The 70,352-nt window shown below is 50.6% G+C and overlaps 1 protein-coding gene across 1 annotated transcript; it reads left to right on the forward strand.

Moving 5' to 3' along the window:
• Nucleotides 1-7,651: 7,651 nt before the first annotated feature.
• On the forward strand, nucleotides 7,652-56,061 carry PRDM11 (PR/SET domain 11; the record flags this gene model as incomplete). The annotated part of the gene is made up of 8 exons (XM_082845835.1): nucleotides 7,652-7,774; nucleotides 8,371-8,495; nucleotides 8,851-8,954; nucleotides 9,540-9,802; nucleotides 33,107-33,174; nucleotides 48,072-48,259; nucleotides 52,229-52,855; nucleotides 53,897-56,061. Exons 2-8 carry the CDS (start codon nucleotides 8,377-8,379, stop codon nucleotides 56,059-56,061), a joined length of 3,534 nt encoding a protein of 1,177 aa, XP_082701961.1. The 5' UTR covers nucleotides 7,652-7,774; nucleotides 8,371-8,376.
• Between the last annotated feature and the right edge of the window lie 14,291 nt (nucleotides 56,062-70,352).

Here is a 70,352-nt window from a genome sequence, read left to right on the forward strand (position 1 = left end):
AATGTGCATCAAGTGACAATAGCCTGGTGTTCGGTCTTTGGATCCTCCTTCCTCCCAAATAATTGGTTCGATCTCAGTGTCTAATGACAGGTGGGTAAAGATGGAAGAACCTTAGGTATTATCTTCTCTGGCGATTTCTCAACTAAATGAGTATGAAGAGTTCCTTTAGAAGTTTTTTAAGTGACTTATTTTTCTCTTTAGCAAAAAGAAAGCAGAAACTCTCTTTAACATAAGCCCCGCAACTGACCACTAGTGATATCCCAATACGTAGCCTCCCAGATCTGTGTGTGCAAATCCATATAGCTAAATATACATTTTATATGGAATTATTTTGTATCTATCTTTGCAACTTTCGTTTAAAAAATAGACTTTATTATTATTTTTTTAAATAAATAAATTTATTTATTTGCTTTTTGGCTGCGTTGGGTCCTCGTTGCCGCACGCAGGCTTTCTCTCTATTTGCAGCAAGCGGGGGCTCGCTTCATTGCGGTGTGCGGGCTTATTGTGGTGGCTTCTCTTCTTGCAGAGCACGGGCTCTAGGTGCACAGGCTTCAGTAGTTGTGGCACGCGGCCTCAGTAGTTGTGACTCGCAGGCTCTAGAGCTCAGGCTCAGTAGTTGTGGTGCACAGGCTTAGTTGTTCTGCGGTATGTGGGATCTTCCCAGACCAGGGCTCGAACCCGTGTCCCCTGCATTGGCAGGCAGATTCCCAATCACTGCACCACCAGGGAAGTCCCTAGACTTTATTTTTTAGAGCAGTTTTAGGTTCACAGGAAAATCGAGCAGAAACTAGAGGGTTTCCCTATGCTCCCTGGCCCCCACCTCCAGAACCTCCCCCACTATGGACAGCAGCATTAGTCTGAGGACTAGCCCAGACTCCAAGAGCTGGAGGTATGCTTGGACCCATCAGTCCTCAGCTATGTGGCCAGTCCGGTGGCCACCCCAGCAGGCATTCAGCTGTTGGTTATACAGTTAAAACCAGAGGCAGGTACATTTGTTCCAAATGCTGAACGTACACTGACATCATTATCATCCCAAGGCCACAGCTTACATTAAGGCTCACTGGTGTTTTACATTCTGAGGGTTTGGACAAATGTATAATGACGTGTATCCACCATTATAGTATCATACAGAGTAGTTTCACTGCCCTAAAAATCCTCTGTGCTCTGCCCATTCACCCTTCCCACCCTCTTACCCCTGGCAACTACTGATCTTTTTACTCTCTCCATAGTTTTGCCTTTTCCAGAATGTCATAGAGTTGGAATCGCACAGGATGTAGCCTTTTCAGATTGGCTTCTTTCACTTCATAACTTTCAGTTTTTCTGTAACAGTATGTTGAGCCTGTTTCCGTGTCAATAAATATTCTTCTAAAGCACTGTTAATTGCTGTGTAATATTTCATTGTGTGTTATGTATTAACTTCTCCCCTGTTTTCGAGGTTTAAGTTGTTTCCTGTTTTTTGCTACTGAAAATAGTGTTGCAGAGGAAAGCCTTGTGGGTAAATCTTTGCACACAACTTAATTATGTCCTTAGGATAAATTCCTAGATTTGGGACTGCTCCTACAAAGGTTTTGCTCATTTCAAGACTTTTCATATGCATTGCCAAATTGCCCTGCAGAAAGATTACACTGATTTCTATTCTAACTGGTAGGGTATGTAGGGTATTTCCCCCACACACTTGCCAACTCTGACTAGTATCAAGATTTTTAATCTTTGCCAGTTTAATAGAGGAGAAATGATATTTATTTGTTTTAACTTATATTTATTTGAGTATTAGCATTTTGTGATTTTCCATAAAGCAGATTGGCCATTTGTCTCTTTTCTTTTGCAGATTGCTTTTTCACGTTCTTTTCCATTTTATTTTTCCATTGGGATAAGCATCTTTATAGTATAGATTTATTAAAAGTGTTTCTCTATTAAGGGTATTGACTACTCGTGAAGGCCCTCTTTTATTATTATTATTTTTTATAAATTTATTTATTTATTTTGGGCTGTGTTGGGTCTTTGTTGCTGCGCGCGGGCTTTCGCTAATTGTGGCGAGCGGGGGTTACTCTTCGTTGTGGTGCGCAGGCTTCTCACTGCGGTGGCTTCTCTTGTTGTGGACCATAGGCTCTAGGTGCGCGGGCTTCAGTAGTTGTGGCATGTGGGCTCAGTAGTTGTGGCTGGAGGGCTCTAGAGCGCAGGCTCAGTTGTTGTGGCGCACGGGCTTAGTTGCTCCGTGACATGTGGGATCTTCCCGGACCAGGGCTCGAACCCGTGTCTCCTGCATTGGCAGGCGGATTCTTAACCACTGCGCCACCAGGGAAGCCCAAGGCCCTCTTTTAATGTCAAAAAGATTTCACCAACAGGCTCACCTGATGTGTGCTACACGTTTAAAATAATAAATAAAATGGACGATAAGAAGAACTAATATCTATAGAGTACCTATCATATGCCAGGCGCTGTGCTCTGTAAAGCAGCCCTAGGAGGTAGGATCTGACATCTGTCCCATTGGACAGATGAGGAAACCGAGGTGGAGCAGGTAGGGAATGTTCTCAAGGTTACACAGCTTGTTGAGTGGCTGTGCTGGTATCAGTTGGTTAACAAAACACATGGTGCCGGAGGGCTTCTAGGAATCAATAACACTGTTAACTAAATGTACCTTTAGTTCATCGCAAGAGTATCTACGTACATTTGCAAGTCTGTCTTATGCATAAGTTCAAGGCATATAATCTGTTCTTTCCATAGGCAGAGCTTGCTGGACATATAAATCCAACAACTCCCTGTAATAATTCCATGCTTTCCCCCAATTATCCCCATGGTTTACTGTTAAGAACCACGTTGGAACTTTCATTTTTCAGGAAGGGGAAACTGAGGCTCAGGGCCAGGCAGGAACTTGCTCAGGATCACCTAAAAAGTTTATGGCACAGGGCCTTCCCTGGTGGCGCAGTGGTTAAGAATCTGCCTGCCAATGTAGGGGACACGGGTTCGAGCCCTGGTCCGGGAAGATCCCACGTGCGGCCGAACAACCAAGCCCGTGCGCCACAACTACTGAGCCTGCGCTCTAGAGCCCGGGAGCCACAGCTGCTGAAGCCCGTGTGCCTAGAACCCGTGATCCGCAACGGGGGAGAGGCCACCGCCATGAGAAGCCCGCACACCGCAAGGAAGAGTAGCCCCCGCTCGCTGCAACTAGAGAAAAGCCTGCACGCAGCAACGAAGACCCAACGCAGCCATGAATAAGTAAATAAATAAAAGTTTATGGCACAGTCAGGACTGAGAGCCAAGGCTTGGGATACCCAGCCCAGGTCACTGTGTAACTCGGGCCAGCCCCCTCACTGCGTGTCCCTTTGTCATCGGGGAGACAACTCAGAATACTGTGGGGGTACAAGAGCAGGCCTGCCAGGTTCTCCTGGCGCTAGCCTCTAGGGTACCCAAGTGGGTACAGGCCCCTGGTCCTCTGGCCACACTGGCTGCCGGGCATTCCAGGACCCTGGCAACCTGCCAAGAGTGAAAACAGAGCTGCAGGCTCCTGAGCCGCGTTCTGCCCCCTCCTCTTGGGTCTGCATCTCATTGCTGGGTTTGCAACATGCCTAATCTCTGCGGGTGCAGACTCAGAGGAGCCAGCTGAGAGGGAGCATTGCCAGCAGCTTGGAGTCCTCTACGAGGCCTGCTGACCCCCACCCCCACCCCGCCCTCCCCTAAGCCCCTCTCTGGGCAAGCAGGGCCAGAGCAGTCTGCGGAAACAGTTGCTGGAGCTTCACCTGGCTGGGGCCTTACCGTGCCCGCTGAGCTGGACCTAATGAAGGACACAAGCCCGTGTTCTTCCTCTCTTCCCAAATGGAAGTTCATTCAGTCCTGCCACATCCCATCTTCTCCCTCCCTGCCCCCATGGCCTTCACTACAGACACAGAAAGGAGTTGTAATACACACCAGTTATGTAAGTGAGAGTTGATTCTGGTTCTCCAGGCAGCTGGACCCCTCCAAGAATGAAAAGAACTTAATTGTGCAGCCAGTCAATAAATAGGTATCAAATAATGAGTACTTTGTAACCCATCGTGTTTCCCTTTTTGCCTTAGCTGCCAGGAGGCTCAGAACTGAATGGAAAGCTAGATCACTAAACATCTTACCACAGATTCTGTGTATAATTGGCATCACTCCTCTCCATGAGGTCTCTGGTTGTTCAACTGTCCTGCTGAGTATGAGTTTATGTTATAAATCGTCACAATTTTTTTAATGGGATGAAGGTGGGATGTAAATGAAAAATAAGACATGAAAGTAAGTGGCCCACAGACATCTCTACTTTGAGATTCAAATGAATGCTTTTTTTTATAAGGGGATGTTTTCCCCAGGACCATTTAAGACTTAGAAAAATGTCTGTGTGCCTCTTCCCTCTGTCTCTCTGAGTCTCCCTCTCCCTTTCCACCTTTTTTCTCCGATTTCCTCTCCTCTCCCTCTTCCCCTCGAGCCTTTATTCCCTTACTATTGCCTACTTCTCCCTCCTTTCTATCCCCCCCAGTCTCTCTTCCCTCCATCCCCCCTCTCCTTTCTCTTCCTGCTGACCCCCTTGCCTCTGGCAGCCAGTTTAGAGCCAGTAAGGGATTAATATCCCTTACAAACCCTTAGCACTTGGCTCTTTCCAAGACCTTGACCCAGCCTTTGTCTCAGTGATTTCTCTGGGGCAATTTTGATTATTTCCATTTTACCAAGGAAGACACTAAGGCCTAGAGAGTTGAAGTCATATGCCCATGGTTGCACAGCTTATACTTTACACTTATTATCAAATTCAGGCTCCAGGCCTCAGGAGTCTAATCCCATCACACTCTCACTGTCCCTCACTGCCTCTCGATGCCAGCCTCCCCCACCTTGCCTGGCAGAGGTCACGAGAAAGTACCCCATGAAGAGGGTTCAAAACAATAACCCACCCACCCTATCTCCCCCTCTGAGGTCTCTTACAGAGTTGAGATACTCAAAGGGGCCAGAAGAACATATTGGTGGGAGACAGTGAGTTATGATGTGTCATTGGGTCATGAATTAACTTGGCAAACATTTATTGAGAATATGCTATGTGATAGGCAAGGCTGAGACCCGGGTAAGGCAAGCAAGGCACCTAGGGGTGCAAAATTGAAGGAGGCACTCCGTCTCAGGTGCCAGCCCTGCAAGCGCATGACCCTGAGAATGGGTGCCTCCTTAAAGTTCATGCCCTAGCATATGGCTTGCCTCTCACTTGTTCTGCCCTGACGTCAGGCACTCACTGTTACAAGTGCTGGCCATTCAGTGGTGAGCAAAAAGGCCTGCCCTCTGCCCTTGGGGAGCTTCTAATCTATTATGGGAAACAGATCTTCATCAAATAATCATACTGACAGAAGACTGCTCTAAGAGTGACAAGTGTCATGAGGAAAGGGACATGGGGCTAGAGAGGGTATTATGGATGGGGGGACAGTGAGGGCTGAAGAATAGGTAGGAGCTTTCCAGGTGTGTTCCAGGTGGAATACACAGCAAGTTCACAGGCCCCCCTGGCAGGGTGGAGCATGGCATACAGGTGAAGCCGGGGGAGGGCAGAGGGGCTAGAACAGGAGAGCTCAATGCAAAATGGTCCCAAGCGGTCAGTTCCTATGATAGTGGCAGAATCTGCAAATGACTGACTTAAAATAAATCCAATCCAAAGGAGAGAATTCAAAGCCACTCCTTAATGATGTCACACATACCCATCTTCCTGATGAGCTTTACTCAGTGGATGTATAGAGACGGTGCCTAGCTCCCTAGCTCCCTCCAAACTGTCTGTTTAATACAGCAACGTCTGTGATAGAATCTAATACTTGACACATTTTCCCGATGAAGAAATGGAAGCACAGAGAAGTTAGACAGCCTGCTGCCCAGGTCAACTCGGGCTGTCATAACAAAATGCCATAAACTGGGTGGCTTACACACCAGACACTTATTTCTTACAGTTCAGGAGACTGGGAAGTCCAAGATCAAGGTGCTGGCTAATTTGGTTCCTGGTGAAGGCTCTCTTCCTGGCTTGCAGACTGTTGCCTTCCTACTGTCCTCACCTGGTGGAGAGAGAGGGGGCGCTCTGGTGTCTCTTCCCCTTCTTTAAGGGCACCAGCCTTATTAGATTAGGGCCCCATCCTTGTGACCTCATTTAACCTTTATCACCCCCTCGCAGGCCCTGTCTCCAAATACAGGCACACTGCGGGTTAGGGCATCCAACATAGGGATTATGGATTTTTTTTTTTTTTTTTTCTGAGGGGGCACATACAAACATTCAGTCCTTAACACCTGCCCAGGGTCACAGAGCCAATAGCTGGCATTTGAACACAAGCAGTGGGCTCTAGGAGCAAGGCTCCTAAACTCTAGACCAGCTGCCTCAGGATGTGTTGCGTGTAAATGTTGTCCATGCAGTTGAGAAGTGCTCCTTAGGGCAGGGGTGTTGTGACTGTTTATAAATCCACTGGGTCCTGCCCCCACCTGGCAGCTGCACCTATGGGCTGAGTCCTGCACCCACCCCAGGGTGATTCGGGTGATACTTCTAGAAGAAGACTGGACTGAGGGTGTGGCGTGAAAGTGAACCAGTCCTGAAACAAAACGCTTACATTTCGGGGTCCTGCTGTTTCCCATTTACTCAGAGGAGGCCCTAGGCTCCAGTGCAGACTTCGCCAGGAACGGGCTGCGTGACCTTGGGCGAGTCACTGGACGTCTTCCAGCTCTAGGTTCCTGCCTCGCTGACTCCCAACCCCTGCCCACCTCACGGGTGGCTTGGGGGCCATTTCGTGGGCTATGAGGTCAGCCAAGCACCAACCTTGGGGCCCCTCGCAGACGCCGGTCCCCACCCTAGGCCCCGCAGGTGGGGAAGGGGCGGGCTTGCGGTGCGTGGCCGGCGACTTGGGTGTCGCTGGCGCTCTGGCCGCGCCGCAGGCCGCGCTGCCGCCGTTGCCGAGTGGGCTGCGGAGGCTGGGAGGGCGCGCGGTGGGCCGCGGGGCCCAGCCTCCCCGGCGCTATCATCCTCACCAGACGCCCGCGAGGCGCCCCCCGGCCCGCGTGGGGGCCGAGGCCCGCGGGAGGGGCTGGAATTCCTCCCAGGCGGGGCCCCCTCCCGGGCGCCCGCTTCCTCTCGCTCCCCGCGCGCCCCCCTCCCGGCCGCCAGCCAACTGCGTGCCCCCGGGGCCGGCAAGAAGCCACATGCCCCCGCAAGGAATGCCGGGCCTGGCGGGCGGGGGGCGGGCGCTGGGCAGGGCCGGGCTGGGCAGGGAGCGCCCCGCCGGGAAGGTTGGTGAGAGGGAGAGAGCGAGCCCGCGCCCTCCCCGGCCCCCCGCGCCGCCCCTGCTCCCGGCCGGTGCGCAGTGCCGGCCGGATCTCGGGATCTCACACTTTCCCAGCCGGACACGCAGCCGGGATGACCCGCGGGCTTCAGGAGCTGGGGGTCCCAGGGGGGGCGGTGGGGGGCTGGGGCGGGGCTTCTCGGCCCGGCCCGGGCCTCCCCCGCCCCCCTCCGCGCGCCCCCAGTCCCCGCCGGCTCGGAGAAGGGGGCAGGCCGTCACGTTTCCCCACACCCCTCCCGCTGCCGGCGGCTTTGGGGCCCCGGTGGGGAGCAGGGGGCTGATTAGCCGAGGAGCAGGGGTGTGGCCAGCGGGGCCCCGGGTAGTGAGTCACACACGCTGCTCGCCCAGTCCGGGGGCCGAGCGCGCTCCCAGCCCGAGCTGAGCGCTGTTCTGGCCAGAAGAGTGTCCCCGGGCTTGGCATGAGGACCCTGGGGTGCCAAGGGAGGGGCTGAAGCCCAGCGCGGTGGTGGAGGAGGGCGGTAAGCTGCGGGCTAGGGAGACTCCCCTAGAGAGAGCTGGGTGGGGCTTGGAGTCAGGGCCGGCCCACACGGGGACCCCCAGGCCCCGCCTGTACCTGCTCTGAGCTGGCGAAGCGAGCCTGGCTGCATTCCCTGGAAGCCCCTGGGTGAGGGGCAGTGCAGCCAGGCGCTCGGGGCCCATTTCATCTGCCTGCCCCCTTTGGCCCCAGCTGGACTTGAGTCGATCCCTCCCCTGCTCCCCATTGCAGGGTTTTGTGCAGAGGCTCCTGTGGGTCCCTCGTACCCTTTGCCCTTTGGTCTTGGGGTACAGGCTGTGCTTCTCAGCCCTGCCTCCTGGCCTGAGCTACTCCCGGCCCCTGACCCCATGGGGCTGGTGGCTCCAGTCGTCCCCAGGACCAGCCCGGGATAGAAATGGCATTTCCTCTTGGCTGGGCTACAGCTGTTTTTGTTGTCTGTGTTCTCAAGCGCTTCCTCTGGGGATGGCAGGGAGGGTAACCAGACTCCAGGAGACCCCCGCTTGCCCTCTCTGCCACTCACCCCTCTTCCCCTGTCTCTTTGATCCTCTTCCTGTGGTGGTCCCGCCTTCGCGTCCCCAGGACAGAATGACTGAGAACATGAAGGAGTGCTTGGCGCAGACCAAGGCAGCCGTGGGGGAGATGGTGACGGTGGTGAAGACAGAGGTCTGCTCACCGCTCCGCGACCAGGAGTATGGCCAACCCTGGTGAGGCCCCAATGTGGGGACAGGCGAGGGAGAAGGGGGGGAGCATTGCTGGGCTGGGTTGATGGGAGACCCTGGGAAGACATCCCATGCTTTACTCAATCTTCCATACTCTGCTCTGGGCAACTCCTAGGACCAGGGGTGAGCACAGGCTCTAGAAAAACCCAAGTAGTGGCCCAAGAAAGCCTGAACCCAGGTCTCAGGACTCCTACCTTTCCACTACCCACTGCACTGAACAAGCAGGTGGGCTGGGATTCCTCCACCTGCCTCACATCCGGTCACGTCCTCGGTTTCCCTGCCCAGCAGCCTCTCACTCTGATCGCTTTGTGCTTTCTCTACTGGCCCCTGTCCTGGCCAGCTCTAGGAGACCAGACCCCTCCGCCATGGAAGTGGAGCCCAGGAAACTGAAGGGGAAGCGTGACCTCATCATGCCCAAAAGCTTCCAGCAAGTGGACTTCTGGTGTAAGTGGAGCTTGGGGCTACTCTTGGCCACTCTGTGTGCCCTTCACCGCCCCCCCACCCCCCTCCATCCCATCTCTGCTTAGGGAATTTGCAGTGAGAATACCAAAGATAGACACTCACCTATTATGTACCAGACACAGGTCCAGGCCTCAGTTAATCCTCACCGTTAGCCACTGAGGTGTCCATTATTTGGTCCCATTTTCCAGGGGAGGACACTGAGACTGGGTGAGGGTTAAGTACCACCTGCGTCAGGTCCCACAGCTCACAGATGCACAGCTGCAATTCAAACCCAGACCTATTTGACTCCAGTCATGATCTTTCTTCTGTTTTTTCAAACTGGCTTCCTTGGTGTTGGTGGGTGTGTCCTTTGAGTCCCCAGGGAGGGCAGTGAGTTATCACTACTGAAGACTCAGGGGCCTGTGACTGGCTGGGGTGGAGCCAGGGCTGGGACTCTCGACTCCCATGCTGTGTATTTTCCACTGGCTTACGCTGTCCTCAGGGTGGGCCTCCCATCAGCCCCTCAGCCACCTCCATGGGGGTCCTACCTCCCAACTGAGGCTCTCTTTCCTCTTTCCATCCCTCCAGTCTGCGAGTCCTGCCAGGAGTACTTTGTGGATGAGTGCCCGAACCATGGTCCCCCGGTGTTTGTGTCCGACACGCCGGTGCCTGTGGGCATCCCAGACCGGGCGGCCCTCACCATCCCCCAGGGCATGGAGGTGGTCAAGGAAGCCAGTGGGGAGAATGACGTGCGTTGCATAAATGAGGTCATCCCCAAGGGCCACATCTTCGGCCCCTATGAGGGGCAGATCTCCACCCAGGACAAATCAGCTGGCTTCTTCTCGTGGCTGGTGAGTGTCTCCTGGGCTGTGCCTCGGAAAAGGGTGCCACGAACATGGAAGGAAACCAGCAGGGGGAGCCATACGCTGGCCCAGCCTGGCCCAGAGCTTTTCTGCCATCACTCCTGGACACGTGGATGATGGATCTTGCTGTCCCCTTGCCCCTGTGCCCCTTGGTAGCCAAGGGCCATGCGGAGGAGCCCCATCTGGCAGTAGTCAGCGGAATCAGTGGTGGGGCAATTTCTCCATGAATCCTCGTGCGTGTGTCTGGCGGGCCATTCTATGACATTTATGAAGGGTTTACCCCAGCCCTCCTTTGGAGTGGGTGACCTGGAGCATAGCATGACGTTCAGCTAAAAAAGCAGTGATATCCGATGCTAGAGGGAAAGCTTCCAACAAGACAGGCACGGCCCCTGCCCTCTGGGAGTGGACAGTCTGGTGGGGAGCACGGGCAGTGAACAAATACATGCACATGTGACAAATTGCTACTGAAGGGGGAATACAGGACGCTCTGGGTACACAGGGAGATGGCAGCGTTCACAGAGCTCTGGGATTTGGGGCCTGGAGCCTGAGTTCATCATGTCAGCCAGGTTTGCTAATTACTATCTAATGTGACCTTGGATGAGTCATTGAACCTCTCTGTGCCAGGATAATCATAGCTGATGGTGAAGATGAAATGAGTTAATGCTGCAAAGTTCTTAGAATCGTGCTTGCCTTTAGTAAGCACGCAGTGACTGTTAGCTATTATTGTTGTTCTTGGCCTACTTGAGGGGTTTGGTCAAGACTTCCTCTGGTCTGAGACTTGAAGAATGAGTAGCAGTTAGTAGAAGGGGGATGGAAAAATGCTCCATGTAGGCAGAACAGCTGAGAGAGAGGAACCTAAGAAGTCCGGTGGGGCAGCAGCAGTGAGCCTGAGAGGCCGAGCGGCGAGAATTGGCAGGAGAGGGAGGTGGGAGCCGGATCATGCTGTGTTCCATAGGCCGTGACAAGTGCATCCTTCATCCTGTGGGTCAGGGGAAGCCATCGGAACGTTTCAAGCAGAGGTGTGACGTGGTAGGTTGCAGAATGGAGAATCGGGATTCTAGGTAAAAGGCTGGAGTGGGAGTTCACATCTGGAAAGACGGTGGCTTAAACTCAAGTGCTAAAGGTAGGCACGTCTGAGAGATTTAGGGGGGAGAATCCCCAAGATTCGCTGATAGACAGGATGTGAAGGTGAGGAAGAGGGATTTTCAGATTGGAAAATTATCAGTGATGACTTTCAGGCACCAAACTTGACCACAGATAGGGGGACATGGGACAGTAGAGAGAGGCAGGCTGGGGGTAGGAAGATGATTCATTTATCTTTAAATAAACACCTCTTGAAGGTCTGCTTTGTGTCAAGCACTGGGCTGGCTCTGGGGACGCAATGGTGGACCAGATCAGACATCAGTCCTGCCCTCATAGAATTTACTGTGGGGAAGATGGAGGAAATTAAAGAATAAGATAAGCATCAATAAATGTAACATTATGGGGCTTCCCTGGTGGCGCAGTGGTTGAGAGTCCGCCTGCCGATGCAGGGGACAAGGGTTCGTGCCCCGGTCCGGGAAGATCCCACATGCCGCGGAGCGGCTGGGCCCGTGAGCCATGGCCGCTGAGCCTGCGCGTCCGGAGCCTGCGCTCCGCAACGGGAGAGGCCCGCGTACCGCACAAATAAGTAAATAAATAAATAAAAATAAATGTAACATTATGGCTCTGAAAGGTAATGGAGAGACAGTGGGGCTAGGAGAAAAGTGCTCAACCAAGGGGTTTGATGGGGCCAGGAGTCGGGGAAGGCCTCCGCACAGATGAGCTGTGACTGAAGGAGGAGAATTCCCACCGGGTGATGATTGGTGAGGGGCATCAAGATGGATGGAGCACCAGGAGCAAAGGTCCTGTGGCAGAAGAGAGCACGTTTGAGCAACTGGGCGGTCAGTGTGCCTGGAGTGCAGCAAACATGGGCCTGGAAGAGACAGCGGCTGGGTCACGTAGGGCCCAGTGGGCCAGACTGGGACTTCTGTTCTCCATTTTAAGAACAGCAAAAAGCTTTCATTTATGTTTTGAAAGGGTGACTTTGGCTGCAGGCTGGAGAACTGATGGGGTGGAGGCATTGGTCAAGAATGGACGTCTGCACCCCAGTCGGAGGACTGTGTTCGTTCTTGAAGTCGGTGACGGTGGAGGGTTGAGCTAGGGTGGGGCAGAGACATGGAGACAAGTGAACTGGTTTGTGAACTACTTCAGAGGTGAAAGAGATTTGACTTGGGAAGAGACCTATTGGCCCAAGTAAGGGAGAGGGAAGTGTCATGAACAACTCCTCAAGCGTTCCTCTCCAGGTTCCTCTCTCCAGGTCAGGAATGGTGAATTTCTGTGAGAAATGGGGAACACCAGAAGGGTCGAGGGGAAGATCCTGATTTTGGTTTGGGGCTTGTTGAGTTTGGAGTGATGCCTTGGATATCTTGTTGAGTGATGCCAAGATATCCAAGTAGTGATATCAACTAGGCAGCTTTATATATATGGGTTCAGAGCTTGGAAAGGACGACTGGAGATGTTACTTCATGAGTCATCTGTGCATAGGTGATCCGTGGGGCCAGAGGGCTGGAGGGCAGCCCCCAGGGAGAACGGGCTGAGCGAGAGGTGCAGCAGCCTAAGGACTAAGCTTTGAGGAACTTCAACGGTGAGCGCTCCAGCAGGGGAGCTCGATCCTGCAGGGGAGCCAGAGCAAGAGTGGCCTGAGGTGGGAAGGCCAGAATGTCCAGCAATGTCCAGCTCTGCTGAGAAGCCAAGCAAGAGAAGGGCTCGAAAGCATTCACTGGATTTAGTGCCAGGGAAGTCACTGGTGACTTCAGCAAGAGCTGTTACTGTAAGCCAGTGGTTGTCAACCTGGGGCAATTTATACCCCCCGCCCCCTTTCTGGGATAGTTGGAAATGTCTGGATGGTTTTTTTTTTTTTTTGCCATCACAACTTAAGATGGAGATATGCTACTGGCATCTAGAAGTAAGAGGCCAGGGATGCTGCTAAACCTTTTATAATACATAGGACAACCTCCTACAACAAAGAATGATCTGGCCTCAGTTGTCAACAGTACCAGGGCTGGGAAATCCTGCAGAAGAGTAATGAGATGGGAACCTCATTAGAATGGAGGTGACTGGTGTAGTCACTTCTCAGAAGTTTGATTAGAAATACGTGGAGGAGAGAGACAGGAAGGGTGATGGCTCAGGGAAGACTGGGGTCAAGGGAGTTTGTTAATGAGACATTAACTTCCTTAAAAAACCCAGTGGAGGGAGTCCTGCTGAAGAAATGATTGAATATACAGTAGAGATAAGGCGTGATGGGTAAGCTTTTATATTACCTAAGAAGGTTCACGTGGAGACACTGGCTGTAGAAAGGAGGTGGGCCAACATTTTGTCTGTCCCTGGAGGGATATCCTGGAGATTTGGAGCAGGTGAAGGGAGGTGACTATAGTAGGCCAAACAATAGCTCTCCAAAGATGGCCATGTCCAGATCCCTGGAACTTGTGAATGTGTTATCTTACATGGTAAAAGGAACTTTGCACACGTGATCAAGTTAAGGACCTTGAGATGGAGAAATTATCTTGGCTTATGGGGTGGGCCCACTGCAGTGACAAGCATCTTTATGAGAGGGAGGCAGGAGAGTTAGAGGCAGAGAGAAAAGATTGGAAGACCCTATGCTGCTGGCCTTGAAGATGGAGAAGGAGCTAAGGCCTGCAGAGTCTACAAAAGGCCAGGAAGCAGAGTCTTCCCTCAAGCCACCTGAAAAAAACTCAGGCCTGCCAACACCTTCCTTCCAGAAAAGGAAGACAATAAGTTTGTGTTGTTTTCAGCCACCGTGTTTGTGGCCGTTTGTTACAGCCGTAGTAGGGCACTAATCCAGTGGGCTTGTGTTTGGGGGGACGTCTGCTAAAATGTGCAGAGAGGTGGTGCCTGAGACTGAGGAGAAGGCGAGTTCAGGTTGGGATGGGTAGAGATGGAGATGCCCTCGAGATGCCCAGGTGGCGCTGTCCCGAGGCACGTCGGTGTGTGTGGGTCAGCAGCCGAGGGCAGATGCCTGCGTATGGAGGGAAAACCAAGCATGTAAATATATGCAGCGGAAGCCCTGGGAAGGGTCGAGCAGTGGGGTCAGTGCTGCAGAGGGCGAGAAGCTTGAGGGTCGAGAGCCCACTGGCACACGGGTCTTGGTGTCCTCGGCAGGGGCAGTTTCACGGTGGAAGCCACATTGCCGTGGATCGAGATGTGAGTGGGAGGTGAGGAGGGGGAGCCAGCAAGGGTGATTGGCTTGTTTTCAAAGTCTGGCTGCTCATTAAGCAATTATTATATGCCAGGTGTATACCACATTCTCCCTCAAAACAGTCCCACAGGTGGAGGTGGCTGCCCTTCTCGTTCAGATAAGGGAACCCGGGACTGAAGAGGTCAAGCAAGCAGCCCCAACTCCCGTAGCTGGTACCTGGCAGACCTTGGGTTCCTTCAAAGACAGCATCCCTCCATGATGCCTGGGGCTTTAAGGAGTTCCATCATGGGGAGACATGCCTAAGGAGGGGGAGCAGTGAATGTGGTTATGTGTCCAAATTCAATCTATCCTCACAGACACAGAGCAACTCCCATGCACTGGGCACTGAGCAGGAAATTCTGGAGGTAACACAAATACAAGAAGTTTGCTCTCTGTTTTTGGGGTTTCTTTTTTTTGCGGTACGCGGGCCTCTCACCGCCGTGGCCTCTCCCGTTGCGGAGCACAGGCTCTGGACACGCAGGCTCAGCGGCCATGGCTCACGGGCCCAGCATGTGGGATCCTCCCGGACCAGGGCACGAACCCTCGTCCCTTGCATCGGCAGGCGGACTCTCAACCACTGCGCCACCAGGGAAGCCCTGCTCTCTGTTTTTACAGAGCCTTTGGTTCAGCCACAGGGAGCGGGGACTGAGGTAGATGGGAAGGCAGGAGGCCTATTCCCGACCCAGAGTTTTGCTGGTGATTGTGGTGCTGCAGTAGGCTGTAGGGGTAGGCAGAAGGGGAGTTGGTTTTGGCTGGGCAAATTGGGGATGGGTTTTGAAGGATGGGTAGGAGTTCAGCAGAGGAGGCTGATGCCTTCTCAGCCTGCAGGAAAATCTCAGGGGAGAAAAATCTAGCGTCATGCCCAGGGAAGGGCTAGTAGGGTCCCCTTCTTTCCCATCAGAGTCTACCCTTTGGGACAGCCCAGCCGGGAAAGGTTGGAGTCTCTAAAGCAGATAGCTTCCCCAGGTTCGTGGCCTGGCATGGGTCCGGGTCCAGAGAAAAGGGATAATAGGAAGCTCTGGAGTTTGCAGCGTGATCATAGACCAGCTCCATCTGTTCGTGGCCTGTCGTTCAGGGGCAGGGCCAGAGGCAGCAATGTTGCTTCCTTGGAGGTTCCGTCCACGGGCCTCTGAGCTGCGGCATACGCATGGGTGCAGGGACAGTATGGCTGGAGGTCGCAGGACCACGTGGAGGCTTTGACCTTTGTGATGCAGAGAAGTGAGAGGCGTTGAAGCCTGTGTGTGTGTCTGTGTGTCTGTCCTCAGTTGTGGCCTCAGCTGGGGAAAAGCAGGAATGAGGAACAGCTCTGCCTGCTCAGACGATGGGTTGGCTGAATGGTGCGAGGGGGGGAAAGGTGGGCTGAACCACGGCCCTGACTTTGGACCAGGATCCGGAAACTCCACATCCTAAATAAACTGCATTCATCTGTCAAATCCTGTCCCAAAGCTATACTTGTCTGTTCTTGACCTTCTGCCTGCCTTCCAAAGCTCTGGCCTCCATCCAACACAACACATTTCCTTCCATAACTCAGTATATAGAGTCCCCTCCAGCAGAAACGATGGTGGTGCTGTAAGGATAAGCGTAGCCGTTAATGCTTATTGAGCGCCTACTACGTGTCTGGGTCTGTACTCAGCACTTCACAGGATGATCTCATTTGGTCCTAGCGATGCCCCTGTGGAGCAGGTATTGTTCTATCCATTGCACAGCTGAGAAAACTGAGGCCTGGAGAGGATGAGTCATTCTGCACAAAGCTAAACGGCTAGTGAGTAGCTGAGCTGGGGTTCAAACCTGGGCAGTGTGCCTCCAGAACCCACCTTCTCATTCGGCCTCCTGGTCCTCTCCACCTCCCTTACTTGTCGGGCCTATGCCTACGTCCTGGCCTTGGTCGACTCTGTTCCACTCATCCTTCCTGCCCAGTACAAGGTCCCTCTCCATCTCCCCTCAACCTGGAGGAAAGTTGGTCCCGCTGCGTACAGTGTGCTGCAGGGACAGGGCCCGGGTTTAGATGAACCAAATGGCCATTTCCACTTTGCATCTCTCCTTCATGGCCTGGCTTCCTTGGAAGGAGTTTTGCTCTCACTTCTGACTGTTTAGAAAAGAAATTCCACTTCCTCTGCTTACTCATCTCACTGGAAATCACAGACTCCATAAGTCATTGCCAAGGTTGCCAGGCTGCCCTCAGGCACTGCAGGCCAGAGACGATGCTGCAGGCATGAGATGCTTGGGGAGCGCCAGGCAGCCATATGGTTTGGTAAGAGGCAGAGAAAGAGGAGGCCAGCACAGGGTTTCTGTTTCAGCTTTTCACTGAGACCCAGTCTGGTTCCAGAAGGGATTTAGGGCAGCCTAGCAGCATATATCAAATATAACATGATAGCGTATTAAAACTAAGAGAGAGAGAAGAAAGAAAAACAAGGGTGGAGACCCTAAATGGAGCCAGGAATGAGGCTAAAAATGCATACCATAATGACCTGTGTGTGCACTTTTAGCTATAGAAGGTCCCAGTCCGGCAGCCACTGGGAAAAGGCAAGCCTGCTTAGCTACCAGTACTTTCTGGCCATAACTCGAGAAGTCCCAGGTAGCTCCCGAGGAGGTCTCCTTTTCTGGGTAGAGACTGGATGGGAGATTTCCCAGGCCTCCTTATGAAGAGGACACTGTGTGGTGGGATTGTTCCCCAGCAGTCAGCCAGCCTCTCTGCCTGCCAGGCTCCTACTGTTCTGGGGAGAAGCAGACGTGAAATGGGGTTTCAGTGTTTTCCATTTCAGCTTCCATCGTAAAAATGGAGATTTATTTTAAAACTTGAAATTGGACGTGCAAAAGCTCATGACGCCCTCCAGAACAGAGTCTGAGAAACCCCGAGTAGCTGGGATAGATGAAGTGTTGAGCAGACAGTTGCAACAGTGCAAGATGTCAGCGGGAGCAGGGGGTGGGGTGGGGCTCAGAGAAGGAAAGAACAAGGGGCTGGTCCAGGAAGGAAAGAAGGCCCATTTGAAACAGGTTGGGCTTCTGTGTGTGTGTGAGAGTCTGAGCAAGTGAGTTTCATGCTTATTTGTTAATTTCTATTAACTCTTTATTCTGAAAATTTCAAACTCTACAGAAGTATGAGAATAGTGCGATCAACAGCCACACACCCTGCATCTAGATTCGCCCGCTGCTAACATTTTATAACAATTGCTTCAGTCTCTCTCCATATATCTACCTATAGGCACGTGCACGCACACGCGCGCGCACACACATTCTTTTTCGTTTGGTTTTTCTGAACTGTTTGAGACGTAGTTCCAGACATCAGGCTTCACGGGCTATGCAGTGTCTGTCACCGCTACCCAGCTCTGCCTTTGTACCATGAAAGCAGCCGTAGACAGCACGTGAATGAATGAGCGTTGCTGGGTTCCAATAAAACTTTATTTGTAAGCACTGACATGTGAATTTCATATAAGTTCAAATGAAATTTGAGTTTCACAAGTTTTGAAAATCAAACAAATGAAATTATACGCAAAAAAATTTTTTTCAATTATTAAAAAAACAACAAGCAAAACCACACTTAGCTCACAGGCTGTATAAAAATAGATGAGGAGCTGGGTTTGACCTGCCGGCAGCAGTTTGCTGACCCCTGTCCTGTATAATCACAATATAATTATTATATTCAGGAAATTTAACCATGGATACAGTACTGTCTCAACTACAATCCATCTTCAGATTTTCCCAATTGCCTTGCGTAACGGCCTTGGTAGTTTTCCCTCCATTCGGGACCCGCTCAAGCATCACACATTGCATTTACTTGTCATGTCTCATTAGTCTCCTTTATTCTAGAACAGTTTCCCTGCATTGTGTTTTCTCTTTCACGATATCGCTGCTTTGGAAGAGTTCAGGACAGTTGTTTGTAGAACGTTCCACAGTTTAGATTTGTCTGATTGTTTCCTCATGATAGGTTCAGATTATAGATTTTTTGGCACAGAGGGTGTTTTGTCTTTCGTACTGCAGATAGCAGGAACACGTGACGTCCGTTTGTCTTCTCTTTAACCCGGTGCTTTTAGCAACTATTGATGATTCTTGCCTGTATCAATTATTTTTCATGGTTCAAAATGATTTGTAACCATTCCTTCTACACTTATGACTTGACATTCTTCTGTTAGGAAAAAAAGTGCTCAACTTTCTCCCCCACCCCATTCCTTAAAGTTATTTTTAGTAGCAGTATGGACTCAAGGATTCTTTTTTTTCTTCAGTGTGTTCTAGTCCATTCCCGTCATTATTCATTTTGAGCTTTAAATTGCCCTAGATGTGGCCAACAGGAACCCGTTCAGACTGGCTTCTTGTCCTTCTTTTAGTATTTCCTTACTTCCTGTGCAAAGAAGTTCTTTTTTTTTTTTTTTTTTTTCCATGCCACGTGGCATGCAGGTTCTTTAGTTCCCTGACCAGAGATCGAACCCATGCCTCCTGCAGTGGAAGCTCAGAGTCTTAACCACTGGACTGCCAGGGAAGTCCCAAAGAAGATGTTCTAGCCATCTCTCTTAGGAGCTCTAATTTGCCTTAGTGAGAAATGGTATTTAGAATTCAAATCTCTGGGCACTAGGTGTGTGCATTGCTCCTGGGGTGTCCTTGCTTCTAAGCCTGAACTAGGTTTTGAGGGATGTGTTGAAGTGAGTGGCCAACAGAGTCAGGAAATGAGGGAACACAGAATCACAAGCAGTGGGCATAACATGTGCAAAGGCCCAGGGACACGTGTAAGTTGAGGTGCGGAATGGTAATGGGGTATAGCAGAGGTACAGGATGTGCTTAGAAGGAAAAGTGGAAGATGATGCTAGAATAAAGTTGCTTTTCTCATGTTCTAAGATGTTATGGATCTTAAAACACTATTGATTCAATATCAGCTTTTCCAGGAATAAAAATACGTACCTCAACCCTAAGATTCCTCTTAATATCAGAAGCATTAAATGGCTTGGCTTGTATAACTTTTATAAATGCTGGTAGTTTGGTTACTGAATCATGAACCAAACCAAAGATATCCACCCCCCCAACCCCAAATATAATATGCTAGTGAACTAGTTTTGGCTGGAACTGAGTCTGTAATTCTCAAACTCTATTATATGGAACAAAAATAAAGCATGAAAAACTATTCTGAACTCTTCTGAATTTTCACTATAAGCCGGCTTCTAACTTGACCTTCAACATTCCTTGTCTCCGCAGCACTTGCACTGCAGTTGTGTTTCGCACTTTTGTTATATTGAGGCCACTTTTTAAAATATATGTATATATTTTACTATAGTTACCGTGCTGTACATCACATACCCAGGAGTAATTTATTTTCACCACCTTTCCTGCATTTTGACAACACCCCACCTCCCGCCTCTGGCAATCACCCGTTTTCTGTATCTGTGAGTTCAGGGTTTGTTTGCTTGTTGTTTTAGATTCCACATATAAGTGCGATCGTACGGCATTTGTCTTGATCTCACTTGTCTTAGCACAATGCCTTCAAGGCCCATCCATGCCATTGCACATGGCAGGATTTCCTTCCTTTTTATGGCTAAAAAATATTCCCTTGTATGTCTATCCACATATTCTTTATCCGTTCATCCGTTGATGGGCACTTAGGTTGTTTCCATTTCTTGGCTGTTATACATAATGCTGCAGTGAGCATGGGGGTGTAGATACCTTTTTGTGTTAAGTTTCCATCGGTTAAATACCCAGAAGTGGAATTAGTGGATCATATGGCAGTTCTATTTTTCATTCTTTAAGGAACCTCCATACTGGTTTCCATACTGGCTGCACCAATTTACATTCCCAAAACAGTGCTCAAGGGTTCCCTTTTCTCCACGTCCTCGTCAACACTTGTTATTTCTTGTCTTTTTGGTGAAAGCCATTCTGAGAGGTGTGAACTGGTGTCTCGTTGTGGTTTTAATTGCATTTCCCTGATGACTGGTGATGTTGAGCATCTTTTCATGTGCACTTTGGTCAGGTGTCTGACTTGTATTCTTTATGGGGTCCCAGTGTTACATTAATTTTATTCTAAAGTTACTTTAAAAGGTTTAAACATAAAAAACTAGATAAACACATTTCTTACAGCTTTTAAGCAACTATAAAACCGAGACAGACTTAAAAATATAAAATGAACAGAAGTATACAAACCAACATAATTCAAATGAACAAAATCAATGTCCTGTGTTGGATAATGTTTTACTGAAACTAACGTGCTGTTTATAGGGTGAATACTACTTAGACACGGCTTCTTCCGCATTGGGCACGCCTGTGCTTTTGTGTGCCACGTGACACTTTTCTTTGTTTGTCTCTGTTTAAAACACTGGGAAATCTTTCATTAATGCAACTGCCACGATGTGTCTTAGTCTTTGCCAGAGTGCATCATTTCCATATTAAACTTGGTATCTGTTCTTTTTTCATCGGCTCATGGCAAGTAGTCATAATTGGTGTTGTACAGTCAGCTGTGACGATGGGACAAGCAGTGGAATAGAATGGAGCTCTGTACACTTTTTGTGTTAAGGGACCAGATAGTAAGTATTTTAGGCTTTGTGGCCCATACAGTGTCTGTCACACTACTCAATCCTGCCATTGCGGTATGAGAGCCGCCGGAGGTGTGTGCGATCTAGTAAGACTTTGTTTATGGAGACTGAAATGTGAATTCCGCGCAATTTTCACATGATGAAATAGTCTTCTTTTGATTTATTTTCAACCATTTAGAAACGTACAAACCATTCTTAGCTGGTGGGCTGTACAAAACAATTGGGGGGTGCTGGATTAAGCCTGCAGGCCCTGGTTTGCTGATCCCTGGCGTATAGAACAACAATCATTCAGCCCTGCTCGGGTATCTGCTGGCTGATTGCAGATCCTCATTGGTTCTGGTGTGTCCACTGGTTCCCTGCGGCTGGGCTGATTTAGTTGGGCTTGGCTGCTCACGGAGGCCCAAGTCTGCTCCAAGTGTGTCTGTTCTGGGCCCAGACTGAAGAGGCGGAGGCTCCCTGGGGAAGCTCTTCTCGTCCCGGAGGCAAGCCCACCCTCACAAGCACGTTTCAAGCCCGTGTCCGCATCATGCGTGCTAACACCCCATTGGCCAAATAAGTCACGTGGCTGAACCCAAGGTCAAGGAGTGAAGAAGTATGGGCCACCTGTAAGACACAGTCTAGTGCGGAGTCACACGGCCAGGGTGATAGGGAGGGGCGAGAGCTGCGCCAAGAATTCAGCCTACCACGGGTGCCAACTCAGTCACAAGCACAATGCTCTTTTTAAATTTTTTTTTTGGCTGCGCGATAGGGCTCGCGGGATCTTCGTTCCCAGATCAGGGATCTAACCCAGGCCCCCTGCAGTGGAAGCATGGAGTTTTAACCACCGGACCACCAGGGAGTTTCCACAAGCACGATACTCTTGTGGGGCAGAAATCTCATGGGGATTCCCATGTATTGATTTATTTTTTTTTTAAGGAAAACATTGAATTAAACATTCTTAGAACTTTTGGATCTTGAGAACATATCCAAAGACCCGACTTTGAGAAACACTCATCTCCAGTGAACTTTCTGGCTTTAACAATAGGGGTTTGGGGGTTTCCTGGTGTTTGAAAATTCCTCCAGGAGAAGTCTTGTCTGATTTATACCCTCAGAGCCAAATTCAGCACCACTTAAACCCCGGTGGGTCCTCAGCAAATGCTAGTTAGGGTTGGTGGGCAAGCATCATAATAATAGCAACAACAATTGCTGTTGTTCGTTGGGCACTGAAGGATTTGTGTGTCTTAATTCTTGTATCCTCACCACCGTTCTATGGGATAGGTGTTATCATCCCCCTTTTACAGATTGGGAAACTGGGGCTTAAAGGGCCAGGTTACTCGTCTGAGGCCATGCAGTGTGGAAGCAGGTCTCCGAACCAAAGCTTGAGCTCCTAATCTCCAACCCCGAATGTGACTGTCTAGATGCCCACGTGACATCTGTTGGTCTTCCCACTGGCGCCGACACACCCTTTTCTCTGGGGAGGGCTTTTCAAGCCAGTGATGTAAGGTCGTTTCCTTTTCCTTGTCTGATGGCTGCTGAAGATTTGGCAGGTATTTTAAACTGCTTTATTGAGATGGAAGTCATGTACCACACGATTCACCCATTTAAAGTGTCATTCAGTGGTCTTCAGTGTATTCCCAGATATGTGCAGCATCACCCCAGTCAGTTTCAGTACATTTTCGTCACCTCAAGAAGTAACTCCATCCTTTAGCCGTTACCCACCTCTTCCCTTCTTTGCCTTCCAGCCCTAGGCATCCACTACTCTACTCTTTGTCTCTATCAATTTCCCTATTCTGGACTTTTCATGTGAACAGAATCAATCATATACTATGTGGTCTTCTGTGACCAGCTTCTTTCACGTGGCTTAACGTTTTCAAGGTGTGTGTCCGCGTTGTAACAGGTATCGTTCCTTTTTATGGCCGAATAATATTCTACTGTGTGGATATACCACGTTTTGTTTACCTGTGCATTCTTGCATGGACAGTTAGGTTGTCTCCACCTTTTGGCTATTATGAATAATGCTACTGTAAACACTTGTGTACAAGTTTCTGTGCACAGAAACTTTTCTGTTTTGTGGGATGTTTTCTCATCTCTTGTGTCTGTGCTTCAGAATGGAACTGTTGGGTCATATGGTAACTCTACGTTTAATTGTTTGAGGAGCTGCCAGACTGTTTCCGGAGTGACTGGACCGTTTTACATTCCCACCGACAGTATATGAGGGCTCTGATTTCTCTCTTCTGATTTCCAACATTTACTGTTACCTGCCTTTTTGATTCTAACCATCCTAGTAGGTGTGAAGCGATGTCTCCTTGTGGGCCTTTGGGTTTTTTCTCTGCTTTTTTCTGTCTCTTGTCCATTTCACTGGTTATTAGGGAGAGTTGCCCATGATGGGTGTGCAGGTTGTGTTCTGAATAACCCCACGGGGTGAGTTTCACACCTGTCCTGTCACCACCTCCCTCTGCCTCTGTCACCACCTCCCTCTGCCTTGTTAACCAGGAAGACCTTTCAGGTCTGTAGCATGATGTATAAAGTTTGTTGCTCGCTAATTTCTGTCTGACAGCATGCCCATTCTTATTTGCATTTTTGCTGCCTCCCAGATGGGCACATTCTCCTGGCTATCTCCCCCACCTTTGCCCCAAGACCCTCATGTCAGGCATAATGAAGAGACAGGATTCAGGCCAGTTTCCTGACCCCGCTCCTCAAGTCCTGGTCCAAGGGCTCATTTCATCAGTTTCACCAACAGCCAGATTTATTACCAAGGAGAGTGAGGCTGAGTGTGTTCAGGGTAGAGGTGGTCGTTTCTGTGGGTGCCTTTTCCAGACAGAGCAGAGGGACTTGGGAAAGGAAGAGCTGTCTGCATTGGTGACGGGGCTCTGGACTCGCATTCCTCCCACTTGAAAGAAGTGTGTTTTGGGGCTGGTCGCCGTTTTCTCTGAGCTCTAGTTTCCTTATCCATCAGATGGGGATGCACAATCTAATGGAGCGTACCCCATGAGTTGCTATTGTTCATGCTTGTGGCGTGCCTGGTGTGTAGTAGGTGATGGGCACGTTGCAGCTGTATTATCTCCAGTCAGCTTCACGTGGGTTTCAGGACCGGCTGGGGGTGATGCGTGAAATTACAGTTGTAAAACCTGGATGTGGAATTTGGGATTGTATGTAAACATGCTTCATTTACCAGGTCTCCAGGGCCTTTTTGAAATTTGATAAATAGAATAATGAAAGGAAGTACGTACAGTTGTTCCTCAGAATCGGCGGGGATTGGTTCCAGGGGCCTCCATGGATACCCAAATCCATGGGTGCGCAAGTCCCTTCTATAAAATGGTGCAGTGTTTGCATGTGACCTACACATATCCTCCTGTGTATTTTAAATCATCTCTAGAATACTTATAATACCTAATACAATGTAAATGCTATGTAAATTATTGTAAATGCTATGTAAATAGTTTCTGGTGTGTGGCAAATTTAAATTTTGCTTTTTGGAACTTCTGGAAAAAAGTTTTAAAAATAGTTTTGATCCTTGGTTAGTTGAATCCGTGGGTGTGGAACCCGCAGATACATAGCGCTGACTGTACTAATTCCATCATCGGTTAAATGGTGGTGCGGGAGGTGTGGGGCTGGGTTAGATCATGGTTCTTGAGCCTTCTTGAGTCACCTAGGGGGTTATACTCATATGCTCATATACTCATATGCCTAAGGGGTTATACTTATATACTCATATACTCGTATACCTAGGGGGTTATACTCATATATATTCATTAAATGCTATGCACATTTTAAGGGACTGCCCCCCATTCTCCTGGCCGAAGTCCCTCCATAGACACCAAGTTAGGAACCCAGGCCCTGAATAATCTCAGAGGCCCCCTTTCAATTTAAGCGTTCTTCATTCCGTGTTTCTGGGCATAGCAGGAGCCAGAGTTCAAGTTCAAGTTCAGGCCGGCCTCTTTATCTCTCTACGTTTCAGCTAGCCAGCCTGGGAAGTGGCCGGGGACTGAGGTGATGCCGCCTGCCTCCTGGGCTTCTGGGAGGAGCATCTGAGACATGTGAAAGAGCTTTGTCAACTGTCAGTGGCTTCACAAATCGTTTTTGTAACCGCTTTGCTCTAAGAGGAGTTGCAGAGCTGAAAATCAGAACGTTTTATGGATTCGTTGGGTTCCTGGAAAGTTGCAGGCAAATCAGGTTTTTAAAAATCCAGTCTTGCCAGCACCTGGTTATTTAGAGGAGTCCAGCAGTGAATCCTCGATTGTGGCAGACGTTCTGCCGCAAAGCAGAATGTTCCTCCCTGTTAAAATGCCGACCTTCGCATCAGTATGCGAAAGATAATGATTTGCTCAAACCATCAGCAAAGCTGGAAGTCCACCGGAGAGGGCCCCAGGACACGATCCTGGTTGATTCTGATGAGGTCATTCGGGGGAGCCTGGGGTGACATCCATCACTCTGCAGAGCGCTTAAGAGCAAGGGCTGTACCTGCAGAGTCTAAACTCTAGCTGCCCCACACATTTCCTTTGTGGTCTCAGGCAGGTTGCCTACTGGGTCTGAACCTCAGTTTCCTAGTCTGTAAAATGGAGATAATAGTTGTAGCTACCTTCATAGAGTTGTGAGAATTCATGAGATCAGAGTACTTGGCGCAGTAAAATCGCTCCATCAATGGCAGCGGGTGACGTTTTATTATTGATGTCTCTGTTAATTATTATCATGGTCAGAAATAGTGTTCTAGTCCACATGGACCCATGCTTGACCCAGGGAGCCAAACCTTATGTTTTTTTATATTATTTTCTGAGGATCTGTCCACATAGCATCATAAAATTCTTAGACAGAATTTTATACATCATTTAGGACAGACTTCCACTCAGTGGGGAAATTCTCTCTTCCGCTTCCCTGACAACGAGTCATCCTGCTACTGCTTAAATACTTCCAGTAACAAGAAACTCACCACCTCACAAGGCTTCTTGTTCCATTGCAGGACGGTTTTGCATGTTAAAACGTGTATCTTAGGACCGTTCTGCATGCACATTCCTCGCGCCGAGTTCAGGCCTGTGTCCTCTAAGTGGTCCTGGTTTTGCCTGCCCTCCCCCACATTGTGGTCCTTCCCACATTTGATGACGGCTCTGCTTTCTCTAGCCTCTTCTTCTCCAGTCTAAGGGACCCTCTTACCTTGCAGGTCGTCCTTCTCTGGTCAGGCCCAGGTTATCAAAGTCCTTCTCACATCACAGTGTTCAGAGTCTGGGCTGGTCCAGGAAGTGCTGGGTTCAGAAGGCCAAGGAATCGACCTTGAAGGATGAGGCAAAGGAGGATGCTGGGAAACCAGTGTTCTTGGGCTTGGTCCCGAGCATCTGGCCCCGACCGGGCCTTCGTGGACCATCTCAGTCGCAGGACTTGAGGCTCACAGCCCGCTGTCTACTCGGATGGCAGGGCTAATCAGTAACATGTGATGTGCCCTAAATACCCTCCGTGATCCTGCGCACCCCCGCTTCCTCCACCTAGAACCCCCTCGCCCTCTTCTTCTCCAAGACTGCAGCTTAGATTCCACACCCTCCGAGAAGTCCTCCACTGACCACCAGGTACAGGGCTCCAGCTCTGCGCTCCCGTGTTCCACAGAATTCCCCACCACACTGCTGACCACGGGACAGCACAGTGGCCTCTCTTCTGCATCCCCTGGACTGTGAGTTTTGTGAGAGCAAAGACATTGTCTTCCCAGATCACCATTTTATCCCCAGAGCCTGTCACTGTAGCTGCTCCCTTGGTGATACTTGCTGAATGAATGAATGCTCGATTGGAGAAAATCCTGACTGACAGGGACGATAAACCAAGAAACATCCCTCAGCAAACCTGGAGATCTTAGGGGGATCTGAAGCCAGCAACAGAGACCTCAGGCAGCTCCTGTGTCCCTCACGGCTCCCACGCAGGCCTCTCGGCCCAGCTGAAGCTGCAAAAAGTCTGATTACAACTACTGTTGACCCCTACCACCCAGAATTAATCATAACGAACATTTGGTCCCTTTAATAATCACCATTATGATCACAGTGTTAATAGCGACCTCTTATGGAGTGCCTCCAAATCAGTCATTATGGCAGTGCCGCAAGGTTGGTTTTTACCCCTTTTTACAGGGGAGGAAACTGAAGCCTGACCAGGGAAGTCACTTGCCCAAGACCACTCAGCTCGTCAGTGGTGATGCTGAGACTCTAGCCGATTCCTGGGGCTCCGCGACTCTCACTACCCACTAGGTGCTCTTGCTACTGGCTGCGGGACCTACAGATGCTTCTCTTTTCCCCGCAGAGAGAAAGGAGCAATCTGAAAATGATAATGAAGGGTGATTAGTATTATGATAAAGTACAGGGTTCCCTGAGATTCCAGGGGAAGGTCCCTGTAGACTGGGGTGTCATCTGGGGAGATTGCCAGGGGAGGGGAAGCCTGAGCTGCATGTTTTCTCTTTTTTGTCTGAGAGTTTTAAGCCACGGAGACAGTATAGTCTTGTAGCTAGACAAACAGAGCAAAAGCTTCATCCTCCTTCCCTCTGCCCTCCCCTCTAGAGGTAACCAGAGGTGAGAGTTTGAAACGCATCTCCCAGACTGTCTATGCACATACAAACATATGGTGTGATGTGCTAGCAAATATTTAGCAACCTGCTGCCTGCTGATGGTTGTACTGCAGGATACATGTGCCAGTTTTCTTGGTGTCAAGGCTCCCAGCATGGCTGGTTTCAAGCTGCCAACATGAAGGCATGAAATGAGTAGCTGGGAAGAGATATATCATGACAGTTATTCTATAGTATCTCTACCATGCGGATACGGTAGATGCCAATACCCTCGAGAACATTGATATCGTAAAATATAGTAAAATCATTAGGAAACTTTGGGTATATATTACCTTTGTAAAAATAGAATGTATTGAATTGTAAGTTTATATAATTTAATTTTTAATGCTGGCTGTGTTTCACAACTGGTTCATGAGATTCTGGAAAATTTCGCAGTCAGCTCTCGTTAGCCAGTACGAGCCAGCTCCAGCACGCCACTCATTTCCTTTATACTCAAGTATTAACAGTATATACTTTGGCTCTTCATCCAATCCTTCATTCATTCAACCAGTATTCTACTGTGTGCCGTGCCCCGTGTTAGGAACCGGGGCCAGGCCACTGTCATGAGCAGATAGCCATGCACTTGGCCGTCACCAGCTTACGGTCTAAAGAGAAGGCAGTCAGTTACCACATTGGCAAGCAGACAAACCCTGCAATTGGGTCTCTAAAAGGAAGCAACAGGACAGTGTTATAGAGATAATACTGAGAGAGGCATGTGGAGGTCAGGGTGTGGAAGGGGAGAACCTACCTGAGGCTCAGGTCAAGAAAACCTTCTTCTGAGGAAGTGACAGAAGCCGAGACCCAAAAGATAGGAAGGGACCAGCCGTGTGAAACTTAGAAAACGTTGCCAAAGTGATAATACCTTCACTTGGGTGTCATTTCTGTAAACTGTACAAACATGCAAAATGGTTCTGTACGTTGTTTTTAGAAGAAATCCTTGTATAGTAAAATTGAGAAGGTTCCCTTCCAGCTTCAGGACGGAGGGAGGGTGGGAAAGAGAATGAATTGGAGGCAGAGATGGTCTTCAACAACATCTATGTATTATCCTGAAGCAAGAGGAGACAGAGGTCCGGGACAGAAATGCTGGTGATCATTTTTTTTGGCTCTCACTGATGGGTACAAGGTGGTCAGTTACATTACTCTTTATAATTTCTGAATGCTTGAGATATTTCATGAATATCATTTTTTTTAAGAGTGGGAAAAAGAGGTGGCAGGCAGCGTGAAGTCTCACTCTTACAGCATTGTGGCTGCAGAAAAGTGAAGGGGGAGAGAGAGGCCTGAGAGAAGTTGGGAGGTAGGCAGGGACCAGGTCATACAAGCCTTCAAGGCAGTGAACCTAAGTATGAATTTTATTATAAGTACAGTGTATGCCTTCTTGAGCTGGTGGGTGACATGATCTAATTTACATTAATAGATTCCTCTGGCTGCTTTGAGGAGAATCAGTGGAGAGTTAAGAATGGCATCAGGGAGGTTAGTAGGGACCTCTTGTAGCTGTCTGGAGGAGAGCTGATGATGGCAGGAAGCAGTGGAGACAGGAGAAGTTTGAAATTTGGTTTGGAGGACTTGCTGAGGGATTAGATATGTGGGGATCAAGAGAGGGGGGCATGACCCCTATGTTCATAGCAGCACGATTTGCAATAGCCAAGACATGGAAGCAACATAAATGTTCATCGACAGATGCATGGAGAGAGAAGATGCGATACATGTGCACAGTGGAACGTTACTCAGCCATAAAAAAGAATGAGATAATGCTATTTGCAGCAAAATGGATGGAGATTATGATACTAAAGTAAGTCAGAAAGAGAAAGACAAACACCATATGGTATCACTTATATGTGGAATCTAAAAAAATGACACAAACGAACATACCTACAAAACAAAAACAGACTCACAGCTGTAGAGAACAGACTTGTGGTTGCCAAGGGGGAGGGGAGGTGGGGGAGGGAAGGACTGGGAGTTTGAGATTAGCAGATGCAGGCTATTATATGTAGGATGGATAAACAACAAGGTCCTACTGTATATTACAGGGAACTATATTCAGTCTCCTGTGATAAACCATAATGGAAAAGAATATATGTATGTATAACTGAATCACTTTGCTGTACAGCAGAAACTAACACAACATTGTAAATCAACTATACTTCAATAAAATTTAAAAAAGAGGGAGGCATGAAGGATGACTTTCCTTTTTTTTTTTTTAGCAGCTCTATGGAGATATAATTCACATACTGTACAGTTCATTCATTTAAAGTGTTACAATTCACTGGGGTTTGGTAGGGATGACTTTCTTTCTGAAACCTGAGTGGATGGTGGTTTCAAATACTGTGATGGGGAAAATGAGAGGAACAGGCTTGGGGGTGGAGCCTGAGGTGAGTTTGAGCAGCCAGTGAGATATCCAAGGGGGCGTGTCACATGGGAAATCAGATATTCACACCTGGGGCTTGAGATGAAAATCTGTGAGTAATGAACAGATTGAGAGTGTGGAAATGGATGTGAATGTCCAGAGAAAGAGTATAGGTAAAGAAGATGTGTGTGGAGGGGGCACGAGGGCTTGCAATTCAGATGGACTGAGGGTTCACACTTTGAGCCCCAGCCAAAAAAAAAAGAGAAGAAAAAGAAACAAATGAGAGAGAGAGAGAAGGAGAGAAACATGAAGTGATCACAGAACTGAAAACAAAGGCCCGTAGGCCTCTAGTCTAGTGCAAACAGTTTTAGCTCCTGTAGGGTACTATGAAATAGAAGTGCCCCAGGTGAGGTGGAGAGGAGAGCCAGGTTGACTGCCTCAAATGAGAAAAAGCAAGAGGTAGGCAGACAAACTCCTACTCAAGATGAGCCTCTGGACCAAACCTCCAGAACTAATGAAGAAAACTAATGTTACAAAGACAGCCTTCAAAAACAATGACAAATGAATTCACTCTAATTAAAATAAAAATAGTAGCATATTCTGAAAATGAATTTAAAATAACTAGGATCTGAATCAGGAGTAGGTTTGACTGTGAGTCACTGAGATTCAAAATAACAGTGGCTCGAGCAAAACAGGAATTAAGTTTTCTTCTATGAATACCTTCTGAGCCTGTATTAAGTCCTCAGGAACCAAGCTTGATCCAGCTAATCACTGTCTCAATGCTTGGATTATAGCCTCATAGTCCAAGTTGATAGCTAGAGCTCCAGCCATCACATCTGCATTCCAGGCAGCAGGATAGTAGAAGCGCATATATCAGCTGTATTTTTTTTAAGGAATTTTGCATTTTTAAAAAATTTTTATTTATTTATTTATTTATTTATGGCTGTGTTGGCTCTTCATTTCTGTGCGAGGGCTTTCTCTAGTTGCGGCAGGTGGGGGCCACTCCTCATTGTGGTGCGCGGGCCTCTCACTATCGCGGCCTCTCTTGTTGCGGAGCACAGGCTCCAGACGCGCAGGCTCGGTAATTGTGGCTCACGGGGCTAGTCGCTCCGCGGCATGCGGGATCTTCCCAGACCAGGGCTCGAACCCGTGTCCCCTGCATTGGCAGGCAGACTCTCAACCACTGCGCCACCAGGGAAGCCCTATCAGCTGTATTTTAAAGAAGTTTTCAGGAAGATGACACATGACACTTCCACCTACATTCTATTGGCCAGAACTTAGCCAGAGGAGAAGCCAAGAAATGTATTCTGTTATTACAGGTAGCCAGGTATTCGGTTATAATCCAGGGGTTCTGTTACTGTGGATGAAAGGGATAACAGATAATTAACACTCACAGCCTTAGAATCTTCGAAGAAATAAAGTAAGGATAACATCATTAAGAAGAAAAAGACAGTGAGTTTTTATTTGTGTTTGAATTTAAAGCCTCTGCTCTTAGAAAGACACCACCAAAAGAGTGAATAAACAAGCCATAGACTAGGAGAAAGTATTTGTAAGACATATGCCTGATAAAGGACTTGTATCCAAAATATATTTTTTAAAAACTCCCAAAACTCAACAATAAGAAAAAGCCCCACTATTTAAAAAATGGGCCAAAGATTTGAATAGACCCTTCACCAGAGAAGACAATGCAGCTGACAAATGAGTGCACAAAAAGATATTCAGTATCATTAGTCATCAGAGAAATGCACATTAAAACCACAATGAGATACTGCTTCATACCTATCAAAATGGCTAAAATGAAAAAGCCTGTTCATACCAAGTATTGGCAAGGATGTGAGTCAATTGGAAATCCCGCACACAGCTGGTGGGCATGTAAAATGGTGCAACCACTTTGGAAAACAGTTCAGCAGTTTCTTAAAAGTTAGACCTATTCTTACCATGTGTTCCAGCAATTCCACTACTAATTATTTGCCCAAGAGCAATTAAAGCATATGTGTCTATACAAAGATTTATTAGTGATGTCTCTTAGCAGCTTTATTTGTAATGGCCAAAAACTAGACACAACCCAAATGTCCATCAATAAGGAGATTAAAAAAAAAAAAAAAATAGTGGCACATCCAAACAGTGGAATACCACTCACCAATACAGAGAAATAAACTCTGATACACACATCAGTAGGAACAAATCTCAAAAGAATTGTGCTGAGTGAAAGAAGGCAGACATGCCTTCCATTTGATTCTACTTGTGTTAAAGTCTTGAAAACTGCAAAGTAATTTATGGTGACAGAAAGAAGCTTACTATTTGCCTGTGGACTGGGAAAGGGAGATGTGGAAAGAAGCAGGAGGGAGGGATTACAGGGGCCCTGAAGAAGTTCTTAGGGGTGATGGATATGTTTGTTATCTTGATTGTGATATATACATTTGTCAAAATTTATCAAATGGTATATTATATGTTAATTGTACTTCAATAAAGCTGTTAGAAGAAGAAGGAACACAACATTATGAAACAAAAAAGAGGCAGAATAAGAAAAAATGGGTATGAAAAAGAACCGATTGAAAATCCTGGGAATGAAGAATATTCACTGCATTAAAAGTAGTCATTTAAAATGGAAGGAAAAAATAAAATAAAAAGGAAGGCCAGAAAGAAAGGAAAAACCTCAGCAGACAGATAAACTCTGGACCAGACAAAGTCAAAATGAGTGAATTGGAAGAGAGTTCTGAGAAATTTTCTGAGAGCATCACCCAGAAAGATAAAGAGGGAAAATTATGAAAGGGTAGTTGTAAGACATGGAGAATAGATTGGGCTCCTACCATATCTGTTTAATAGAAATTCTACTGGAAGAGACTGGAGAAAATGACTGAGAAGCTGTACTCAAAAGCACAATAGCTCAGAATTTCCCAGAATTGAAATAAGTCCTTATCAAGTAATGTGCTTGACCAGTAATGAGGAGAATTTTAAAAAGTAAATCTCCATTTCAAAACCACATAGTGAAACTGCAGAAAATCAAGAATACAGAGGAAGTCTTAGAATTTACTATAGACATATTATGCGTGAAAGAACAACACTAGACTGACAGTAGGTTGCTTAAGCGCCTATGGCAGCCTTTTTGGCAGTCTTTATTTGTTGGAAGAAAATAAAGTTCATCTGTCTAGAATTCCATATCCAGCTGAACTCTGATTCGAAAGTGATGATGAAATAAAGACAATTTTATAGAAGATGAAGGGGCCCATTGCAAACCCTGAGGCTCTTGAACATTTGGAGACCGGGGAGAGGAGAAGCCCTCCGAAATCACATATGCCCAGTCACTCAGTGCCAGCCTCTGTCTCCCACAGAAACCATAGAGAGAGGGGAAGGACTGAATTTAGCTGGTGGTGCAACGTGATGCTATTGGAAATGCCACTTGTTGGCCGTGTTGCTGGGTATTCCATCAAGATAGAGGAGGGAGATGGGATTCCTGCCCCAGCTCAGGGGTCAGTCCTGCAGCAGTGGGGGCATTGCAGGGGGAGAGCTCGGGAAGGTTCTGTGTGGTGTCCTTGGGCCCTGGTCTGGAGAGGAGTCCAGAGACACGAGAGCCCCCTCGAGGATGCCCATTCTAGACTCTCTCTCTGTCTTCCAGATTGTGGACAAGAACAACCGCTACAAGTCCATTGATGGGTCAGATGAGACTAAAGCCAACTGGATGAGGTGAGTCCTGCTGTCTGCTGATTTCCCGGGAGCCTTGCCCGAACCCTGGAAAGGACGCCAAGGGAGCATGTTGGGCCTTTAGGGTCTCCAGTGCTAGAGGTCCCTGAAGGCCCCAGGACTGCTCTTTGCAGAGACGTGTCTAGCGCTGGGGGACCAACCCTCCAGCTTCCACAGGCTTCCCTCAGGGGGCTCTGGAGGAGGCCTGTGGCCAGACCAGTCATTTACTGGGACACCCTTGTCAGTGTTTCTGGAAGCCCTAGGCCCCAGGCTCCTGACAGCATTCCCATGGGGGGGGGGGGGGGGCGTGTCCTTGCCACAGGACTGTGACACCTCTCACAGGCAGAGTCCAGCTGGAGGGGTGCAGGAATCATCCCAGTGCAGCCCTCAGCCATTGTTAAAAAGCCCCCGAGAGAAAAGGGCACAGTCTCTAGCTCAGTTTTCGATTGCTAGACTGGTTTTGTCCATTGCTTGGGACAGACGTTTGCGCCAGAAGGATCCTTCACGGCCAGCCAGAGAGAGCAGGGGACGGGTCCAGGGTCACCCAGAGGCGGCCGAGCTGAGCTCGGGACCGAGGGCACTCCTTTGGGTTCTGTGCTGCTGGCCTGTGTGGTGTGCTGCGGGGCCCTGCCTGGTGGGGTCAGCCAGCAGTGTGGGAGGTCGGGCTTGCCTCATCGTCTCCTTGGTGGCCTCTCTCTGGGATTCAGGAGCTGTGACGGGGGTTAGGAGCTGGGTTGGGAGGGAAGGGAGGCCTCAGAGGGCTGGACCCAGGGGCAGAACCGCGCCGTGGATCAGGCCCACTGTCGGTGTTTGTGCAGTTCTGTGCCCCGTGGGGCTGGGGGCTGGGGGCTGGGGGCTGGGGGCTGGGAGGTTGAGGAGAGATTGTGCTTGGAGGGAGGGCAGTTAGGGCCTCGCTAAGAGGGAGATTGCTGGATGTAAACCCTGAGACGTGCCAAGCAAATGAGGAGAAATGGGTTTGAGGTGGGGAGGCTGTGGTAAGCTCTCCAGCCCCCTTCCCCGGCGCCCCGCTGCCAACATGGGCTCCCGCCTGAGGCCCGCTGAGGTGTGGCCTGCAGCTTGCACTGTCCGGGGCCCTTAAGGATTCACCCTCTTATTTGTCGGGGCCACTGTCCTCATCGTCATTTAACAGGTGCAGAAGCAGAGGCACCGAGGGACAGGCGGGCCCCAGCCTTGTGCTGTGGGGACAGGCACCCACTCCCCAGCCCCCTTTCACAGCATCAGGTCAGCCATGCCCTGAAAGTGGCTCCAAGAAGGTGGATGGGAACCTCTGCTCTCTTCTTCTCCGCGACCGCCGGGTGCAGGTCAGCTTAGCACATGCAACTCCACCCATTCCTGAGCACCTGTGGCGAGTCAGAGCCTGTACTGGGCGCCCTAGATGGATGGGCCCAGCCCTGTCCCCCTGGCCCTCCCAGGACTCACACCTTCCGCCGTGGAAATTGCTTTTTCTAATAAGGCTGTTTGATGGAGGCATGGACAATGCGCTGGGAGGGCTCAGATGAAAGCAGGGGTGGGGAGGGCCTTTGAGCTGGGCCTTCAAAGGGGCTGGGCTTTCATTTGAGGACATTGTGAGCAAAGACTCAGAAGTGGGAAGTGGGGGCCAGGTGTCCGGCAGGTCATCAGATGGGCTGCATGGCCCAGACCCCTGGCCTGTAGCTCTGGTGTGGCTCTAGGCAAGCAAAGGAGAGTGTGTTTGAGTGAAGTCTGGGTCAGACCTTTCTGCACTGACGCTTTGGCCGGGACAAGGCTTTACGGTAACCGCAAAGAAGGGGATTCATCATCTGTACGAACTGAGTGGAAGTCTAGCACCCAGCGATTCTGACTTAATCAGGCTGGGGCTGAGCCCAGGACATTGGTCATTTTTAAAGCTCTCCAGAGTGATTACGATGCGCCGCTGGTGTTGAGAACCACTGCTCTGTTCTGATCTCCATGCTACAGTGCTAAACTGAGGCCCAGAGCAGGGCAGGGTCTTACTCAAGATCACGCAGTCAGCGGCAGAACAGAACAGATCATGCAGTCAGCGGCAGAACATCTCTGAACGTCTAGGCCGGTGTTCTTTCTGCTTGTACACAAGGGACCAGGCACAGCATGGCTTCCTGGGCCCTGTGTGGGGTGGGTTCAGCTACTGCTATCTTGCTGGCCTGGGATCTATCCTGTTCCCGCTCCAAGACCCATTCTGATCCAGGGTGGCGCCAGGGTTGTCACAGATGGTGGGCCCTCGTCTCATTGGAGATTCAAGGAGTAGGTTGGGTTTGGGTGTATGGTTTGTTGCCAGGGAGATGGCCTTCTGGTGGTAGTTGGAGTGAGGGGGAAGCCAGTTCATCCTGGGAACCCTCCTTTCCCCTTCAGGTAAGGCTTCCATTTGTACAGCTCCTCCTGATTTTCAGACACTTTCACTAGCACTGTCACAGCGTAGGCTCTCGCAGATGATCGAATGGAGTTGGTTAACCTCCTCAAACCCACAGTGGTAGTCCAGGAAGAGAACGGGCGCCCGCGTGATGAGCGTGGGACTCTGCCTTCATGAAATCAGTGGCCAACAGCCACAGGCTCTCTTGTCCCCGGGAGGCATTGGCAGCGCCTTGAGACATTTTTGGTTGTCACACCTCTGCAGGTAGATGCTTCTGGTTTCTGTCGAGCAGAAGCCAAGGATGCTGATGAAGATCCTGCATTGTTCAGGATGCCCCCTCCCCCACCAACAAAGAATTTCCTGATCCCACGTGGTGAGATTAGGAAGCCCTTCCTGGCAGGTCTTGGAGGTGGTACTGGGGGAAGTGGGGTTTGCACAGGAGACTCAGCCTCTCATCCAAAGTCTGCCTGACTGCAAGGTCCAGGCCCCAGCCCCGGGCCCTCCACTGTCTTGGCCAGGTGACAAAGTCTCGGACTCCTTCTCCTGCCTCCTGGGCTGTGATATTCTGGGGGGGAGGTGAAGGCTGAAGGATCTCTGTGCCCTTGTGTCTTGCTGTGGCTTTGGCACCTGCCAGAGGGGTGAACCAGGCTCCCTCCATAGCCTAGGTTCTTCTCTTGGATGGACCTTTGGGACCTTGGGCATGAGTTAAAGAGTGGACAGAACCACACTGTGGAGATACGGAGCTGCAGAGCCAGAGTAGGTGCCAGGCCAGAGGGGTCAGGGCTGTGCTGTGCCCATGCCCGGGGCCCCTGGCTGCTCTGTGCAGATGGAAGCCGAGGTCATTCCTGGTCTCCATCAAAGTGGAACCTGTCTCCCGATGGGTGCTCATGGGGTCCTCACATTCTACCCCTGAGCTGCCGAAAAGCACAGCAGCCCGCCCCCAGAGGAGCTGCTGCCAGCCAGCACTCCAGTGGGAGGGGAGCCTGTACACACCCAGAGGTGGGGGCTGGGGAGACTGGGAAGGGGAAGAGCCGCAGGCCAGAACAGGCTTTCTGTGGCCACGCCCTAATCACGGGCATCACCAGCGAGGCCACACCCCATGGAAGCCCACTGTAAATAGTCTCGCTGCGTAAAGGTCTTCCTCCAAGCCACCGGGGTCTATGGCCCCAGGTAGAGATCGCTTTGTAGAGGCAATGGGCTCGCCCTCACCCCAATGAGGATCCTTTATTCCCGTTCAGGCCTTAAAGATCTTTCACATCGCTGTGCTTTTGCCTCCTTAGTAACAAGCCCCTAGGTTGGTGCAGTTGTTACTCGGGTTCCGGATGGAGTGAGTGGGACCAGGAGAGGCTGCTGAGTGGCCATGGCTCTCACAGCTAGTCAGAGGCGAGGCAGGGCCTGCAACTGAAGGCGTCCGGCTCCGTCCAGCACTCCCATCGAGTACGCCGCGTCTCCTCCTGCCCTCCAAGGAGCAGTGGAAGGGGCCTGTCGCTAGGAAGAGGGTGTGGTGGTGGTGAGCGGGCGAGGGCGCCCAGGTGCCTCCTGGCTCCCCGGCTGGGGGCCGGCAATTAGGAAGGAGGAGGCCTGCCGCGTTGACGGTCATTTACCCAATTGTGCTTTGTGGGATATTCAACCCAAGGAACGTGGTGCCCCTGGCTGAGCGTAAGAGGAAGCCCAAGTTCTCCAAGGAGGAGCTGGACATTCTGGTCACGGAGGTGACCCACCACGAAGCGGTTCTCTTTGGGAGGGAGACCATGCGGCTGTCCCATGCCGACAGGGACAAGATTTGGGAAGGCATAGCTCGGAAAATCACCTCCGTCAGCCAGGTCCCCCGCTCCGTCAAGGACATTAAGCACAGATGGGATGACATGAAACGGAGGACCAAGGACAAGCTGGCCTTCATGCAGAAGTCCCTGTCGGGCTCAGGGGCCGGGGGCCGGGCCCCCGCCATCGTGCTCACTGCCCACGAGAGGGCCATCGAGTCAGCGCTGCTCACAGCCCGGTCCGGGCGCGGCTTCCCCAGGGTGGAACTGGATGGTACCGACAGCCCTTCGACCAGCTGTGAGTACCGCCCGCCTCCTCCCCTCCCCGGGCTGCCCCTGCCTGTTCCCCACCCACTCCTGGCGGAGTCCCCTGCACCCGCCTTCTTTCTCCTGTCCCTCTGCCTCGCCCAGTCTTTCCGTCCTTCCTTCCCTCCCCCACTTCTGTCCTCTCTACCTCTTTCCCTTCACTCATTCGAGAATATTTCCTGAACACCGTGCCGGGAGTTGCGCTGGGAGCTGGGAAGACAGAGCTGGGCATAAAACCTACCCTAGGGCTTCCCTGGTGGCGCAGTGGTTGAGAGTCCGCTTGCCGATGCAGGGGACACGGGTTCATGCCCTGGTCTGGGAAGATCCCACATGCCGCGGAGCGGCTGGGCCCGTGAGCCATGGCCGCTGGGCCTGCGTGTCCGGAGCCTGTGCTCTGCAACGGGAGAGGCCACAGCAGTGAGAGGCCCGCGTACCGCAAAAAAAACACCAAAAAAACCAAACCTACCTTGCCCCTGCTCTTGGGACGTTCCTTAAACTCGTGAGAATAAACACACTTTAATTAAATAATTGCGCAAGGAAATTTGAAAGAAGGCATGAAGGACAAATACAGGAGGTACTGAGAGCAGGGCTGACTACTTGGGTGTGCGACCCGTCGCTCTCAAGGCCGGAGCTGGGCTGACTGCTCCTCGGTTGCCTTCCTGAAACTCAGACTAGTTTTTGAACGAGGCACCCGCATTTTCGTGTTGCATTCGACCCTGCAGATTATGTAGCGCAGGAGCGGTGGACTGGCCATCCACCGAGGCTGGGGAAGGCTCCCGGGAATGACAGTTGAACTGAGACCAAGGGTGAGGAAGAGTTAAGCCTGCCGGTACGCGTGGGCCGTGGGGCGCAGCGCAGGGGAGGGGAGGGCCTCGCAGGCAGAACAGCATGTACGAGGCCCCGAGGCCCTGCATCAGGAAGGCGCTTGGCACGTTCCAGGAACAGAGAGGAGCCAGGGAAGCCCCGTGTAGCAGGCGAGGGGGAGGGGCGCGAGAGGAAGCCAGCCAAGTCCCAGGCCCCGAAAGCTCAGTCCTTTCTGTCTGTGTATTCCGAGTGTCTTTATTTCTGTGTTATTTCCACACTCCCCTCCGCGGTGCCACTCTGCCTTCTCTCCTCTCTGCACTCTGCCTCTTTCTTCCCACCGCCCCCCCCAACAAACCCCCGCCCCAGGGCTCTCACTAGGACCCCTCTCTCCGTGCTCTGGGTCCCCTCCGCATGGCCCCCTCCACCCCTCTGCTCCCCAGCACTCGTCTCCCTCTTTCCCCTCTGCTTCCTGTGTCTCAGGATGAACTTGGATGCCAGGGGTTGGGGGGTGTGGAATCTCCTGGCCTACACGGGGCGTCCTTTGGGGCTGTAGTGCTTATCGGGGCTCACCAGAAGGGGGCGCACTCGAGGCCCTTCCCTGCTGGGGCTGCACCCCCTTCAGCTGTGCTTCTGCACAGACCTGCCCCCCACTCGCAGCCCGCGGTCCCAGCTGGAGGCTGTCCGGCTTGTGAGAGACCAGTCGGGCAGCAGGGCTCCAGGAACACCAGCCCTCGGGAAGATGGTTCACAAAGACCCAGCCTCCCCTCCCCAGGCCCCTTGCTGCAGGGAGCTTGCTAATTTCCTGTCTGGCTGGGGCTCCTGACAGGTGGCCGTTCGGAGTCAGATATTGAGAACTAGGAAAGAAGGAGGAGATCATCCGGTCCGACTTCCATGTTGTCCAGATGAGGTAGTTAAGCTCCAGACACAGAGGTGGTCTCAGAGCCTGATTCAGAATGAGGACTTGAACCTGGGTCTGCCAGCTCCCGCTGGATCAGTGTATCCGGGAGTTTCAGGATGATGCTACCTAATTATGAGAAAAGGGAGAAGGCTAGCATCTAGTGAAGTCTGTTCCTTAAATTCTGTCTTGCTCATCCTTCCGTCTCCCTGAGACCAAAGGTAATGAGGTTACCAAATGTGACCTGAACTGGGTAGGGGGCCCAGGACCCCTCCACCGCAGGCTGGTCCAGGCCTCCTTTTCCCAGCTGCTAGGACACTTGGCTAGGGGCTGGGTAGAATGAGGCCCTGAAAGGGAGGGAACAGCATCACGGCAGCCCGTCCCACTTCTTTCAACCCTGCCCTTCCAGAATGGGTGTCCGCCAAGTGGGGGTCATGAGGCACTAGGCTCTCTTGCTGTGCTGGCCCAAGTGAGATGCCGGGACCCTTCGGAGGCGTGCGGCTCAGGGCAACGGGAATCTGTCTGTCTTCCCGTCACCTCCCCTGGGGTGGTTCTGAATTCAGCCCCCCAGGTACAGGCAGGGAGGTGTGCCTGTCAGGAGGGTCAGCCTGTATATTTTTCGCTCTTGCTGTGGGAACCAGCTCACGAGAGAGCCGCCGAGACCCGCGTGTGCAGGGCTGGGCCCCTCCCTGCGACTGGTCACAAGTAGCAGTCTGTCTGATGGTCCCTGTGTGCCGTCAGGTGCTCCAGGTAGAAGGGGTGTGTCTGCTCGGGTAGCCTGCCTTGGGGCGCTGAGAGGACGGCAGGGCTGGTCGCCCAGGTAGATCTGCTCTGCATCACCTGGGCTTGTCTGTCCCGGAGCCATCCCTTCCCTCCCTTCTCCAGCCTGTCAGCTTCCCCCTCTATGACCTAAAGCTGCAGATTCCAGCAGGCCCACAAGGTGGCCCCAAGCAGCTCAGAAATGGCCGCATGGAGGCGGGAACTCAGGGCGGCCAAGAGCATCATAGTACCTTTTGGCAGGTGTCGCTCTTCGAGCTTCGCAGAGTGCCTTTCTGTCTGTCCTCCTGTGTAGTCTGAACAACCCTGCTAGGTCGGCAAGTGGTCGGGGAGGTAGGCAGAGCAGTTGTTACCTTTGCTTTGCAGAAACTGAGCCGCAGAGAGAGGAAGTGAGCCCTTGGGTCGACGTGCCATCCCTGGGGCTGGGGTCCCACTAGAAAGTTGCTGTTCCTGTACAAGGAAGGGGGCCTGGGGACCTGGGCACTGTTCATGCTCACCTGTCTCCCCAGGCGTGCCTGGCCCAAGCACCTCAGGGATCTAGGGAGCAGGTGCTTCTCTACGGGTGGGGGGGCGGGGGCAGGTGCCGAACGAGGCTGAGGGGTAGCAGGGTGGGGGGAGGCTAGGTAACTTTGGGGGGTGCATCCGAGCCCAGGGCTGCCTTCTTTCTCGCAGTTGTAATCAATTGCCCTTCTTTGTTTTTTTGTCCCCCAAGATGATGAAGATGAGGAGACGCCCGGGCCCTCGAGGCAGCCCCTCCGGGGGCCCCTGCAGCCGTCGCCAGAGGAAGAGGCCTGCCTGGCCAGGCCCGCCCTGCTCCTCTCTTCTTCCTCCTCTGACCAGTCCGAGACAGTGGGCCGCAAGCCCGAGGCCCTGCCCCGGCCCTCGCCTCAGGCCCAGGCCACCTGCAGGGCCCCTCGGCCGCACCCCGGCCCACCCAGCACAGGCCTAGACTGGCAGCTGTTCCACACCCACACCCAGCAGACTGAGGTGTTTCGGCAGTTCTGCCAGGAGCTGGTGACCGTGCACCGGGACATGGCAAGCGGCATGCAGGCCATCGGCCAGGCCATGGCCGAGCTGACCAGCCGTGTCAGCCAGATGTGCCAGACGCTGACAGAGATCCGGGATGGGGTCCAGGCATCTCAGCGGGGGCCTGACGGGGCAGCGCCCGCAGGCTCCACCCCCCGGGCCGAGGCTCCCCCAGCGGAGCCCCCAGAGGCGCCCCCAGCGCCGGCCCACGCACGGACTACCAGGTCTCGGAAGAGAAAGCACAGTTTGTAAGCCGGCCAGTCTGCGCTGGGAGGAAGAGAGATGGAGGAGGGGTGTCTGGCCCTGAGACAGGGGCCAGTCTCTTGTGTCCAAGATCGAAGACCCTTGTAGGGTGTTGGGGGGACTGTCATCTCCTCACTGCGTACAGGTTGGCTGCCCTGGGCTCAGCCCTGCTCCCTCATCTTTGGCAGGTGCTCAAGATGCAGGAGAAGCTGCCTGCCTGATGCTTGCTTGGCCTGAGGGTCGGCCTCCTCTTGGTCTGCACCCCACAGCAGCAGGCCTTGCAGGGAAAGGGGGAGCGAGAGTGGGGGGCATCCGAATGGAATCCCGCTCTCCGTCCTCAGGGCTGCCGCATCAGCCTCCCCGGCCCTGAGGCTGCTGCTTTCGAGGAGGGTGAGGCCTGAGAATGGGCAAGCAGAGCTCAGCCCTTCCAGGAGGGGTCTGTCCTCCCCTCCCCCAGGGCTCTGAGCCCCGGTGGGTGGCGCCCCAGCCTTGGCCTTCCGCTTGCCCTCGCTCGTGTGCTCAGCTGCCATGCTTGCCTTTTGTGGAGCCGGGAGAAGAGGGGGGTGACGTCGGAGGAAGGGGAAGACTACCTGGCATTCTTAGAGCACTTTATGTTTCTCCCTGCGCTCGCAGACGTGTGATCTCAGTGGGTCCTCAGGACAGTGGGAGAGGCAGCCACGTCGGGTACTGTGATCAACTTTATTACCATCGTCATCTGCATTTCATACAAATGAAACAGTAGTCGGTCGCGGGGCCAGGACTGGAAGCCAGGTCTGTGGATATTTCCAGCTCCCCTGTCAGAGACCAGCTGTGGGACTTGGGAGGGGGGTTGCTCCTGCCCCTGCCCAGCTCTTCGGGGTTTCAGTGGGAGGCCACAGCAGCGTTCAGGGCGCGGGTCCACCCCACCCCGCCCCGGCACGAAGGCTGGCAGCCAGTGGCTGGGGAGAAGTAGGGCCTAGGTCTCGGGATCCAGAAGGCGAGCCCTCCTCTGGCCCCTCCCAAGCCCAGCAGGGCTCCTGTCCCGTTCCAGGTCCCAGCATGCCTTGCCTCTGCTTGCTTGGGCTGCGTATGCATTAGCTACACACATCTCGAAGCTTCGTGTTTGGGTTTGGAGTGTGGGGAGAGAGCCCGGTTCTTAGAGTTAGGGCGGGAGGCGGGGAGTGGCGGATGCAAGCTCAGCTCTGACGTGGGTGCAGCTCAGCTGTGTGTCCTCTTTGCTCCCTGGCCTGAGGCTGACTCATATCCCAACCCTCCATCCTGCCACACCTGCCCCCTAGAGCCAGAGTTGGGTGGGGGCTGGGAGGACTGCTATGCCCAGGGCCTGCTGCCGCCATTCCTGGAGTCCTGCTTCTCACCCCAGCCCAAGCTTAGCCCCGTGGCGGGAGAATGGAGGGCAACTGCAACGTCCCTGTGTCCTGGGCTCCTTCTCCCAGCCTGTGGTTCTCTGGGGGTTCCTGCTCCCCCTGTCCGACAGCCCGATGGCTTGACTATTGCCTGGCATTGCCTTGCCCTCCGATGCTGGAATCAAAGATTGCCTTCCCAAGTATTTTTGTTAAGATGGCAATAAAAAGAAATTGATCTCACACTTGGAACACACCCGGTCTCCAGGATCTTTCTTTGGTGTATATTCTCTTTCTTCGCTTCCTGTGGAAACCTCGAGGCCCCCAAAGCAGGGGTTAGATGACCGAGGAGAAGTGTGTTGCTGAGGGAGACTCAAGTGCCCCTGGTACTTCCCAGATCTCATCAGCTCTCAGATGCCCTGTGTTCAGCACCCTTAGGGGAAAGGAAAGGAAAGGAACTGATGGGCCGAGGTGGACAAAGCATCCACGTATGAAACCGTTTCACTATGTTTAGCTTCTCTGCAAATCGAAAGTGAGATGTCGCTCAATGAATTCTACCTTTTTTTCCCTAAAGGTATGTCAGGGGTCCTGGGGAAAAACCCCACCATTTCTGGCAGGAGACTGCAGAAGGGTCAGGGGCTGTCCACTTGCCAGGGTACTTCAGGGACCACCCTGAGGCACTCACCTTTTTTTTGGTCACCTCCCCACTGATCTGGGTATCTGACTGTCACAGGTAAGGCCCTGCCCACCTAGAGTTGAGGCTTCTCAAAGTAATTGAAATGGCTTCCTCTGGCTCCCCTTGAGAGTCTCCTCAGCAGGAAGGGGACCCCCTGATCCGTGCATTGCCCTGGCTTGCTTCCAGTCACAGGGAGAGGTTCTCCCAGGCAGGAAATACCCATGTCCTGACCAGGGATCCATCCGCTTTCTGGAAGATTCCAGCCTGCTTTAACCAGACCTGGGAATCCAGGTCATCCTCTGCCATTCTTGACCAAAAAGCATGGTCCTGGAAATCAAGATTTTCCGATCTCCAGGAGATACAGAGGTTCTGTGAAGCCGGGCCTAGGGTCTTTCCCACCAAGGTCAGGGTACTAAGCAGTGACTGGCTGGCCTCTCCCTCTGGTCCTGGGGAGGGAAAGGGGCCAAGTTGAAAGCAAAGGGGACAGAGAGATGAAGAGACTTGTCAACTTCAGATGGAAAAGATTTCAGTTTCTTTTTCTTGGCTTCAGTGGGGATTGTGGGGCTAGCACGTCAAACAGGAAGGTGAAACTGGAGCCGGTGGATGGAAATGAATGGGCAGCCAATTTCAGCTTAAGATGGGGACATCCCCCACTAAGAGTCTGAGGCCTCCAGCCATGCCAAGGGCTGGCTGTGTGGTGTTCTGTTAGAGTCCGGGTGACCATCTAGTGGGTGGATGCATGACCCAAAGACCTTCCCAGCCCAGAGACCTCAATGCATGTGAAGATACAGAGCCCAGCCTCTTCTTGGTCAGTCTTTCCTCATCTCTGCCTCAGTGACTGGGGCAGCTTCCTTTCCATCGGAGGCATAGCCACTGAGTGAGGGTGTCTGAGCCCGGCCTTTGTCTATCCCTTCCAACAAAATGGAGGCCCCTTGGGTTATTTTCCTCTCTTGAGTTGGAACTGATAGCCATTTCCTGGCCCAGCTAGAAAATATGGTGCACTGGATAAGACACAGTGGATGAGGTCTGAAAAGTGTTGTCTTCGTGCTTATCTAGCCAATACCCAAAGTCAGCAAAGAGTTTGGAATAAAAACAATCCATTATCATCGTGAAAGTTTCAGTCCAGAACCACCCCTCCTCCACCACTCCCCGCCCACCCCCTCGATTGCTTCAAAGGGTCTGATTCGAAAAGCTATCAAATAAGCACCAGTGTTTACAGACCAGCCTGTGCTATGCATTTTCCATCCCCCTTCTGACATACTCTGTGCCTTCCCTCCAATGAAGTAGTGACCTGGAAACTACTTCAAATAGAAAGATTTTTCACTCCCTGGAAGCCTTCTGTTCCGGGAAGGGCTCTTGTTCACCCACAGCCGTGTAATGGGACAGGCAGGCCTCCTCATACAGGGACTGTTGTGTGGGAACAGGATTCTTGGAGTGGATCAAGCCATTGGGTGTTACTGCAAAATACTTACAATGGGGAGACCTGACTAGAAGTAATTGGGGTTGGGACTTAGCTGGCTCCATTTAGCTTTACCTCAAAAATGACGTAGCATAAACATCTTCTCAGGGAAGATGTTATGATTCACTGAGAGTTGCCATATATAGCTTATTTCAAATGCCAACTTTCAGAACAACCCAGTACAACTGGATGCTGAACCAATTTTGATCTTTGGAGATACTTCGTGATCCATACAAAGATTTGGAGCTCTCTTCCTAAATATTTTTAAAAATTTTATTGAAGTCTAGTTGATTTATAGTGTTGTGTTCATTTCTGCTGTACAGCAAAAGTGATTCAGTTATACAGATATACATTCTTATTCTTTTCCATGACTGTTTATCACAGGATATTGAGTATAGTTCCCTGTGCTATACAGGAGGACCTCTATTCCTAAATATTGATTCTTGTTGGATAGGAAAACACCAGAAGTTGGAAGGGGAGATTGACTTGAATCTTTCTAAACCTTCTGACGTCCTCATCCAAGTTGCTCTTTGGAATACATCCCTGATAGTTACGTGTTTCTCATCTACCTTTTTTCTCTTTAAGTTGAGTGCCAGAGAAAACAATTATAGCTTTTAGAGCCTGACAGCTGTTTAGAGACTGAAGAAAGAAAAGACTGTATTCTTCTTTCCTTGTGCTCTATGATTTAAGTGATTCTTGTTAGAAAAAACATGAATGATGGTTTGCCTTCTGTGTCTGGGAATAGCAAAGTTTGGATCTAACTCAGTTCCATGCTGTGCTCACCACTAGGTCAATTCCCAGACTCTTGCTAAACTGGGGACTAGAAAATAGTTTGCACATTCAGAAGAAATCTCACGTATGAAGAAAAGGCAGACTTCCGCAGTTGGAGAGTTGAGATTGTATGTGAGGGGCACTATGCCTGGGGTACCACAAATGTAGATTCCCAATGCTGCTGGCCACCATGACCGTCACCACTGCCACCCTGTACTGGAATTGGCGTTGGTGTATGTCTTTTCCTTTTTTAGGGGGTGGGGGAGAGGGAGTAACGGTAATAATTGCTTATTGAGGAAGACTTGGAAAGTACAGAAAATTACAAAGAAGTAGAACCATGTATAATGGATAATCACTGTTAAAACAGTGGTGTGTTTCCTTCAAGCAGTTTACCCAGGCTTGTTTGTAAAGCATGGTTAGAACCATAATATAAATAGCTTTGAGTCCTGTTGTTCCCACTCTGCTTTATATCAGGACCATTTTTCCATGTCATGAAAGATTCTTTGAAAACATTTTTCTGTAGATGAGTAACATTCCTTTGTACAAATATACCATGGTTTATTCAGTTGTTTCTCTAGTATCAGAAGTTTAGATGTTCTAGCTTTTGCTCCATTACAAACAGTGGAACAGTCAGCGTGGCGGTATGCGTTTTGCATTCTTGTTCCACACCTTAACGTTCTGGTGTTCTTTTTTAAATTCTACAAATATTGTGGAAAACCCCAAATGAAATAAAATTTACCATTTTAACCATTTTTAAGTGTAAAGTTCAGTGGTATTAAGTACATTCACACTGTTGGGCAACCATCACCATTATCCCTCCCCATAACTCTTTCCATCTTCCCCAACTGAAGCTCTGTTCCCATTCAACGCTAGCTCCCTATTCCCCCTCCCCCATCCCCTGGCAACCACCATCCTACTTTCTGTCTCTGTGAATTTGACTACTCATATAAGTGGGATCCTGTAGTATTTGTTGTTTTATGACTGGCTTATTTCACTTAGTATGTGTCGTCAAGGATCATTCATGTTGTAGCGTGGGTCAGAGTTTCCTTCCTATTTATGGCTGACTAATATCCCATTGGGTGTATATTACCACATCTTATTTATCCATTCATCCATCAGTTGACACTTGGGTTGCTTCCACCTTTGACTATTGTGAATAATGCTGCTGTGAACGTGAATGAAGAAATACTTGTTCGAGTCCATGTTGCCAAGTCGTTTCCCAAAGTGTCGTGCCAGCTTATGCCCCACCATTAGTATGGGAGACCCTAGTCTTGCCACCTTTACCAATACAGAGCTTACAATGTAAAAAAGTTCTCTGTGCCAACAAGACAATGTGCTGCTTTGTGCCTCTTTTCTTATTAGTGATGCTGAATCCTTTCATTTGTTCATTATCCATTTGGATTTATTTTTGTGAATTATTGTTTCCCTTGGACTGCTCCAAGTACAGTTCTTTGGGCTGTGCCAGTCGCACAGACTTTGATTTCTTCCCTGGCTTTTGAGACAACTCATAGCATAAGGAAAAGAAGTTTGTTTTTGACTACAAATTTCCTAGGCACTTGGATACCACAGAACCCTAAAACTCCAAATAATTTCCTCTTGCCTGTTTGATCTGTACATCTCCACCTCTCTACAGATATTGCATCATCTCACCTTTTGGAGGCGAGTGAGGTGGCAGGTTGGATATCGGAAATGTCATTTCAGGGAGAATGGGTGAGGTCCATAGATTCTGAGGGTCTGACAGAACTTTAAATGTTATCTGGGCATTGCTGAGTTGGTGCTTTACATGCCCACATAGGAGCCGTGAGTCCTAGTGAGAAAAGCATGGACCTCAATGCTCAGTCTCCCATTTATTAGCTGTGTGACCTTAGGCAAGTCACCTAGCCTCTCTGAGCCTCAGTTTCCTGACCTTCAAATGACCTGGATTGACCTGTGGCTGCTCACATCTCCTTGCCTTTCCCTGCCTCCCCGGTCCCCACTGGACCCTCTATTTGTAAAGATGTTGATCTTCAGCATTGGTTAATTGATCTCGTGGGCACCCTTTTCACATAGGCTTTGTGACATTCTGAGAACAGTTCAAGGATCTCGCCCTTACCACCATCAGAGGCCTGCGGGTATCTGGGAATGCCCGCGGTTAAAAGTTAGGCAAGAATCGTTTTCCAATCACCTGTATATCTGGTATTGAACCTCGTATTTACCAGAACCTAGGAGGCAGGAAGGGCAGGTGTCATTTCCAGTCCCAGAAAACAGAGATTCTTAGAGGTTCAAAGGCTTGCTTGAAGTCCACAGAACAGTGAGACAAGGGACTGGCTCCAGCTGGAGTGCCTTTCCTCGGCAGGGAAGCCGCTCTGTAGACTTTTGCAGATACCCGCACGCTCATAGGCGGCTAGCCGCTGGCACCTGCCCGGCACCGCGCCTGGTACCGGCAGGCACTCGCCAAAGAGTGGCCCGCGCGTTCTTACCTGTCCCCCTCGCCCCCAGGTACGTGGTCATCTCCCGGGAGGAGAGGGAGCAGAATCTGCTGGCGTTCCAGCACAGCGAGTGCATCTACTTTCGGGCGTGCCGGGACATCCGGCCCGGGGAGCGGCTGCGGGTCTGGTACAGCGAAGACTACATGAAGCGCCTGCACAGCATGTCCCAAGAGACCATCCACCGCAACCTGGCCAGGGGTGAGTGCCCACACCCAAGGGAGGGCCACGCCCACTGCCAAGCCCCAGGGGAGGCCAGAAACGCTTCTCTAGGAGCTTCCTAGGAAAACCGATGGGAAATACAGTACACCAGCAATGGGGAGACCCAGAGGGACTCGGGAACTGATGGGCTAGGTAGGAGCAGCCGCTCTGGCACCGGCTGTGGCCACCCGGTGTGTCCTCCTCCCTCAGACATGGTCAGAAGCCCTATTATAGACGTTTCAGAGGATCAGGGAGAGAGACAATTCTCCAATGCCAAGCATATAAGTTTAATCAAAATTGAATCTGTTTCCCCGACTCAAATTGATGGAAGGATGTTGTGAACTGCCACTGGCTCAATAATAGGTGACATTTGCTAAGTACTTAGTACGTGCTAAGCAGGTTTTCTATGGTGTCCCATGTAATCGTCCTAGGAGCACCTGCCCGATGAGTGCCCAGTGAGAATTAGATGGGTAATCTACGTAACACATTAGAACAACGTCTGTCGTGACCATCGTAAGCCCTCAGCTGTGAACTTTAATACTAATGATAGCATGTGGATTACTATCCCCACCTTACAAATGTAGAAACCGAGCATCAGATAAACACAGTGACTCCCCCAGAACCCCATGGCAAGCAGGGGCAGAGCTAGGTTCCTAACCCGCATCTGTCTGAGTCCAGGGTCTAAGCTCTAACCTACAGTGTTATAAGGCCTCCCAGACAAAACTAGTTTCTTCCCTGCTTCCTCCTGGTCTCATTCCTGGCAGTCCTAATGATATGCTGTGAAAGAACAATCTCTGTTAGGAGAAGAAGATTGGAGGGAGGTGGGTGGTGGCCTGGTGGGTGGGTATCCATCCAGGCTCCATTTAACTGAGTCATTTGAAAGTGGTTTAAAATACTCCCCAGCTCCTAGGCCTTTCTTACCTCTTTACTCCATCCTCAGCCATGCCAGGGCAAACGGGTGAGCCCAAGGTCCTTTTTCCAGCAGGACCTTCCTTACACTAAAACCACATATCCAAAGACCCAGAGTCCATCTGGTCCCGGGAACCAAGCCTATACCCAAGCCCCACCATATCATGTTTCTGACCAATCTACTTATTGGAAGTAAAGCTTCATTTAGAGCATGAGGGGAAGAGATGAAAAGGGGGTAAGAGTGACCCATTGGAAGTAAGCTGTCTTCAAAACCAAAACAGAGCAAAGCGAATTGTGGACATTGAGTGCACAACTGCTGCCTGACTTGGTAAAAGGTATCTGGTGATTGGATGAGCAGTGAAAGGAGACCCAATAGATACCCTCATCTCTTGTTTTCTTTGGAGCTGGGTGTTAGGCACATACATGCCGATTATACTTGGGAAGGCATGTTTCTGTGACATGATTGCCGTGGTTTCCACTTGACTTCTGGAGATGCCATGTAAAAAAGTGTCTGATGCATAGTACATCCTCCATAAATCTTGGTTGAATGGATAAAAGAAGAAATGAATGAAGACCACCGAGAAATCTCCAAAAGAATCATATCACCAGAAGAAGAGAAAACCAAGAGAAGTCATATCCGAGGACATGGGTTCCATCCCTTGGCCATGATCTTCTTGAATTCTTCTGGATTTGTAATGTCCTTTCTTCCCCGTGTCTACTCCAGAGCACCTCAAGCTGCTTCATCCTCAGAGAGCCCTGAGACCCAAGGGGAGCGCTCAGAGAAGGGCATCAGCTTTCAGGAGTGGTTCAAAGGAGCGTGGCAGACAGACTTGAAATGAGATAAACCAAGATGTGTGAAGATACAGGAGGAAGGAGTGTCTATTCCTGGCCAGGCTGAGAAGTAGGAAACACGAAGGAAACTGGAAGCCACCCATGGGGCAGGGCCAGAGCAGAGGGTGGACTTGGCCGTAAAGCCCTTGGGAAGCAGCCGTGGAGCTCAGTGGCCTTTAGACGTGTGTCCCTGTAGCCTGTAGCTTTGGCAGACTCTGACACGGTTAGTGGTGTCTTAGATCTGTGTGCCAGTTCTGCTCTGTAGGGGGCATTCCCCACGCTCAACCACTCAAGGTCTTACGTGGGAGGAGGCTTCTTTGGAATTGGAGGCTGGAGCCTTGGTGAAGTCCAGAGCATGACTTATGAGCTCTTATTAAGTAGAGACATTAGTTGGAGCCCAGAACTGCTTCCTGAAGAGTATAAATTATTCCTCTGTGGTTATCTTTTAAGGATAGGATGCATCTAATACATGTATTCAAAGAATTTATGTTTTTTGTCTACTTTGGGTCATTGATTTTCTTTGTGGTCTTTCCCTCATGTTTTATGGAGGCTTTAGAATCAATTTCATACTGCTTAAAGATTTTTTTTTGACCCATAGATTTTTCCGGGAGCCTTGAGCCCAAAGAAATCACCTGCTCATCCTAGGAAATTTGAATAACCTTGTCCTTGAGTACAGATGCATGAGGAATCCCCGGTGATGCGTATCCTGGACCTCCTGAGATCCTCAGCTATTTGCTGCCTGATTGGTCCATGAGAAAGTGAAAGGGTGGCCTTTGACTTTCAGAGATTCTGATGGGCAAGTGTCTGACCTGTAAGGCGAACAAGTTGCATTTTTGAAAAGTTCTCTTCATCTCCACCCTCAGATGTTATAGAAACAAGGCTGTGGGGAGCCGCCTGAGTTTCAGGAGTCTTGGAGCCTTCAGGAGATAAGGTCATTCCTTAGGTGTTCGTGTGAGGACAGAAAAGGATCATCCTGAATAGGCTGCTCCCTTCTGTGCTGTGACCTGTGGGAAACCTGGAGTCACACACGGGCCAGGGTCTATCACCCCTTGCCAGCTGTGGGATGCCAAGGCTTGGTCACAGCATGGAACATCTGGATTGCTCATGGAGAGCCCTTGGTCTTCACTCGGAGGCCTTGAGCAAACGCAGCTCTCAGAAGCCTAATGACAACATATATTCAGGCCAAGACGTTGGTCAGAGTCACATCTCCCAGGGCCCCGCCCCTGATCTAGGAAGCCTTTGAGAGTTCTAGCTCCATAGACGGCTGTCAGGACCTTCTGAGGGTCCCTCTTAGCACCTGTCGCCCCAGGCAGCATCTATACATCTATAGCAATTTATGCAACTGTGTTGGCCATTTGGAAAAATCAGGCTAACATAATATATTGCTGGGGTGTTCACCAAGGTCTTTGACGTCATTTACATGATAGAAATAGAAAAGGAAATGTCCTTAGAATTGTCAGGTAAGGACACACAGCTACTGTAGTTGGAGCGTGTGTTGGGTCCGCGTGGGCGTGTCGTGCTTTATCGTGCTGGGGGGCTGCCATCTTGGAGCTCACAGCCGCTGTTGGTGTGCCCGACTTCCCTTTTCTTCCTGCCTCGGTCATCCGTGAGAGCCACAGAGGTTCAGGCCGTGCTTCCTCACATAATCCAAGGCTTCCGGTTCCTGGGAGAATTAGAAAGGACGGTTGCTATAAGGCAGACTTTGCCCTAACAGGTCTGTCTCCCAGGAGTCAGGGAGGAGGGAGGAGTGGGCCTCAGTGTTTCGTGTGTACCTTTTACCAAGTCGAAGCAGCCATCTTCCGATTGCTGGGACTGGAGGAGCAGCCTGGAGGGGTGGGGACTCCACATGCACTTAGCTGAGCTATGGTACCACCCACCTGGCTAATCACGTGGGATATCATCTTCTAGGACGACAGGATGGCCAGTTCCTTAACTTCCAACTCCCTGCCCCTATAGCGTTTGCTCAACTTATAAACATAGAGCTTCTACACATAAAGCTCCGTGGAAACAGTCTCTTTAAAAAGAGTTCTTCCCACTTTTTCGGGTCCTTTGACTCTAGACCCCGCGGTCCATTGAGTAATCCACCTCCCTTTTTGCCACACCTGCTCCATTAGGCCAGACCCAAAGGGATGTGTCAAGCGACTTCCTGAGAGGAGCGCTTCGTTTTCTGTTGGTTTCTCCTCTTTGGGGCTTTTCCCCACTTCCTCACACCCTGGTTTTCCTTCCTAGGAGAGAAGAAGTTGCAGAGGGAGAAGTCTGAGCAGGCTCTGGATAACCCAGAAGACCTGAGGGGTCCCCTGCAGCTCCCCGTGTTGAGACAGGGCAAAAGTCCCTACAAGCGTGGCTTTGATGAGGGGGACGTGCACCCCCAGGCCAAGAAGAAGAAAATCGACCTCATTTTCAAGGATGTGTTGGAGGCCTCACTGGAATCTGCAAAGGTAGAAGCCCACCAGCTGGCACTGAGCACCTCGCTGGTCATCAGGAAGGTCCCCAAGTACCAGAACGACGCCTACAGTCAGTGTGCAATGACTGTGTCACATGGTGTGCAAAATGTCACCCGGACCCAGGGAGAAGGAGACTGGAAGATCCCCCAAGGGGTTTCCAAGGAGGCAGGCCCACTGGAGGATGAAGAGGAGGAGCCTTCGTCGTTCAAGGCCGACAGTCCCGCCGAGGCCTCCCTTGCATCCGACCCTCACGAGCTGCCCACCACCTCCTTTTGCCCTAACTGTATTCGCCTAAAGAAGAAGGTCCGGGAACTCCAGGCCGAACTAGACATGCTTAAGTCTGGCACGCTTCCTGAGCCCCCCACCTTGCCAGCACAGGTACTGGAGCTCCCCGAATTCTCAGACCCCGCAGGTAAGTTGGTGTGGATGAGACTGTTGTCAGAGGGAAGAGCACGTGGTGGGCAGTGTGGAGGGGGGCCTGGCGCTCCCCAGGGGAGCCACCTTTGGGGAGACCTGGGGCCTGGAGCTCGGAGATGGGTACCGGCCGCAGCGCACGCCCTCGGGTGCCTCCGACAGGCCGCCTTACAGCTCGGGTGGGGCTTTGGGTCTTGCCCTTGTATCCTCCTCGTCAATAAAGGAAGTTCTGCTGCAGGAGGGGTGTGTGCTGTGTTCTTGACCCCTTGCCTTTCTCCAGTGTCTTACCCCAAAGCCCAACTTCCAAACCCCATCTTCCTCTCTCCCAGTCTCAGGCAGGCTGTCCCGTGGGGGAGAGCCCCCGGCCTTACCGACGGGGATACAGGGCATTTAGTTGCCTTCGCTGCTTTCTGTTGGCTGCCTGCATCTTTTAGGGATGCTCAACCACAAGGAGGTTTTCTCAGTATGCACCTGCAGCTGAGTTAGAGAGTTACATAGCACTTCCTATTTTAACCGCACCCCTTAGCTCAGAACGAGGTGTTTCAGATGTTCAAAGCACGCATCTTAACTACACTGCATTCTGATCCCGAAATCACTTGGGGCCCGAGCTCCCTTCATTTGAGGGCAGCGCGCCTTCCCCTGACCGCCTTGGTGGTGGGACGCGTCCCACGTCCTGTCCTTGCTGTGTACCACTATGGAACCTCTGACGTGCTCTGTTGCTCCAGCAGCTCTGCCCTCCTAGTTGTGCTGTTGGGTTGATACAGAACATTTAAGTTCCTTGAGCACCTACTCGTGGAAGGTGAGGGCAGGCAGCCTGGAGCGTGATGGCCCCCGGGGCTGATGCACAGAGAGGGTGAGACATGCGTGGACGACAGGAGTGCTTATGAATGAATTCCAGGCTGGGATTCACTCTGTCATAGGGATCGGCTCCTGTTTCACAGAATGCGACACCTGCCTTTTGGGCCCTATCTCCTTCATTTTGGAAATGTCCGTGTTCTTTCCAGCAGGTGTAACTGTTTCTTTCCCATTTGTCTTCCAGCCTCAGAGAGCATGGTCTCCGGCCCTGCCATCATGGAGGACGACGACCAGGAGGTCGATTCGGCAGACGAATCCGTCTCCAACGATATGATGACGGCCACCGATGAGCCCTCCAAGATGTCGTCGGCCACCGGGCGCCGAATCCGGCGCTTCAAGCAGGAGTGGCTGAAGAAATTCTGGTTCCTGCGGTACTCCCCGACCCTCAACGAGATGTGGTGTCACGTCTGCCGCCAGTACACGGTGCAGTCCTCCCGCACCTCGGCCTTCATCATCGGCTCCAAGCAGTTCAAGATTCACACCATCAAGCTGCACAGCCAGAGCAACCTGCACAAGAAGTGTCTGCAGCTCTACAAGCTCCGCATGCACCCCGAGAAGACGGAGGAGATGTGTCGCAACATGACCCTGCTCTTCAACACCGCCTACCACCTGGCCCTGGAGGGCAGGCCCTACCTGGACTTCCGGCCCCTGGCCGAGCTGCTGCGGAAGTGCGAGCTCAAGGTGGTGGACCAGTACATGAACGAGGGAGACTGTCAGATCCTCATCCACCACATCGCCCGGGCGCTGCGCGAAGACCTGGTGGAGCGCATCCGCCAGTCACCCTGCCTCAGCATCATCCTGGACGGACAGAGCGACGACCTGCTGGCTGACACGGTGGCGGTCTACGTCCAATACACCAGCAGCGACGGGCCCCCGGCCACGGAGTTCCTGTCCCTGCAGGAGCTGGGGTTCTCCAGCACAGAGAGCTATCTGCAGGCGCTTGACCGGGCCTTTTCCGCCTTGGGCATTCGGCTGCAGGATGAGAAGCCCACCGTGGGCTTGGGCATAGACGGGGCCAACGTCACGGCCAGCCTGCGGGCCAGCATGTTCATGACGATACGCAAGACGCTGCCCTGGCTGCTGTGCCTGCCCTTCATGGTGCACCGGCCCCACCTGGAGATCCTGGATGCCATCAGCGGGAAGGAGCTCCCCTGCCTGGAGGAGCTGGAGAACAACCTGAAGCAGCTGCTGAGCTTCTACCGTTACTCGCCACGCCTCCTGTGCGAGCTGCGGTCCACGGCGTCCACCCTCTGCGAGGAGACGGAGTTCCTGGGGGACATCCGGGCTGTGAGGTGGATCATCGGAGAGCAGAACGTCCTCAATGCCCTCATCAAGGACTACCTGGAGGTGGTGGCCCACCTCAAGGATGTCAGCAGCCAGACCCAGAGGGCAGACGCCTCGGCCATCGCACTGGCCCTGCTGCAGTTCCTCATGGACTACCAGTCCATCAAGCTCGTCTACTTCCTCCTGGACGTGATCGCCGTGCTGTCGCGCCTGGCCTACGTCTTCCAGGGCGAGTACCTCCTGGTGTCCCAGGTGGACGACAAGCTCGAGGAGGCCATCCAGGAGATCAGCCGGCTGGCCGACTCTCCGGGGGAGTACCTGCAGGAGTTCGAGGAGAACTTCCGGGAGAGCTTCAACGGGATCTCCGTGAAGAACCTCAGGGTGGCCGAAGCCAAGTTCCAGTCCATCCGGGAGAAGATCTGCCAGAAGACCCAAGTGATCCTGGCTCAGCGGTTCGATTCCCGCAGCCGGATCTTCGTGAAGGCCTGCCAGGTGTTTGACCTGGCCGCCTGGCCCAGGAACAGCGAGGAGCTCATGAGCTACGGCAAGGAGGACATGGTGCAGATCTTTGATCACCTGGAGGCCATCCCCACCTTTTCCCGGGATGTCTGCAGGGAAGGGCTGGACCCCCGGGGGAGTCTGCTGATGGAGTGGCGGGAACTCAAGGCTGATTACTACACCAAAAACGGCTTCAAGGACCTGATCGGCCACATCTGCAAATACAAGCAGAGGTTTCCACTCTTGAACAAGATCATCCAGGTCATCAAAGTCCTCCCCACCTCCACCGCTTGCTGCGAGAAAGGCCGAAACGCCCTGCAGCGAGTCCGCAAAAACCACCGCTCCCGCCTGACCCTGGAGCAGCTCAGCGACCTGTTGACCATCGCTGTCAATGGCCCCCCGATCGCCAACTTTGATGCCAAGCGAGCCCTGGACAGCTGGTTCGAGGAGAAGTCTGGCAACAGTTACACACTGTCGGCCGAGGTCCTTAGCAGGATGTCTGCGCTGGAACAGAAGCCAGTGCTTCAGACCGTGGACCACGGGTCAGAGTTTTACCCGGATATTTAGGGAGCCGGATCGCAGAGTTCACTAAGCTGTTGAATATTTTTTTAACCTATACTCATAAGCTTTGATACATTATATAAATATATATTATATTATATATATATATATACATATATATATACATATACATATATATATATATATATATATATATATATATATATAAACCCACACTGAAAAAATGTTAAGAACCAAGGTGACACGTCCACCAGAAGCTACTGGGAAAGGAATAACGTCAGAAACTGACTCTCGTCTACAAAATTTGGCAGCTGCAACACACGTGGAAACTCATTTTCACTCACAGAAGCATGTGCTGGGGCCACACGTGCTCCCACCTCACAGTCAACCAACCGCATAAGCTAAAATGACGGGTCTGTCATCACCTTAGGTAGCTCATTTTGTTTCTGTTCTCGTTCGGGGGTTGAGGGGTTTGGGTTTGGGTGTATGTTCTTGCCTTTTTTTTTTTTTTCTTGTTTGGTTTCATGAGGGGGGTTTCTTGGCCTCTTCATTGACCGGCTGGTCCAGCTGAATCCGATCTCTCATTTGGGATGGGGTGGGCTGTGTATCTGGATCGGGGTATTTGACTTTTCCCTCTCCCACCCAACTTCAGCTTGAGAGATTTTCATTCATTTCCTGACCAGCGTTCCTTCACTGTCTCGAAACAAAAGTGTCGGTCAGACTGTGACACCCACCACTCCCTACCCGTGTCGCTTGTCCTGTCCCTTGTCTGTTGAATCCCTCCTTCCAGACCCCTGGATCCTAAACATTTTCCCTGTTATACTGAAGGCAAAATCGCCTTACACCGAGCTTGAAATCCCGGGGACGGGGTGGGGGTGGGGCGTGAGCGCCTCGCCCTCCTGTTTGACCTGGTGTGGGATAACATAATATAATTCCATTCAGATCCAGGGAATATGGGGGGAATGAAGAGCCAAAAAGTCTATACCCCAGTAGGGCAGCAATTTTTGGCTAAAAACAAGTAAAATGAAAAGTATGTAATCAATTTACATGAATTATTTATACTCTGTCTTTATAATCATATAATGTGTTTGGGGGTATTTTATTTTCCCTTTAATAATCAAGAAATGCCTGCTAGAGTTCGGTGGCAGGAGATGTCAATGCAGGTTGTGCCCTGGGTTATGCGTAACTCCGATGAGAGTCTCTAGAGGTTGGGTCCTTTTGCAGTAAGGCTGATGACGAGCCCTGCAGCCTGGCAGGAAGGTAGTGGGAAAGTGGGTAATGCATCTATGCCGGCGAACGCTTCCTTTTTTGAACAGGGTAGAGACGTCCTAAAAGAAAGGAATACACAAGAGGTAAGACAGGACTCTCAAGGCATCAGCCTACACACACACATGCACACGCACACGCACACGCACACACACACACACACCCCCCGAGATATAAGCTTTAGAAATAGCCACTCGCCTACTCCCTGAGGCAAGTAGTGGTTTAATCTAGAGGAGTCTTGATCAGTGCTCTTTTGTTCATTTAATTACCAGTATACCTCGCAAGGGAGTTTTTAAAAAAATGTGCGTGAGCTGTTAAAAACTTCTGTCCATGTTTCCACATCTGATGTATGCATATCTGATATGCAGAGATCCTGCATCGTGGGTGCAGGTTATACTGGGGGGAAGAGAGGAAGAGCTGCATTGTCTGTGGTCTGTCGGGAGCCATCCCTCTCAGTTGGCAGAGGGTGGGCAAAGGACGGTGTGATCTGGCCACAGGCATGGCTCCAGCGTCCCCCACCTGCTCGGCTCAGACATTAGAAAACTGTGGTGGCTTCCTTCCTTCTTGGTTTATCTTGTCTCCGAGGGCTCATGCCACCGTTGAGAACCGGAGTGGAACTGTCATCAACACTGAACATGTCACCCCCTCCTTCCTTGTCCTGCCAGACCTTCACCCCCTCCAGATCCCTTCCCCTCCACCCCATGGTCTTGGTGCTAAGATAACTTTAGAGTCATTGCTGCTAGTCGATAGCTTTTCATTATATAAATATATTATATATATTATATATTATTTTTGAAACTTTTTTGTTTGTTTTCAACAGTGATGTAGCATGTTAAAAAAACAAAAAACCAACTGGTTTTCTCCGACTGTCCCACTGCCAGGCCTCATATGCTGCCTTCTTCAACAAATCAATGCACCCCTGCCTGGTGACATTCACCCCTCACCCCCCTCCCCAGTCGCACATACTTTCCCACCCTCCTCTGAACAAGGAGAGAGTTAGCAGGAACTTGCAAGGAAAGACTCAGAGCCCTTCCTTGTGCTTTGAAGTTCCCAGCTTCATCCGCTTCTCCACTTTAGGCCGATGTCTTCTCTCCCCATCTGCCTCCTCCCATCAGGGTCAGTAACTGTGGTCAAGTGCAAAGCACAAGGGTCCACCTTTCCCTCCCCAACTTCCTCTCCACCACACACCCAAACCACCGTGTCTGTGGGAGCTTCCTTTGAACATCGCACAGACTGAGATGCGTTGAGGGCAGAGATGGCTGGCAAGGTGGGCCTCCGTAGGGGTCAGAAACAGTAGTTGGGATCCTTTCTTCTAGCCAACAGTTGCCTTACGCCTCCTCCTGCCCCCCTCTGCACCTCCCCACCCACTATGTCAGGAGATAGGGAGTCCTCCCCTAGACCACTCATTTGGAAACCAGGAGGAGAGAATCGCTCATGGCTGCCTGAGTACCGCAGCAGGGCTGCGACTGTTTCCTCTCAGGAGGCCGTGGCCAAAATCAGCTCAAATTTTTATCCAGAGGGGAAAAAATCCTTTGGGCCAATGCCAGTGTCTACCTTGTCTTTTTAGAGGGGCAGGAGCTGGCCACCTGCCTCTGGGCCAGAAGCCTGAGCAGCTGCTAGCAGCACGAGGCTGCTAGCCATCACCTGCCCAGCTAGACTCCAGACCTCAGAGAGGATGAGCTCTCTGGAAGGTCCTGAAGTTGGGGAAGGCCTCTCTAAAACTCCAGATGCCCATGACACTCTGAAGGCCACTTTGCCTTGGGACAGGGAGCAATTTGGGTGACACACCACTGCAATTGACACAGAGTCTTTACCCCTTGGAGGCTCCAGTGTTTCTATCCTGTGAATGCTGCATGCAATTACCCATGATTTCCATCCCTGGCGTTTCCACTCTTCTGCGTCCTTCAGAAGGACCCTTGGACTGTGGGGACCCTCAGGGTTTGGCCCAGGGAACCGCATGCTTGGGCAGTCTAACCTCCCTTTGATAAGTACAAAAAGCTGTGGCTAGGCAGTCCTTGCATCCTCGTCCCTTCGGACGAGACAGAGCCCTTAAACTCAGCCCCTGGCTTAGGAGTGACGACCATTGGCTTAGAATGAAAGGTCTGTGGCTCTAGAATTGAAACTTGTCCTCATTGGGTTGGCTGATTAGTGACTTTCTTCGGTTCATGGAGGGGGCGGGAAGTGAGATCAGGTTCGTGGCCAATTGTGCCAAAGAGACATCGCAGAGCTCGGGAGCCAGAGGCCCTTGTGATTAAAATGGTCTGCTTTTCCTCAGTGGAGGAAAAAAAAGACCCATTGCCATTTTGTACCTATCTGTGAGACCCGAGGACAGCCCAGCCCTGTCTGTAACTCTTGCCATGTCCCAATTTCCAAGTTTCGCCTGCCTGGTTGAATGTGAGAATCCGGGCATCCACAACACCAGCTTTTTTTTTTTTTTTTTTTTTTTCTTCCATGGCTGCGGGCAGCATCCTGTGGTGCTGGGCAGACCCTCATTCCCTCATCCTCACTGGAGGATGAGACCAGGCTCGACGTCCTGGATCCCTGGCTGGTCGCGTTCGGTGCTGGGCCCTGAATCTAGGGCAGCTGGAGGTCTCCAGCCCGCGTCTGCTACCTGTTTCCATGCTGAGCTGTCTTGCTGAGGCCCCTCTCCTTGACTTGCTTATGTTGACGCTTTGATTTGGAGAAAGGAGCTTGTAATTATTTAAGATGATGTTTAAATATTTTCCAGTTGTTTAGAAGTGTTATCAAGAAGGAGAAAACAGGCGAAAGCATGTAGAGTGCTGAAAATGATCGTGGAGAGACTGAAATGGACCAGACGTGGCCCAGCTTGGGCTGTGGGGCGGGCATCGTTTTAGCCGTTCACCTGGAGCCTCATGGGGTCCAGGAAGTGGCTTGGGGGTTGAAAGAGAACTTCTAGATTCCTCCCCGCTTTGTTTGTTCTCCCACCCCCCTAGGAACAGGAATTCTGTATCTAGAGCTGGTTGTGGTTTCCGGTCTGGGTGGATTTCCAAGTCGAATTTGTGTTCTGTCTTGGTCCCTACACCCAGTTTGGGTAGAAGGTTCTGGATCCCCTCGCCCGTTCAAGCAGCAGGCCCAGTCAGGCCAGCCCGGGACAGCCAAAGTGGGGAGTGCCTCTTCCTTAGACAAGAAAGGCATGTTCAGAGGGCAGGTGAGCTTGGGACAGTCCCATTGCAGATGCCGGCCTCCTGGGGAATGTGGGTCATGGGTTCTAGGCTGGCTCCCTCCTCCAACTTCGAGGAGGGTAGATTATGTCCAGAGATACACAGGGCCCTTCTCCTGCTCGGAGGAAGGCCTCTCTCTACTATCTGTGGACATGGTGCTTTAGTTGAGTGGATGGAGCTGTGATATTTTAAGAAGACTTTGAGGTGATCTTTGTGTGTTAGCCAGAGGGAGGAAAAGTGCCCTTTTGGGAGGAAAATGGTACGGCCCTCCTCTTCGGTCTGGCTCTCCCCATCCCCCCATCCCTTCAAGTGGTATCGCCCTGGAAATACCTATGCAATCCAGTCTCCCTAGGAGAGCGCATGGAAGCAGGGGTATGTGCAGTGTATGATACAAATGCTACAGCATATATATTGTATATATGGACATATGCAGTACGTATACACACAGAGTAAGAGATTAAATCCCGTCTATATATCTATGAATAATATCCTATATATTTATACATTTCTATGTTTAAATAGATATAAAAATAGAGTCTATAGAGAGCTGGGAGAGCAGCGGGAAAGCCTGTCGCTTGAGAAGAGGGAGGAGGCAGAGCCTTTGCGGGGGGTGGGGGGCCGGGAAAGCTGAGCAGGCAGGGTTTGCTGGGAACGGGGCCTCCGAGACCCGGAGTGTTGAAGAGGAGGGGAGCCGGGCCCTGACCCTCTCCGTGCACTTTCTCTTCTTTCCCGCAGGCTTGGTCTGAGGTTGGAAGGAGATACTCAGCCCCTGAGCTCCCCGTGGAGTGCCCCCTTAGTCCCCGCCCCCCACAAGCCTACGCTTGGGTGGTCACTGCTGCTTGGCAGTAGGATGTGGTCTCTGACCCCTGGTGGAGGGACCACTGCACAGTTTCCCCAAATACCCTCCCCCTCACAGGAATAAGCAGCATTTGTGGCCATAGGAAAGGTGCAAATTGGACCAAGAGAGGTCCAGGAAAGATGCCACCCGCTCCCCCTTTAGATGCTTTTTGCTGCCCCCTAGAGGCCAAACCTCTGAACTACAGCCGTCCTGGCCTCCCTCACCCACTCCATCGCTGTCTGCCAGGGCAGCATGGCCAGCCAGCGCTGCCCACCATCCAGAGGCTTTCTGGCCAGGGCAGGGGGCATCAGCTAACGGGGAAGGGTGAGAGAGACATATCCGCACACTCATAAATTCAGTAGCAACTCAAGTTCAGAAGGAGGGCTTTGGCCCAGCCCACTTTGCACAGCTGCTGCTGGCTGTACTCAGGTCAACGCTCTTCCCTCTCTTGCACGGAGGCCCAGCGACCCCTCACCCCACCGACACCGTAACAGGCAGATTTAGTTCACGTACACTGTTCTGATTCTGTGACTCGAGGCAGAGGCTAAGCCGGATGCCCCAAGCTCATTCACTTCCTCCGGGGAGGGCGCCTCCCTCAGTTTGTCCCTGCTCCCACCCCTAGATGGCAGGGATGTCTGGGGGCCTGAGGGGGCACTGGTGCCACTGGCAGCATGACGAAGGGCTTGTGCAGCCCTGACAGAATCAGAAACCCGTTTCACTTCCAGGTTTCTCTCGATCGTTTCTTTCCCCGGGAGGTAGGGAGGTAGGGGCTGATGGGGCTACAGATGATGGGAGACGGAGGGCAGTGGCATCCTCTGTTCTCTAGACCAGCCTCTGCCTTTTGGCCTTCAAAGGCGCTTATCTCCCATCTCCGAGCCTCCCCTGACCTCTGTCCTACTCTTCCCTCCCATCTTACCAACGTACCTCAGTCCCCAGCAGACATCCCCATACCTACAGTCCGGGGAGGGTCTGTTCTGACAGTGCCCACCTCTTCTCCCCTCCACGTCCACCTGGGTCTCCTTGAGCCACAGCTAGCTGCCAACCGGGCCTCCAAACACCCTCCAGTGCCTGGCTCAAGAGAGACCAGGCCCGGCCCGAGCCTTCCTCCCTCTGCGGTGGACCAGACCCGTGGCCAGGGGATGGGCATCCCCGGGTAGCACTCCCACAATGCACTGTACCTCAGAGAGAGAGCATACCATGGGGCATCAAGGGCGCCGGGCCCTCCCTCCAGAGGAGGACAGCCGGTTACAATACTGCTCACAAAAAGACAAGGGCCAGGCTGCCCTCGGGGCACCCTCAGTCTTCACTTTTGTCTCTCCGGAAGAGCCAGCAGTCTGATTCCGTCTTTTTCAGCCCCGTCTCTCTCCTTCTCTCCACCCCCCACGCTGCTGAACCGTTTCATTTCAATCACAAAGGAAAAACACAGTGGGGGTGGGGGGAATACCTAGGAGTCTATTATCACATACATATTAATATGTTAATACTTTCTTTCTTAAAAAAAACAACTCTTGATGTTATTACTTTGCAGACTACGCTTTATAGTACCTGTGTGACGGGACCTAGAACACTGGATACAAATAGAGCTATGTTGGTTTATCATAATATGTACGCAGAAACTTTCCTTTTGTCATATTATCCTTGTAATGTAAGAAGATTGTTAATAAAAGCATTTAAATTTACCCACGGAGGTCGAATCTCTGCCTTCTTGCCTCTCTCCCAGCCTGTGCTCAGGGCGATTCAGAATGAGTCCCATGCTTGGGTGTCAGGTGAGATGCCTACTGCCTGCCAGGTGGGAAGGAACTGGAAGGTCTTCCAAGTCCCTTCCTGCTGTTCTCACTTTTCCCCCATTCAAGTCCACTTCCACCAGGTAACTTACATGCCTCACCCACCCGTCAGGCCAAAAAGAGGTGTCACCAAAACCATTTAAAATAAATCTCTCTGCCCTCACACACATTTAGCCCACAAAAATCTCAGATTTTATTGCAGGTAAACAGTGTTCTAATTCTCCCTCCAACTACCTCGCCTGATTCTCCACTGGCAGACTCAGTCCCCAGGGAGGGGTCCTTCCCCAGTAGTTTGCTAATGGCACTGGTCTGGGGGTGGGTGATAAGTGATGTTTTGTTGTTGTTGTTTTAATTTTTAAAAAATTTTAAAATTAATTAATTTATTTTTGGCTGCATTGGGTCTTTGTTGGTGCGCGCGGGCTTCTCATTGCGGTGGCTTCTCTTGTTGCAGAGCACTAGACGCGCAGGCTTCAGTAGTTGTGGCTCGCGGGCTCTAGAGTGCAGGCTCAGTAGTTGTGGCACACGGGGCTTAATTGCTCCACGGCATGCGGGATCTTCCCAGACCAGGGCTCGAACCCATGTCCCCTGCATTGGCAGGCAGATTCTTAACCGCTGCGCCACCAGGGAAGTCCCGATAAGTGATGTTTTCCCCAAATTGTTTTAGAAAGAAGATGGGCACACATTCAAGAAAAATATAGAAAAGTGGTTGTATTGTTTCCTCCCAGATGCTGAACCCTCCTCCTCTCAGCCCCTTCTCACCCCAGCCCAGCTTCCTGTCAGGGGCCTTCCCTCTCCCTTTTTCTGAACCTCCGCCTTCTCAGTTCCCGCCATCTTCCTCCCAGCCTGTGTCCCTTCCAGCCCCTAGGTCACCCAGAGGCTTCCTGTTGTGAAGGCCTTTCCACAGTCTCCATAGAATGTTGGGGTTCTCTTCTTTTCCCAGGGGAGGGGGAGTGGGAAGGAAGGAGCAGAGGGGCACAGCTGTCCATGTCTAACCAGCTCCGGTGAACCAGGGTCAGCCCCGCCCCACTGCTGGCCATCGGATTTGACCCACATTTGCAGCTGGGAAGCAAGGAAAAGAAAGATATTCCATCTACACTTGGCTGTGAGCTCGGTCTCCCCAAAGTGGGGCTTGGAGTATGTGGCAAGTGGGGAGGTCTAGTCCACTCCCTCCCCTCCCTCTTCTCCCCAGCTGCCCCAGCTTCCCTCTCCAAGCTTCAAAAGACAAGTTCACCCCAGAGAGAAGACTCAGGAGACTGGCCTGAAGACCCAAAGTTCTGCTATGTGACCATTTCTACAGTGATCTTGTGAGAACACATATCTAGTCGTGGTATCCTCCCTGCTTAGAAACCTCTGTTTCCCATTGCTCTTAGAGTTCAATCCAAAGTCCTGAGTGTGGCCCATCAGCTCTGCATTGTCCAGCCCCTGCCTACCTCCTGGGCTCCTGTGCCCTCCTCTGCCCATGCCCCCTGGCCTCCTCTCTGTTCCTCAAGCTCACTGGGCTCTTTCCCACCACAGGACCTCCCAGTACCCTGTGCCCCCTGCCTGGGATGGTTTCCCCAGGATGGTAGCTCTTCTCATCTTTTAAGTGTCAGCTAAAACACTTCCTTCTGAGGGGTCTTTCCTGACCATGTCCTCTAAATAGCTACCCTCAAGGCACTATTCATTGTTCCTCCTGAGATTTCCATTCATAACACTTATCTCACTTTGGAACTGTGTAATTATCGTGTGTGTGTGTGTGTGTGTGTGTGTGTGTGTGTTCCATGTCTGGTCTTCCTCCTCTGTATTGTAATGCCCATAAGGGAAAAGTAGAGACTTTTTAATACCACTGTGTGCAGTTCCTGCCACATAGTGCACCTAATCAGTGTTTATCGAAGGGATGAATGAATGAATGTAAATTTCATTTGCCCGATAAAAGTGCAATCTCAGCAATGTTGTATTGGTCACAGTAGAAATCCCAGATTCTTCCACTTTGCCTGTCTCTGTCTCAGTTTCCTCATTTGACTAGGATGCCCCAGCACTTACACTCGGCTACACCTGGCCTTGACCCAGCCCCTTCTCTACAAAGTGGAGGCGGCCCCTGAGGTGCTTACTTGAGTTCTCCTCCACTCCAACCTGCTCTTGTCCTTTGGATAATGTTCCACCCCACCCAGGCAGGTATTCCGAGTTCCCCCAGGGAAGAGAACTTTTCCAGCTCCTTCCAGAGTGGCAATTCTGAGTCCACGGTTCCAGGTAGCACTGTGAAACTACTGCCTACGCATCTGTTATGTTTCCGATAAAAACCCTTGGCCACTGGCTCTAAGTCAGAGCCTGAACTTTAGGGTTAGAGTGGTACCAGATTCAAGTCTCCCCTCTGCCTCTTACAAGCTGTGAGACCTTGGACAAGTCATTTATCTGAGTCTGCATCTTCAGGGCTCAGTACAGAGCAGAGGCTTAACAACATGGTGACCAGAGTCATTATCATCGTTACTGTTACCTCTAACATCAGGTTGAAGTAGATGCTAGGAAGTTTAGGGTTCCCTTCTTTCACCCTGAATCCCAGGGTCTACCCTGGATGAGGGGTTGCCTGTGACTTTTAATACAGAGCTACCAATACCTATGCCACAGCTGACTTGGAGACCTCTGCCTGACTCACCTTTTCCTTCTCAGCCTGGAGAGAGAGCCTCAGGGCACCTTCTTCTGGTCAACAGCTCAACTCACCTGGCTCTCGAGGGAAAGGGGACTGCAAAGGGGGTTTGTTTGTTTGTTTTTGGCTGGAAGAACAGATTTCTCCTCATCTGTCCCTGGTTTGAATCCTGAGTTTCTGAAACAGGATTTCTGCCATCACCCACTTGCCCTGAGCCACCAAGAAGGAGTGCTGGGAAATTAGGATGGGAAATCGGGCTCCAGCAGAGTCTGCCTTGAGAAGAGATCTCACCTGGCCGAGGACAAGCCACCAGTAGACTGGTTTCTATGGTAACATCTGGCTTCCAGTCCTAAGACAGGCTTCCTCCCACCTCCTCCCAGGTAGGCACCTGCCCCCATCTCTGGCTTTGGGAAGCTGCCAGGGTCCCCGCCAGGGACCATCTGTGCTGGCTCACCTGCAGGAGATGAGGGAGGGGCACAGGGGGCTTCTCCAAGGCTGGTACCAAGAAAACACCCAACCCCCTAAATCCATCCACAGCCACATCGCATGGCTCTGTCCTTGCCAGGCATCTGCCCAGGGAGGGAGACAGAACAGATGCCAGGGTTCCAAGCTCTTGAAATGTTGGGCTTCTAACCGGCTCTGAAAACATAGAAACTCTTGGGTGGAAAATTACCACTGGCTCCATTAGCAATTAAGCAAATGAGAAGAGGCTGACTCAGAGCCTCAGGTAACATCACATACTGTCTGGAGGAGCCGGTGGCTGTCAGGACACCAGGCCCGGGGCAGGGAAGGCAGGTACACGTGTACGTGGGTTTAGTCCATTTTATGCATGAGATTGGAGGCCAGAGATACATGTGAAAAGTCTCAATTACCAAATCACAAAATGTTCAAACTTGAAGAGTGATCATTTTGTCCACATTTATTTTACAGATGCGGGCACGAGCCCAGAGGCAAGTGACGTGACCAGGGCCATGAAGGTGGCAGTGACAAAGCCCAGCTGGGTTGCAGGTTCTCAGCTCCTAAATGCAGTGCTCTAAATTTGAGTTATTTCATAGGCAGGAGCAGAGTTTGTTATTTAAGGCGGTTCAGGGGGAAGGAAGCCCCATATAAAATGATTCCTGAACCCTTCTTGCCTCTTCCGTTTCTCTTTTATATAAATCCAGACTCTCAAATATTAGTTTGGGGCTCCAGGAGCCATATTCATAGTTACCTGTGAAACACAGTCTACACAGTATTTGGCTACGTGGGATAAAACCCACTTCTATTTAATTATGGAAATTTAAATCCTGGCTGTAATTAAAAGGTAACAAATATGTATATGATATAAAATAAGGAATTACATGCACAGACTTGAAAAGCAAAGGCTTTCTTTATGGCTCATTTATCCTCTTTAAGAGCCTTTGGTTTTAATTCCATGTGACCTGGCTGATTGCCTACTGACTTGAAAATTCAGGCCCTTCCCCTGGCTTAATGCCTGAGCCCCTTCCGGAAGCCAGGGCTGCAGCAGCCACCAGGAGGGCCTAAGATGACAGGATTCTGGAAGTTCCCTTGTCCCTGCCCCCCACCTGGAGCACAGGTGAACCCCAAGCCACTGCCCTGACTCTTCCAGTGATGGGAGTACCACTTCGGGGGATGTTAGAGAAGGTCTCTAGTTTCCACCTGATTTTTCTTCTCAAGAATAAAGCTAAATCCCCACGAGGCCTTGCCCAAGAATGTTCACAGCAGCATTTCCTGTAACGGAAAAAAAAAGAAAAGAAATATCTAAACATACGTCAACAGGAGAATGGGACTGTGATATATTCACGCAATGGAAAATAACACAGCAGCAAAAAAAAATAAAGGAACTAGAGCTAAATAAATATGCATGGATAAAGCTCAACATTTTAATGTAGAGCAAAAATAATGTGATGCGATTTAAACTAAAAAACACGAAATATTCTGTAGTGCTCACGGTTTACAGGTACAGGTAGTAAAAAGATAAAGAAAGGTTTGAGGTGAGAAACCCAAAATTCAGGACGGTAGTCTCCTGAGTGAGAGGCTGAGCGGATTTCAACTGTATTTGTCAAGTTTTATAAAACGTGGCAGGGGTTCACGAGTGTTTATCAAATGATTTTTTCTACACTTTATATGTCTAAAATATTAAGTAAAAGGGAATAAAAAACACCAGGCAGCTGACCCTGTTGGAAATTATTTATTTACCACTGCAAGATATTTGCTCCAAAGTGTGACACCAGACGTGTGACTACAATATCTCATGCGTCTTTTTGTGCTTCGGTTCATGATTACAAAACAGACACACACTTAGAATTGACAACAGGAACACAGGCAGCAAAAACAAATCCCAAGGACTAGGTCTCTCTTTTGGTGGTCCTCACCTCCATTTGACTTAAGCTGCCCAGGACTCCTTTACATCCCAAAGGAATTGTCCCTGAAGAACTGCTCTCCCAAATTGTTCTCTCTACGTAGCTTTGTTTGGGGTGATTTGCCATTGAATCCACACCAAGAGTCACATCTCAGATTGAAATGGACAGATGCGTGCAAGGTCTTGATCAATAGGCACTCAACAAATATATACTGATTTGAGGCAAGGAGTGAGTTGCAGGTTAATGAGATTCGACTCCCAATTCACCTCTGATTCATGCACTTCTTAGAAAATGCTTCCTGGCAAAGGACAAGGTGTTCCTTTCAAAAACAAACCACCAGATGCATTCACACAGACTCGATCACTCTAATGTGGTAGTAAATTGCAAGTGTATCTCGTACAAGGTAAGCTGATGCAAAGATTAGTGAAGTTTTTTCATCTGGCAGTCTGACATCTCTGGGTAATTTAAAATTCACTGAGATGGAGTTTTGGTGGAAAAGCACAGCTTTTATAATCTCATCTATCGTTAATTACATTTACATAGTGAGCTATAAATTGTCATTAGGTGAACGGTAATACTCAATGTCATGAATTTCTAGGCCAACTGCTGAGGTGTCTGACGACTTTACCATTGAGAACTCAGCTAGGACTCTGATTTTTATGCCGTTTACATAAAAATGTGTCTTCTCCTGCTTACTCCCCTATCCAGTCTTCATTCATCAATTCATTCAACAAATATTTATTGAGGGTGCATGAGCCAGTTCTATTCTAGGCATTTGGAACATACCAGTGAACACAACAGGCAAAAACCCTGCAAAATCTGTCTCATTTCTATACAACCTTGTTAAGTGAGGTGATGGCTGACACCTAACATGTTAAGCAGTGACATTTGACTCCCATCACTAAACCTTTGAGATCCAAAGAAATGAATGCCTCATGATAGAATGACTGTGGGTGGAGTTGGTATTCTGGGATTAGGGGCCCCATTAACTCACCTCAAACATCCTTTGGTGTGACTGTAAGGCAGGTGAATGGACTTATAAGGAAGTAGAACCCGTGTCTCCTGAATTTAAGTCTAGAATCCAGACTTTTTTAGATTGGAGTAGAAGACATTACCAAGAAGAGAGTACTGGTCAGCTTACATAGGGAATGTTTTGTTCTGTTTCAGCATGCCAACCAAAAAAGGGAGACCAGAATGGTGAGGGGGTTCTCAAAAACAAGTCGTAGGAAACCACTAACAAATGCCTTGTCTAAAAATACTTGGCAGACGGTGGTCAGCCTTAATGGGAGAGATTTCCAGTTACGTGAAAGAATTTCCCATTTGAGAGGGATTAGATATTTTTCTGTTTCTTCAGGGGATAGGTGGTAATTATTTCTAAATGCTTTTCTACTTCTGTCCAGAAAGGGAAAAATAACGACAAAACGTTGATATGTCTCTACTCAGATTCTTAGGGAGAGACCAAGAATGATTTGACTTGTTAAAGGACTGAAGGAAAGGAATTCATTTTTAGGTCAGGGGCCTGGGTGACATCTGAAGGAGTTTAGATGTCAGTATTAAAGAGTCCAAATGTAGAATCCATGGTTCTGGAAATGCCTGGGATGACTCTGGCGCTTTCCGGGCATGGTCAGTTGCCAACATGAAGCTTAAAGATGATCTGCTGGCGGCCTCGGAGTTTGTTTCTAGCCAGGGATGCCTATAGCTCTCAAGCACAATTTCATCTATCACATCATTCACAGAGACAGAGCTGCCACGTCACTAGTCCTATTTTATGGATGGTCAACAACAGAACCCAGGAATCCTGGTTCCCAGGCAGAGATTATAACCACTCAGCAAGGCTCATAATATGATTAATGATGTGGACAGCTATTTGGAATAATCAGGTAGTGAGTTGAAACCTAGCTGCTCATTACTTACTAATGAAAGTGATAGGTTCTAAAAACAGAGGGACAGGGGCACATTTGCAAAAGACCTCCTTTCCTTCTCTACCTCCACAGAGCCAGACTAAATTATGTGCCCCAAACTGAATTTCTCCTCAAGTGGCTGGTATACTGAGAAGGGATGCGTTTGACTCAGAGGGTCACTTCGGTGATGCTGGTGGACATGACAACCAGCACCCAATAACTAACGGGAGATCCTACCTAGTCCTGGTCAGGGAAGGTCTCCCCAAGTATAATATAAATTGATTTTGAGATGAAACAATACAATTATTCAGTAGAAAGCACAAAATTCAGTCCAAGAGCAGGATCTGAAAAGCACAGATGAAAACATTAAGAATTCAAA

Source organism: Leucopleurus acutus (assembly GCF_964270905.1).
Source record: "Leucopleurus acutus genome assembly, chromosome: 8".
In the NCBI taxonomy this organism is placed as follows: Eukaryota; Metazoa; Chordata; class Mammalia; order Artiodactyla; family Delphinidae; genus Leucopleurus; species Leucopleurus acutus.